General features: G+C 36.7%; 1 protein-coding gene across 1 annotated transcript; it reads right to left on the bottom strand.

The window, feature by feature from the left end:
- Positions 1-208: 208 nt before the first annotated feature.
- On the bottom strand, positions 209-43,608 carry LOC149802683 (GDP-fucose protein O-fucosyltransferase 3-like). The gene is made up of 6 exons (XM_089952063.1): positions 43,446-43,608; positions 36,924-36,969; positions 23,044-23,210; positions 17,009-17,412; positions 12,705-12,879; positions 209-7,384 (listed from the first exon to the last, which is right to left on the bottom strand). The coding sequence occupies exons 1-6, from the start codon at positions 43,524-43,526 to the stop codon at positions 6,869-6,871; spliced, it is 1,389 nt and encodes a 462-aa protein (XP_089808189.1). The 5' UTR covers positions 43,527-43,608; the 3' UTR covers positions 209-6,868.
- Between the last annotated feature and the right edge of the window lie 17,340 nt (positions 43,609-60,948).

The raw sequence follows: 60,948 nt of genomic DNA, 5'->3' as shown, positions 1-60,948 counted from the left end.
ATTTTTAAGATCACACTTTTGAGAGGACAGCATCACAGAAACTGGCCAGCTTATTTTTAATGTCAGCTTACATTTGAGGTTGGCTTGATTAGGAAGATTTATAGTATTGCTCCCTAGTCATCTGTTCTAAATCTGGTGGCTAATTCCTAAAAACCCATGCAAGCAAAAACACAATGTACAAGGATATGAACAGCACTTTATGAAAATATAAATTTATGAACATTTTATTTTGATTTGATCAGAACTACATTCTTGAAGTTCAACATACCTGTACTGTATTCTTGAAAGACATAAAGTGAAGGGAAAAAAATTGAACAGTAAAAACCTGAATGTGGACTGTAACCTTGAAATTGCAGCATCCTATATATACCTGCTTATAAGTCCAACTTCAAACTACACAGATCAAGATCTGCTAACACATAATGTGCTGGCAGATCTTTGCAGTTTGTTACATGCAGTCAGTAGAACCAACATGATACACCCTGATGTCACAGATTGGGGTCTATAATATTTACAGTTGGACATGATTTGTAAGCAAGAACACAATTCATATATCCAATCAAACATCATGAATTTAAGACAGCTGCCTCAGCAGGTCATAGTTCCTACTTTTTCCAATTTACAGTGCAATAAATGTATAATGGAAGCCCTGATCTTGTAATATGGCATGTGCAACGCTGAGTATGTGATGCCAGGCAAATAAGAATAAATCTGCATAGACTGCATAATATATTATTAATTGTATCAATATTTTCTTCTTGCTATTGTTATTATCATTCTTATTTTCTTTATTATCTTTATTATTATCATTATTATTTTTGTTGTTGTTGTTAACTTTATTTTGGTCATGTATGTCATGTATTGGGAGAGAAAAAAAAAACAGAGATACAGGCTTGGTCAGCTGCTCAATTTGGACTTGTTAAACAAATAAATAAATAAGTTATATCCCATTGTAGGTTTTAATGTAATTACTCTAAATAATTTCACACATCAGATGAATCTTTCATTCTGCTATATCACAAAAGAGATGAGTACACAATGCAACAGAGAAATGTATAAAGAATTTGACATTCAATGCTGTATGAAACACTGGTTAGAAACATTATACCTAGCTGGAGTAAAATACACTGAGAAGATGAAATTCAGTATTTAACTATGCTGAAAATTCCTGTACACCACAGTCATTTAAACTTGGTTCTGGTTCTAAAGCCATCAACATATCATGAGACAGATGTATTATGCTATGGATTAATTCAGTAATAAATCTAAAAAGATGTATTTATATAATTCCCATGCTAATCATTACAATATATTAGTTAAGTAAACTGCATTGGGTTAAAGCTCAGCATGATGAACACACAATGATGACATTATAGTTTTCATACCACATGTATTAACATACTAAATGAGTAAGCTCCCTTTGTCCATTTTGGAAACTTTCTACAGCAGAGATTAATTCACTCTTGTTGCACATTATAAAGTATATGTGAGATACATTTTTCAGGCAGATTTAACCCACAAAGTAAGGTGATAACAATAGGTTAGGCTTGCAGGTTGGGGGGATCTGAGAAAACTGATCTCCTAGGCAAATTTTAGCAGTCGCTTTAATCCCATGAGGCATGAACATATCAAGGCATGGGGCTTAGAATCACCAAAATGCAAGTTTTGACCAAAACGGGGTGTGGGGGTGTGTGTGCTCCGGTGGCCTAGTGGTTAGAGCATTCGCCTCTGATGTGGGAGGCCATGGGTTTGATCACAGGCTGAGTCATACCAAAGAGTTACAAAAATGGTACAGCTGCCTTACTAGGAACTCAGCATTAAGAGGTTAGTGTTAGGACTGGTCGGCCTGGTGTCAGGATAACGTGACTGGGTGTGACATCATGCTACATGTCTGCAACATGATGCCCCAGTGCTAGGCATCACATTAAACTGTCACACTGCAGACATCATAGCGATATGACTGAAAAATTGTTAAAGCTATGTTAAAAATCCAAATCACACACTCACACACCAAAACGGGGGATATACACTTTTTAACACACCTTTCAAATATCATGTCTAATATTTTATAAAACTTTGTAAATAAATCAAATAAAGTCTACAATTATTCTGAAAAAAGAAAAGAATTAGTTGCTAAAGTTTTGGAGAAAATTGTATTTTCTACTCAAGCTGTAGTTCAATGTAGCATTTTATAATCACAGCTGAGAAAATTAATAGTGTAAGAATGATATTGGTTACTGAAAACCACATAACTTTTATAATCCTGAATGATTTACAATTAAGACTGGAGTAATAACTTATTTTTACAAATTAAAATTGAAAGGAAAGACTATAAAGCAGTTTAGTTATAGCTTCTTTAGCTCAGTATTACAAATGATATACAAGTCTGTAGCTCGGTGAATTTTCATGTCAGCCTCTGGAAATGTAGATATAATTACCTAATTTAATTCGCACATGAATGATTTGAACACTATTCGTATTAACACACACTTGAACACCACTCAGTCAATAAATTGTGAAATGTGGGAGCGTCTTTACATGTAAATTCTTTGATGCCACCATGGCCTATATAAAAGTCAGTTACTTGTCCTTTGCTTTCCTATTAAGCTATTTCTGGTCATAATGTAGTTGCTTCCCTTGTGATTTCTTGAGTATTGCTTGTACACGAATCATATCAGACAATGTGCTTCTTGCCAGTAAGTGCTTTTTTTTAACAAAAAATATAAGTATTATTAAATATTAGACAAATCATATCATAAACACACATTAAGTTGAAATTCAGAATTGTTCAAAGAAGATCTGATGATGCAGGGAATGCTTGTTTACCAGTGACATGCAACAGCTTCAACAACCACTCAGCACAGTATCAAAAATGGACAGTTCAAAACTCCAAGATTAACATGACAGATTACATATAAAGCGACCCTTCTTTTTCAGCATGTATGAAACAATTGGTGTTTTTCTGTATGTTAATATGAACAGTGTTTAAATCATTCATGTACAAAACAAATTCAGTAATTTTAGCTATATTCTGAGATTTTCACATAACAATTCGCTGAGATACTGCCACAGATATCATTTGCGATACTGGGATGAATGAAGTATATTTGTGTGTCATTCACTAATGTGCAAAAATTCTATACTGTAAATGTACTAGATTTGTAAAATATACAGAAACCGATGAGAAAAACTATTTGAGACAGACAACCCATTTGTACCATTCAATGGCCCTTTACTATCAAACAAAAAGGTCTAGTTCAATTCACTACAAAGCTGCAATCCAAGTGACACTGATTACAGTGAAACTGAAACAATTAAAAAAAATTATTGTTTATTTTTTTCTAAGTTCAAATTGTTTAATTTACCAGAGAGATGTCATGATAACCAAACGTTCTGAATATCCAAGCACAGAAAAATGGCAGATCTATGCTATAATAGTTCTGGTAGTCAGTGAATAAATAAATAAAAGTAGTTCCAAATAGCATGAATCAACAGATACTTAGAGTAATAATATGTGATTTTCATTCATCCACTGGCTAACTACTTATTTTCAAGTTATCAAGCAAAACCATATATACTCTCACTTATAAGTCAAGTCTACTTGCAAACTTCACTGTCCCAGATATACCAATGCATAGTGCACAGGCAGATCTGAATCTATGCAGTTTATGAGGAGTAATCAGTAGAGCAAGCAAAACAGATGCTGTTCTGTGCATTATAGAACAGCAGATCAGGGTCTATCTTGTTTGCAGTTGATCTAAACTTAATGGTGAGTATATACAGTACCTTTTTCAATAACTGCAGCATGGCTTATTCACATAATCATCCCAGCTTGTGCCTTACAATGTACAGAATTCACATGATGTACAATAAAATACATGGACTACAAATTTTATCACAGATTAGAGGCAACAAAATATAGGTTTATAAAAAAAAAGAACTATAAAATAAACTTGCAGGGAAGAGGTGACTAATTTTAATATTTACCAGGCATTACTGCATTGCCAGACCTGCCAACCCTAACAACTTCTTAGTAGGGCAGTCAATTTTTCCGTTAAGTTTTCAGTAATGTGTAACAAAATGTCATGAGCCATTATTGTCAAGCTGGAAAACATGCACTGATAAGTCCAGATGTGTGATTCAGGGCTGAAGCATCGACAGTAAACATCACATTCAACTCAAAAGTTTGTCAAGTTTACTTCAACCTTCATTACATCCAGTACAGTTCACAAACCCTATGGAGCTCAATATCTTCTTGATATCTCTCAACTTCACTCATGTAATCCGTACAAATTAAATCTGGTTGGATGCCATTTGTAAAATAAAGAAAATAAACAAAAGTTTGATGATGCAGACGTTTTTATCACAAAATATGTACAGTTTAAGTGTATGACAAGGTACTATGGTAAAAGGTTAGTCTGGTTCCCTGACTAATGCCATGGAATCAGATATGAAACTGATCCAAACAAAAAATGGACATGCTATTATCCAGTTTACCACCATAAAAATGTATTTCCATAATTTGTCCATTAATTCCATATGTCTGTATTTTAAGTGGTTTTTTTGATAAGAATTATAGCAAAACTGTAAGGGTTGGCAGGTCTGCATTGCTATATCTTTCCTCGAGATGGTCACCAGACCAATATTCCCAACTTGAAGGTCTAGAATATACAAAAAAAACATGATCCCAGTTTTATACCTCAGTACTCCTCTGACAATCAGAATATCATCCTTCTTTGATATGGACTGAGGATGAAAGACATCAAAAATGGGAAGGAGGAGGGATCGGGCAATAATACTGCGTGAGTATTAAATGATTAAAATTCGTCTTACCCCATCCGCAAAATACATTTAATAGCAGTAATACATTACCCACTATTACTACATTGGTAAATTTGACAGCCCAACCAGGGGCTGAAAAATTGTTCGGCTAGTGTGACCTTGATTGAAGGTAAAATGATGAAATAGTGGAACGAGATATTCTGAAGGTAGCGTTCATGACATCATCCAAAGAGGAATGATTCAACAAGGTCCAAGGTGACACAATTTTTAATTTCCATTAAAGAGAGAGATATCCCAGTGAGAGACTGATATGCTCTTTTAATAGTTCGAACAATCCATCTTGGAATGAAAGCTGCTGAAACATCATAATTATCTTTTACAGAAGAATAAGATGGTTATACCCATTTCTTTGCTATTTTTATTTATGCAGAAACAAAAAGCTATAACTGGGAAAAGTAGTTAATCTTGATCATGTCTAGCATACATATGACTGAAAATGGGATTTCAATCCAACAAGAGTTACAAAAGACAGCTGATTCTTAGTCAGAAACCCAGGTTGGCAAAGAAGATAAACCAAATTATAGCTAACACTGAACTGAAAATAACCAATTTCCACTAACAAAGCATGAATTTCACTCCATCTTCTCAGTGATGCTAAGAAGAGGGTAAGAGTTCATAACGAGGTTTAGATGACAACCAAAAATACAAGAGAGGTTCCACCCAGACAGTGAGATAGTGATCTCTGGAGCTCAAAGTGGCCTGAAGTTTCCAAGGTGGCATCACTACAGAGTTGAAGGAGCTCTGCAATGAACTCAGGTGTCTCAATGTTTTGACAATGGACTACATTCTCTATGGTAATTAATGACTGCATACAACTTATATTCTCTCTCTCTCTAATTATAATATGATGAATTATACCTTCATCAGACTTCTAAGCAAAGCAACATTTTATATATAACACTTATACTACATAATTTATGCTAAGATACAATTTGCTGGGTTTTCAAATGAAAAAATAAAATCTCTGAGTACTGGAACAAATCCTTAAATTGTTTAAAACAACTTTTGATTTTAAAGAATAATAGAAGATCACATTTATGCAGAAAAGATAAAATCAATTTTCCCACTATTTTCAATGTTAAAATGTTTACAAGACTCACATTTTGACCATATAATCAACAAATGTAATTATATTACTGCAGCATCAATTTGACCTTTAAACCAACGTAAACTCAACCCCTCCCCAAGAGGAAGGTATCGCCAAGATGAAAACATAACAGTAATAAAATATCAAAAATATGGGTGGTACCAAAATGAATTCTCTTGTCTCTGCATGATTGAAACTTGTTCGGTCATTTTTTTCATCAACTTGTTTTTAAAACAGAAAATATAATTTCATAAATATTTCATAAAATCATGGATCTGCTTTAATTGAAAGACAACAGCCACACTAAACAGTCTGTCTTGAAAATGCATATTGCTATAAAATGTCATCAAACCTTTAGGTGGCAACCTAAAACAATCAAACTGTGATGTTAGAGTTAAGGTTTTCATGTGGTTTGGCAATACAAAAAGGTTATTTAGTACAGAGGCATTTGGAGTAAAGTGTCATCCCCCATGACACACCATGGTTGATGACCCTGTCATGCTAGTGCCTTGCCCAAGGACACACCATGGTTGATGACCCTGTCATGCTAGTGCCTTGCCCAAAGACACACCATGGTTGATGACCCTGTCATGCTAGTGCCTTGCCCAAAGACACACCATGGTTGATGACCCTGTCATGTTAGTGCCTTGCCCAAGGACACACCATGGTTGATTACCCTGGCATGCTGGTGCCTTTCCCAAGGACACACCATGTTTGATGACCCTGGCATGCTAACCATTAAACCAAAAAGCCTCCTCATATTAAAATCATAAATAAGATGTTTTTGTCACATGGGTGATTAAAAGGTGTCTACTAAAAATTTACTCTCCAGATGCAACTACTAGAATGTTTACAAATACATGGACTTTATGAATATAACTTTGGCCAAGTCAAGTATCAACAGGACTTCAAACAAAGAAACCAGAAGCTAGTGATGTCCTAGAATAAACTGCCATCACTGTTAAACTCGTTAACTTTTTCTTGAAATTTTTCTTGAGAATATGGTAAATTGTTGTCTACAAAGTATTTCATAGCTTTGGCTTGGTGTAATTTTTGGTACCATTCATAATGCCAGTATGTATGTGGAACCTTATTGCCAAACTTATCAAACTTTTGTGGGGCAGGACAGCCATAATGGTTTTCATCTGCCTGAAAATGTTGTGTCTCTTCTTCATTCTCTGATCTCTGTATATTTTCATGAATTCTTTTACAAACAAAACACTCAAATCCTTCAATGAAATTTTGCTGCCCACTTTTCCATGTATCCTTGATACTAAAGTCTCGGTTTTTCATGATATCTGAAAGGACCTTGTTTGTGATTCCTGTCTTTTTCCACTGTAAGTATTTTTCATATTCTTCATCATTTTCATTTAGAAACTTCAGATAATTCACAAGCTCCTCCACTGATTTGAAGTCATCAACAATAATGGCAGAATGGTTGTCTGGTAAATAGTCCTGGAAAAAAGAATGCAGTTATTCAAAATATTATTCAATAATCCAGTTATAATGTCAATTTAAAAAAAAAATCATTAAACAGACCATTGACTATTATCTACATCATTGAGAAATTTATATTTGTGATACAAGCTGGATTGTAATTTCATTATTTTTGTTGTTGTTTTAGTCATCTGCTATCATGATAAAAAATTTAGTAAACAAAAGACTCCCTTTCTGTTGAGACTGTTTGTTATTGGTTTTAAGTAAAATACTCTGTCCTTAATCTAGGGTGTGGATGAATGGATAGACTTACATACATGCATATGGATTTCAGAGTGATTGATGCATTGAGTTGCCACCAAGGCAGGCTGGACAAAAAATAAATGCATGTGATACTTACAAATAATATTGATTAAAGTGACTTGATCACAAGTCAAACACTAAAATTCAGGTTGATCAATAAACACAAAGACAGAAAAACTACTGTTACAGTAATCAGGTGGTCCAGGGCTAAATTTTCATTTTTATTTGACATGTATTGGTACATTCTATCAATAACAATAGAACTGTGAAACATACATTATATGACCTTGACATTTTATATTTTGACCCTCAGAACAATAGGTTTCTTCCAAACATTAAGTGCAAGTCTGCCACAAATTTGGTCATGGTATGAGATCTAAAAACTAACATTTCTGATACAAAAACTATTTCTCCTTTCCATGGCAATGTCCTTGAATGCTGACTCCAAATTCAATAAGATTTGTTCTTACCTAAAGGGTAAGTCATTCACAAACTATGGTAAAGGTATATGGACAAGAACTGAAAAGTTTATGAATAAACCATTGTTTATGTTTCATTCAGTGACCTAGACCTTTGACCTCAAAAACAATCGGCTTGTACCTTATTCCAAAATGCAAATCATCCAAAAAGTTTAGTTCAGATGAATGGCATAAAAATCTGGTTATTGTGTAAAAATCTGGTTTTCTTTGAGTCACAGTGTTACTGACATTTGCCCACAAGATGGACAGACTTTTTCTTTACCCCAAGTTTAAGCTATTTAAAGTTTGGTCCAGGTTTGTGACGCAGAACTCAAGTTTTTGTGCAGAAACCATTTTATCTTCTTTCTGTCACAGTGAATTTGACCAAACATTCAAAACACCACATCAATAGGTGGTAATAGTAAATGGTGGAGAATGCATTGCAAGTATTGTGTATTAGTGAAATATGGAACAGATTGATAAAAGAAAAGATTCCATAATAAGATATGCTCTGCCCAGTGGTCAGTATATATAAAAAAGCCAAATATCAAAGGAGTTTTTATGGTGGAAAATTTGATTGAGGAGCATGCTATCATTGTCAGATATTATCTTTGAGCATGAGGCTTATAAGATTATCTGTTTATTCTAAAATGTACAGGAGCATCCTCAGTGTAAGTACCTTTAAACTTTTATTCATTTTGACTGTACTATTCACAAAACCACAGACAATATCTCAGACGAGTGGTATTTCAAAATTTGCTTACCATATTTTGATATATATAATGCTCACTAATGTATAACATGCACCGATCCCCCGATTTTCGATCCAGCATGAGATGAAAAATTTAATTTTGCCATATTATGTGGATGTGACATGATACATTTCAAAAAAATTTCTATCCAATTTTGTTCTGAAATTTTCTTCCAATCTGGTTAGTGCACTGTCATTTATTAAATGGGTTTGATTAATTTACAATCAAACAGTGCTTGACTGATCCTCAGTTCTTTTCTGTCTGTGCTTAATATTTGTATGTCGTATGATAGTTATCTTGTCTTTCTCAGTGTAGGCCCAATTAAAATACTTTGGCAGACTAATTTTATTCTGATTCAAGATAAAGCACAAGATGCTATGTGAAACTTCAGGTCCATTTTTTGTACTTATTTGGACCAGCATGACATCTCTGAAATATGTCTAAGAGTCCAAGCTAGAATTATCCAGACATTGTAATTTAGCTGATGCAGATTACCTTGCAAAACACCATGCTGAGTCAGTGAAGCACTGATCACTGTATAATCCAAAAATATCAAATACTTTGATTTAAGAAAACAAACAAAACAAAAAAGACATTAAGGTATTCTTTAGTTCACAATAAGTATTAATCCTATCACAATTCAGTATTTTTCACAGCTTGAAAAAGAGCAGATGAACATGTTATCAGTCTCTCGTGTATATCTGTAGTTGAGTAAAGGAATGAAAACCACATAAAAATGTCAAACAAACTGAGTTTGTTAACATAAGAAATTAATGAAATATCAAGGTTTGTAAGCAATATTTATTTCTTATAAATACAGATAGTTATAGGTTACTGCATTTGTATGGGAAAATATGAACGAGTTTTGGGATGGAATACTGCACAAACTTGTGAGTGCACTATATCCTTCCGACAAAACGAGTTCATATTTTCCCATACAAATGCAGTAACCTTTCCATTATATGCTCATTTTTTTAATTCTACCTAAGGTTTAATTATATAAACAAAATACACTACAAGAAACAACGTAAATGAATGAATGCCATATTCCAAACTAAATACACAAGCGCAGATTTGTCATTACACAATGACATCATTATTAATGAGCACATAACTCTGCCCAGATAAATTTGAACTTAGTCGCGCATTTGACAGAACTTTCGAAAGAAAATGGTGTGTCTAGTTCAATTTGAAATTTGCAGTCAAATTGTGAATGAATGCGCATTGCAACAACTTTTCCATTTGATCTGGAATGAATATATTTTGGTATTTTGTTTCGATTCGATGAAAGTTTTTTGATTTTGGACTTGATTCATCTGTGCAAATTATACCTGAAATACATCGGATTGAAGTGGCATGGGAGAAGCGTGTTTATGTCTGCAAATGTGTTTCTGTTTCTGTCATTGAATGTTTGAAATCGTAACGTGGGAAAAATATGAAGTCTTTCAAATGCAATTATCAAAAAGACTCTATGGAATTTAATGCTTATTTCATTTTGAGTGCAGTAAGGAGGATGCAATTGCACTTATCATCGAAATTACAGCACAATTTCGAAATGTGTAATCCGGATTGAAAACCTATGACATGGCTCATGTAATTCAGATTTGCAGAATTAAGAAAAAACATTTTGAGGAAATTCAGGATGTAAAACTGTAAGTATATTTTATTTTGCCATTCTTATCACCAGATAAAGAAGACAGTATATGCCTTGTCACTTGTATGTTATTTATAAGGACCTAATCTTCCGTCTTTTATATAATGTAGCTAGCCTAAATCCGTAACATTGTATCAATGCGGAATGTGCCAAAACAGCTCGGGTTTTTTGCAGTCCACGAAACATGTTTTAGTTCATTCAGAAACAAATTTAAACAACCACAATGTAAAGAGCCTCTTACGCGAGTGTATATGATTTGTTTACAATAGAAAGTAGTTCCTTTATTCACGTGAATGCTATATGTGTATTGTCGCACACGTTCAGTATCGGGGAATATTGAACGATTCTGACAATATAAAGTTAATGGGGGAAAAAATGAGCATATAATAACAACAATTACAATATGACAGATTTAATATTTCACAGGAGTGAATCTTTTAGGTGTAGGCTGTTTTTAGTGACATGATTCTCTCATCAGGTCGATCTGGTATAAAATCTTTCCTGTTTTTTGTTTCACCATAAAATATGCACCTCCTCTTGAAAATAAGAAAAACAGGCATGCAAATTTTGCATTAAACATATCAAAATATGATATGTTAAATTTCACTAAACTTGCAAACCAAGGATTTCAATCTTTCTAAAAATGTATCTTCTCAAGTAAATTCAATAATTTTGCAACAACTTTCTAATCAATAAAGACATTTTGTAATCGCAAGACAATTATGGTAAATAAAAAAATCTAATAAAAGCCTTATTTTTCATACTGAGTAAGGGAACTAAAAACGCACAAAGAGTTTAGCCTGTTAATGATAAAACTGCACAAGTAGCACTTGTAATCTTGACATTTCTTTGTACATCAGTCATGCCAGATGTTTCATACAGTATCAAATAATACTTGCCAATGATACTGAAAATTAAGCTGCACATGAAAAACAATTTTTCAATGATGATAAAATTCCTACTATTTCTTGGATGATGATATTCCCCTAATTTCTTGGACAATGAAATTCCTATTTCTTAGATGAAGAAATTCTTATAATTTCTTGGATGATGAAATTTCTAGAAACTGATTATTTATGAATCTTTTTGTTTGAAAAAAATATAATTATAATCATAAATTTTAAGAATTAAATTTAAATTTATTTTGTACTTTATTATATCTGGAAGCTACAGTGGTTCAGTGGTTAGGGTATTGGATTTGTAATCAGATAGCTACAGATTTTAATACCACATAGATCAGACCAATTTCGGCTGCTCTGTAGTCCTATGTGTGATGATGTGTTCTCAAATACCAATCAATCATTCAATCAACAATTGATTACTAGATCCAAAAATGTGCCATATCTAGGTGTTACAAACAGTTTATATGGCTCAAATACCAATCAATCATTCAATCAACATTTGATTATTAGATCTAAAAGTCTGACATATCCAAGTGTTAGTAAATAATTTATAGGTCTCAAATACCAATCAATCATTCAATCAACAATTGACTACTAGATCTAAAAATCTGCCATATCCAAGTGTTACAATAGGTTTTCAGTCAGGGCAATTCTGTCTAATAAACATCTGTAACTTACCATATATACTCACTTGTAAGTCAAGTCCAACTGCAAACTGCATAGACCCAGATCTGCCATACCATTAAGGTACCTTCAGATCTAGGTCTGCGCAGTTTGTTAGGCGTAATCAGTAGAATAAACAACGTATACTTTGGTCTGCAGGTGCATTATGCTACAACTGGGCAGATAAATATCTTTGTTGTTTGCAGGTTGACTCGACTTAAACACAAGTATATACAGTACATGTATTTTAATCACTGATCAAAAAATGTCTTGATTTACAGTGCTTAATTATAGGCTATATCTACAGCCAAGACAACTTAACACTCTCAGTATACGAAATCTATCTTTATTAATCACAATTTATCATGACCCTGATATTATATTCACTTCAACTCTGACCTTTCAACTCTGATCTCTGACCAGGGTTCTTACCTTCCCCAACTCTCAGTGCTAAAATGTCATAATTTACAGTGCCTAACATACCCATTATTATTTATAAGACAAATCCACACTCTCAAGGAATATATAATGGTTAACAATATTCACTTATTTACTTACACCCCGACCCTCCAACTCTGACTTCTGATATGGATCCCTGACACTTACCCTAACTCTCGGTGAACCCATCACTACTGGTACTGAGCCCAGCATTAAAGGTCGCCACAGTTTTTCTGTGATGTAATCATTGCAGATTGCATTTTCAAAGGAAAAAGAAAACTTGTATTTGGCATTTAACTGGTAGAAGTCCTCATGTTCCATTCCTTGGATTGGGTCCACCAGGCTGAAAACATCAACACATGTATTTTATAACTTAGTAACTTATTTGTTATACATGGTCATACAAACTTGCATACAAAATTGACTCCATACCATAAACTAAGCGAAACTTTGCACACTTAACTTCATTTGTGGTATTCACTTACACAGACACTCAAGATTCCTTTTTGACCTACGTATTGTGCAGAATCACAAAACATGAAATCTTGATTTTATCTCTGTATCTCACCTTTTCCTTGGGACTGTCCAAGGGGGCCACTAAGGCAACAAAGTTGTTTTGGGGTATCAAATTTTGCTAATTTAAGGTTAAAGTGATTTACGTATCATCCTGAAATCTATGAAGTTTTTGCCAGTAAACTGAACATACAAGCTTGGTTTTGCAGTTAGATTTGTCAGTTAATTATCCAGATGGCACTTTTCTAGAAGTAATATCAATGCTGAATATAAAAAAGTAAAAGCATCTGTTATAACAGATGGTAAACTACCAGCAGCAGTAACAGACGTTATAAATTGCAGAAATGTACTTTTTAATCAGAAAATATTCAACATGTTTCAATATGGGGAAAGTACCTTCCCACTGGTTCTGAGGAATAATCAATGTTATACATAAATCTTTAAGGACATAAGAGACCATATGAATTATAGTGGTATCATGGCATCCTCAGTTTCTCAGATACACTGAAATGTACAATATATTACGATGTCATTTGGGCAAACAATAACAACATATTTAGGGTTGCTCAAAATTGTTGTTGTTGTTGTGGGGTTTAACGCCATTTTGCAGCACATGATAGGCTATACATGGCGGCCAGTATTAATGGTGGAGGAAGAACCAGAGAAAACCCCGGAAAGAACCACCAACCCACGAGAAGCTACTGGCAAGCTTTCTCACATACCCACACTGGCTGAATCTTAGACTCGAACCGCTGCAGACAGAGGTGAGATGGTAGTGATCCGTAACGAAGAGCGCTTTAGACCACTCGGCCACTCGGGTTGCTCAAAATGGATTCATGCGTAAAAACATACCTCAGACCATCTGTATACTAAAATGATCAATGCATAAGCTTAAGAAACAAGTTATCTACTAAAATAGCATTTATTGAATTTATAAACTGTATGCTACCAGCTAATAGAGGTATGCAGTATTACCAGTATACCAATCTACCAGGGCATTTTTGTTTCCAGTGTTACATATCCCTGTACTTTTTAACTTTAACAGTTCATTGGTAAGGAATGTACAGAAATTACCGAGGAATCTTATTACAACTCTAATGCTATTAACAGCATATTTTCATTATTCATTACAAAATAATAATAAAAAAAATTATCTCTTTTTTACAAAACGGTTGTATCTGTTACAATATTAATTCTATTTATTATATATTAATCACATGATTGAAACATATCACATATGCCGATGTGGTGGCCAAATGGAATATTGTGAAACACATTTTGGCCAAATCAAAGTTTCAGAAAAATTTGGATTTAAAAGAACTAAAAAAAAAACAAACCATGTATCATGTTTAAGTTATTTTCTAGCACATGTGAATATGTTAAGTATATGTATTCCTTTGTATAATTTTTTTCTCAGAACTCTGTAGAATGACACTTGTGCATTTTATAGTAAAGTATATTTTATGTATATACAGTGGTGAGACTTGAATAACCTATCATATCATAATACTACCATACTGTACCCATTAAAGTGTTACTTACATTGGACCATGTAACCAACCACAAACAGCATAAAGCTAAATATGTTGGCATCATGCCAGCTGATAGGATCTGGGTCTATGTTGTTTGTTCCAACCATGATTTTAAGAGAACAGCATGTACCCTGATCTGCTGGCAACATCAGATTTGGGTCTGTGCTGTTAAGATAGGGTATGCTTTATACATGCTTTAAAAAAATAGTTTTTTTAATATATATATATATATATATATATATATATATATATATATATATATATATATATATATATATATACACATATACAGTGGAGCCTCATTAATCCGGACTCCGTTTATCCGGAAACCTCGCTATCTGGACATAATTCAACGGGAACGGAATTCCTAAACGTTAATTTGCTCCGTTAATCATGAAATCTGCATTCCGGATCCAGAATTCAAAATCGGGGACCAAAGTGTAAAATTACATTAAAACTTGTCTCGATAATTCGGAAATAATTTGTCCAAAAATAAGAAAATTCGAAAAATCGAATGTGAAAATACAGTCAGAAGAATAGTACATAAAACACAGTAGTGAAGCCCTTGAGAATCTATGGTCACTATCAATAACTAAGTAGCATGACCATATTGTAACCAGCGATTGTATAAACAATGTCTGTTTTAGCTAGTCGCCGACGGGAGTGTTAATAATTAAATAAACACACTGGGATCAAATCGTCCACGCTTTTTGACATAACATATGGTAAATAAATTAAAAGTGTCATTAAGCCTCTTTGTTGTTTACCAATTGTATGTAACAATCACAGTTTATTGTTTGCTGTGCAAATAAAGTTGACATTTTTAAGCTGTGGACAGTATAGGACTTCAAAGAATCCAGGCAAACAAAGGTTACAGACTTCTTCAGGAAACTGACATAATAAATGTATGTACAGTACATACATGTACATGAACATAGTGTGATGTGTTCGATGTGTTAATTGTCTAAACTTCTATTTACTGTATATGTACGTACAAGCACATGTTATAATAATGTGAAATAAACACAAATTAATAGATGTATTCATTAATTTATTTCAACCATTATTGAATATACAGTACATTACATTTAAAGCTAGCATATACATGTACATATATACGGTGTGATCATATCGTAAAATAAAAAATGTGCATGATTCATTTATCTGGAAAACTCGTTAATCCGGACATATTCGCTGGGAATGAATGTACGAATGTGTCCGGATTAACAAGGCTCCACTGTATGTATATATATATATATATATATATATATACACACTCACTTATAAGTTCTATCAAACTTCAAACTGCATATACTAGGATCTACCATGACATAATGTGCCAGCAGATCTGGATCTATGCAGTATGTTAGGACTAAGTTGTATTTTTGTTTTTTTGTAGTTCAATCCACCTTTATGCAAGTATATACAGTACTTCTCTTGATGACCTCATGTGAAGATACAACCCACCTCCTCTAAGCTACACCTGAAGTATTTGACAGCCACTGTAGATAAAACTTAAGTTGTTAACTTATCCTTCCAGACCAGGAGACACTAACGGATTACGGTTGAATGAAAGAATACAAAATAGCACTTTTATGGTTTTGGTGTGAGATTATCAAGTGGATTTCTTTTCAATTAATTAGACTACCATGCCATGTGCTACTTCTGATAAGGTAATCTATTAAGCCATTGCTGTGCAAAGTGAAGAAATTTAAATACATATATCAATATTTCCTACCTGTCAAAGTTATTGATTCTTTTAAAAATTTCAATAAACCAACTTTCACAATCTATGAATGAATGACTTGCTGGCTGTCCATTTTGTCTACAGATAAAAGATATTTCTGCAATTTATTTTACAAGTTTTAATGACAGAAGGATCTTAAATCCCTCTGCATGCAAAATATTTATTTTGGAAAATTAAAGTTGTCAAAAGATTTTGTCTTCCTATATTATGCAGCTGGTAGTTCTGAAGTAGAGAATGGTGAATACTCTCAATGGTGTGTTTATCATCAAAACACCATTTCAAACCAAGTCCTATTGCAATTTTGAAATCATAAGCAATTTCAACACGAGAGGATCACATCAAACATTTTCTAACTCAGGGAAATTCAATACCTAATTCTATGGAATTTAAAATCCTTATTTTCTCCTTCTGGATATTAAACAGTAAATTACATTTATGTCATGTGTTTAATAACATAATTATACTTCTTTTTTCTTTGTACTCCACTGAATGGCAAGTATATACAATGAATCTAATGGCCTGAAAATCTAATTTTGGACAGACAGATAGATGGACAAACAGGTTATATAAAAAAACGATAAAAAAATTAGTTCCAAGATTCACAACAATAAGAACAACAAAAGCAACAAGAATCAAAGGTCAAGGTAACGGATAATAATCAAGAATACAGGAAGTCTTACTGTTTGGAGAGATCTTTGTTGTGTACACACTGCCCATAAGAGTCTACTTTCATGTGTTCCATAATCCTGCGGACCAAATTGTCCCTGTCAGATGGTACATCACAATCACTGTGTGTATAAATCAGGGGAGCTAGCTCTGATAGGTATTCATTCTTCTTTGAAGTGGTAACCATGTACTTTGTGCTCTCTAACCACTCCAGGCTTTCAAGATATTGTGTGGTAATGGGATAGTCAGATTCACGACGGAATGTACAAGTGTGGTTGAAGACAAGCATCGTTTCTCTGTGAGAGAAGAGAAAGTTATTTTTGGGCGATTCCTCATGAAGTAACCCCCACTCCTCATGAGGATGTCTTGGAAAAGGGAGATCATTCACCTTCATGTCTGTGCCATAAAACAGCAAAACCTTAAAAAAAAGTATTGCAAAAGATTTCATTTGAAAGACCACTGTTGGGGGAAAGCAAATGCCCTTTAAGACTAGATTCTAAATGCATGGCTCAATGTCGCTGCAAAATATAATGACCCATAAACTGACAGTCCACCTGTCTTGAGAGACCTTTTTTGATGGCAGAAAGAGCAGTCTCCCAAGACAGGCTTCACTCTACAAAAGAAGCCTTAAGTACATAGTGCAGCCATCTAAACATCAGAAATTCTAAGCATAAACATGTTGAATTTATAGTAATCTTATGTTGAGAAATTTATATTAAGACTATGTGCATGGTCTTACTTTATATTACAATGTGAAGAAAAAGTCTTGGAATTGTAAAATTTTTCTGCTAATATTAGCAAAGTAAACAGCTTGTTGATAAATTATTCTGCAGCCATGGTCATGTTATTTATAGCTTTAGTCCCATTGTTTAATATGCATCATGCATCTAAGTTATTTCTCTGGATGCAAAAAGTAAACCCTATTTATCATACACCAGAACTAGACAACCTTTTGTCTCACTACAGCAAATCAATTTTATTTTGAGTAAATGCATTGTGTACAAAAGCATAACTTATTTGCCAGTGCAGTTATCAGTAAACTGGAGTAGAGCCCGGCAGTCAATTGGGATGAAGATTAAGAAACAAACACACATGTATTTTATAACATGGGTTTGACTCAAACTACTGTGGAGTTAATAGCAGATTAAGAAACAAGTACACAGGTATTTTATAACATGGGTTTGAGTCACATTACTGTTGGAGTTAAAAGCAATTAAGAAACATGTACGCAGGTATTTTATAACATGGGTTTGAGTCAAATTACTCTTGGAGTTAATAGCAGATTAAGAAACAAGTACACAGGTATTTTATAACATGGGTTTGAGTCAAATTACTCTTGGAGTTAATAGCAGATTAAGAAACAAGTACACAGGTATTTTATAACATGGGTTTGAGTCAAATTACTGTTGGAGTTAATAGCAGATTAAGAAACAAGTACACAGGTATTTTATAACATGGGTTTGAGTCAAATTACTGTTGGAGTTAATAGCAGATTAAAAAACAAGTACACAGGTATTTTATAACATAGGTTTGAGTCAAACTACTGTTGGAGTTAATAGCAGATTAAGAAACAAGTACACAGGTATTTTATAACATGGGTTTGAGTCAAACTACTGTTGGAGTTAATAGCAGATTAAGAAACAAGTACACAGGTATTTTATAACATGGGTTTGAGTCAAATTACTGTTGGAGTTAATAGCAGATTAAGAAACAAGTACACAGGTATTTTATAACATGGGTTTGAGTCAAATTGCTGTTGGAGTTAATAGAAGGTATTATCCTGAACATCATGTGATTTTGCTATGCTAAATAAAAATTATTCATGAGCATACTTTATGCTTCAAGAAGATATTGAAAAATATCAGGATGTCAATACAGGAACCCAGATATCAAAGAATTTTTGAACTTGTATCCTATATTTCACTTTGACTTTGAAGGGTGCATTGTTTTTAATTGATGATTGTAACTGGCTTGCTTTGGTGAAGGTTGCAAGAGTTCTTGAAGTCATCCGGAAAGGGTGACATTGAAGGGCCAAACAAATGTCCACTTGTTAATGCATTGGTAACATTAAAGCCTGGTGGAAATATCAAATAATTGTAGAATAAAGTATAGGTCAGAACTAGCAGCTCATCAACATAAACAATTAGATAACAACAAATGCAAGTTGTCACCATACCTGGTATATATTAATGGATATATATTAACTGCCTCTTGTACACTATTTCATCAAAAAATTAGTTTGAAACTGTAAGTGAACCAGTAGGCCTAATGGGAAATAATGGTGGACTTCGCTAAGTCTGGGATGTATCAGTTTATTAGATTGTCTGTTTTCGTAAATCATCGGTCAAATATTTTCAGAAAAATATACAAATCATTGAAAGCAAATCCAAGGTATTATTTTATTAAAGATTTAACTTTAAACTGCAAATTATGTAGGTCAGAAATGTATAGGACAATGCTATGTTGTGGAATTCGCGAGATGCGCTTTACATTCTAAGCTGTTTTCCAACTTGACACGTATTTGCGAAAATACTGGAAAAACAGCAATCAGATATTATTTAAACATTGCCAAAAGTTACTACAATGATGTAGACAAATAAATAAACCAAAAATTTGCAATCCTGTCAATGGACTGTAAAATTATTATATTAAAGTGAGTGAGTACATTACGAAAACCTCTCCATCTAAAAATAGATGCACTCACATCTGTGTTGATTCTGTAGGAAAGAAGGGACTGCACCTTTTGATGGTGGGACTCCTATTTTTACCAAAATGGGAGTCCTGGACTCCTAGTTTTAAAATCCTAGCAAGACTTCTGTTATTTATTTTTAATCTCAATGTCAGCATAAACTTGAAAAACTTGGAAGTAACAATAGACTACTGCCATCATAAGTGAGGCCGATATAAGTGGGTAGAACTGAATATGATGCCATTGTTCATACCCAGAGAGATGCCTCAGTCTGTTGCTTGCATGGGATGGGGATTTTTAACACTGTTCTCATCCCCGATATGAGCTCTCCTACTATTTTCCTGTGATATGACAGCTTCACAATTTTCAATTCTGTTATTGGTTTTGTCTCCAGCTGAGTTACATACTTCAAGATTTTTTGGGATAAGAAGAAGATGGCACTCAAATACAAATCTATGTGCAACCACTCTCTTTGGCACTATATCAGTTCCTGATACTCTAACAAGTACGTTGCCAGTCATGTCTGGCTGACAGGTGAGAATGAGTCTGGCATGTCTTATTTCACTACTGTCTCTAAGTTCTTGATAATGTTACCCAATTTATTGCCATTCACATGATCAATAATTACATCTCTTGGTATTATACCATGATAACATTACAAAAATAAATGTATGGGCACTCAGTACCTTCCAGCATCTTCCCATGCTAGAGACTGCTATCAAAATGTATACATTATTATTTGGATTTTTTAAATAAAAGTTAATGATACAGGATATGTCTGACATTTCCCTGCCAATTTGTATCACAAATAATGTAGGTAGGATACTCTCTCCAAGCCATGATATATATAATCAAGATTTCATTGTCTAATTGCAAAATCACTTGTTTTGTATAAAATCAGTACAGAAGCATTATTATCATATGTTGGCTAATCCTTAGTTTTTATGTAAAAATCAATACACTATATATGACTACCATCTGTCACCATCCTGTCAGCTAGACAAACCTTCAGTTTATGCAAAACTCAATACAGTCTGACCCTGCTTTAGCACACTCTGGTATAACATGATTTGGGTGAAATTTCATATACATGCAATTTTCTCATACATGAAAAAAATTTCTTTCTTAAAGTATGGAAAGTAATGTGTAAAACATTTATTATCATTTAGGGGAAGAGATCATGTATGAATTCTAATACAAGACGATATTGGCATGGCTCATGCGATTTCATTTACATGTATTTTTGTCATACACAGTTGTCATACACGGAGAAAGTTTTTTCTTCTTAAATATGAAAAATAAAATGTAAAATGTTTATTCAGGGATCACACTGGCTTTGCCAATGTCTGAAAATGCAATTTATTTTCCTTACTGGCAACAAAATATACCACCTGGTGAGTTTATTGCAACACTGTTGGCTATTTAAACTTGTATATACAATCTTGGGTTTGGAGTAATGAAATTCAGAGGCATCATGAAAGGAAGCTGCAAACTTGATATAAAATAAACTGGAATTTATTTATTGTTAGGTAAACAAATTCTTTGTTCATATTGACAAACCATCTTAACTGTGCATTATTATATCATAATCCACTTATTCTGACATCTGGCCTGACTACTGTATGCTGTGAGATCTCCACATTTTTTGTTTGGTGATATTTCTGGTACAACTGGATGAAGCACTGTTTCATGGATCTTTCGCATATAAATAGTGTCTGACTATCGATTGCTCACTAGTAGTTAATATATTTATTTACACCTTTGTACAGAGTTTCATTGGGCTGCCTATTAACTCTGCTACTATCATGCTGGCCATTCTTGATGACTGGGCGACATGGGATGTTTCTTGGGAAGGATAGACAGATGAATGGAAGAAAGGATGCATGGATATACAGAAGAAAAGATGGACAGGACTAAATAAAGAAGTTCCAGTGGGGGAATAGAAAAAAATCAGTTAGCTATTTCAAGAATGACATTCACTCACTAGATCCATGTTCATGACCATGTTATGACTCCTCATTATAAAAAGGACTACTGTATATATTCGCTTATAAGTCAAACTGCAAACAACACAGACCCTGATCTGACATTAGAATAATGTGCCTGCATACCAGGGTCTTTATTGTTTGTTCTACTAATTACTCTTAACACACTGCACAATGTTATGCATATTTGATTTAATTTATATTTGATTTAATTTAACTGTTTGTAAATTTTAAAATCTTTTTATTTTTAATTTTATTATATGTCAAAGTAATGTAATTTTGTTTACTAGGAATTTGATATTTTCCAGAAAATTAGTTTGACCTGACTGTTAGTTGTAAACACCGAACTTTGTATCTTATGCTGACATAGTTCCTGGCCTTGATTGAGAATCAAGTAAACAACTTCTTTTTTAAATTCATTTTTAATGAGCGAATGTTAATAGTGAAATCGATGCTGTACTGGACTATGTGCCATCAGACTTGTAAATACCTTCTAAACCATTCTAGAATGTGACCACATGACCTTCATCCGGGAATCTTTTTACATCTCAAGTTACTGTATAACCTTTGTTTATAGAGAAATTAGGCAGTTGGGCTTGTAAAGACTGGGATGTAAAGGTGTTCCTTTTGTTGTGACAGTTTATTGTTATATTTTAATTTTTATTCAAATTATTTGGATTCTAAAAGATTAATTCTTTTTCCTGGAATTTTTGGAGTGCTCATACAGAATTCTTGGACAAAGACATTTATTTAAATTTTATTCAGAAATTCAAACACCAGAATATTATAGTCTGTGGAATAACAAAGAAATGTAGTTGCTACAGTAGCATAAAGGCTACAGTATATGTCATCGCCTTCCATTTTGGATTTTTCATTGGGATTCAAACTTGAATTCATTAGAACATTTCAGTATTAAGACTTCTAAAATTTAATTCATGGATTATTCTTGGATTATTTTTGTATTTGATTTTAAAAACTGTTAAGTTCTTTTTTTTTTCATTTTTTACAGTGTTTTTCCAGAGAAATAAATTGTTTGTTAAATTTTCAAAGCTTGTTGTTTTCCCTCTGTTTTGTTACTGTTTATTACAGCCTAAACTAGTAACATAAGAACAGACCCAGATCAGCTGGCACATTATGCAACAGCAGATCTGGGTCTGTACAGTTATCAGCTGGACTCATCTTATAAGCGAGTATATATGGTACAATAAGTACTTGCTTGTAAGTCAAGTCCAAAACCAAACAAGATAGACCTGGATCTACCATCACAAAATGCACCAGTAGATCTGGATTTGTGCAATTTGCAGTTTAGACTAACCTAAAAGGGAGCATATAAGGTATATTACACTGAGGCATTCATTAAAGGGAACTAATGTACCTTGGTTTTAGGATGATCCTTGTAAAGCCTGTTGATAGTAAAGAAACAATGAACAGTCCCACATGTCCTGTATCTTCCTGGTTCTCCAGTGAAAGGTGTCCACCAAAGAATTATAGGAGCTGTGATTTCTTTCTTCAGTATCCGCTGTCGTTCCTCCTCAGAATATTCTATTGGAAAAATTGTCATATTAGTGATAACATTGAATTATAAATGTGCAAATTCAAAAACAAATGCCACACTACAGTACCAATAAAAATGATCTAAACTCAAAATGTGCTTTCAATTCCATTTTTGGTGGGGCATACAATATTTTGAATCCTTATGAATCATGTGATATTATCTTGAGCCTATAGTCATACGGCAATATACAGTAGCCATTTTCTTACAATATTGTTCAATGATGTTGACACTACTTAAGAACAATATAATTTGGCAATAAAGTGTCACTGCCAAGTTGATAACTTGTGTTCTCCAAAGCTTTTATCTAATGGCCATTAGCTGTGTGTGTGTGATTTGGATTTTTAACGTAGCTTTAACAATGTTTCAGTTATATTGCTACGATGTCTGCAGTGTGACAATTTCTAGTGATATCTAGCACTGGGGCATCATGCCGCATACATGTAGCATGATGTCCCACCTAGTCACATTATCCTGACACCAGGCCGACCAGTCTTAACACTAACCTATTAATGTTGAGCGCCAAGTGAGGCAGCTGTGAGTATCATTTTTGTAAGTCTTTGGTATGACTTGGCCGCATATCAAACCCATGACCTCCTGCATCTAAGGCAGACGTTCTAACCACTAGGCCACCAGATCGGTCATCCATTAACTGTAGACCGTTGTCATTTATATCTGACAAACATGTATCACTAATGCTGAGGACACTGCTGATAAAACAAAACATGTTACTTTGCATTAGTACTATGTATTGCAGTGAATTTAAAATGGATTTTCATGGACTGGAAGGTTTAGGTATCTCAAATATATGATATTACCAATCTCTGTTTTTGTTGATACCGTCACTGTGCCAAATATGATGTTACACTGTGATGGCAATATATGTGTACCAAACTAATAAGTTTATGAGGACAACCAGAAATATTTGTCCTTCTAATAAGGGAGAAAAATGTCCAGTTCAAAAGTCTCATAAGAAAGTCTTGTGTGTTAAAATAAATACAAGTGCGGTACTGTAAATGTCACAAATGCTAGTAAATATCACTCAGTGGTTACACTGCATGCAAAGTACCTGGACGTGTCATAACCAACCAGTAAATATCAAACCTAGATATTATTATATTTATTTACAGTACCAGTTTTAAGAATGTGCATTGTAGATGCTGTAAATATCACAAATGATGCTAAATAATGAGTTTCAAACCCAAAGTCACACATTTTAACAAAACTGCAGCTGATGTTCCCCTAAAGTCATTAGTAAACTAATCAATGCAGTTTCTTTTCATTTCCAGTTTCTCATGTACCTTTTTACCCATGATACACCATTAAAAATTTTGCAAATACACTCTGAATCTTCATCTCACAATTTAATTCCATCGTGCCATTATTTTTACCTTCTAAAAAATGCACAATTCATAAACACACACACACACACACAAACACACACATAAACATATCAGGGTTGAATTAGACTTTAAATTTATAGAGATGTAACTTCCCCTTTTGGACAGAATAGGGAAGAGAGCTATGCATGTATGTCTGTGAGCCTTGGGATCTCTTATTTAAGTGTGTTCTCTGTTTCTCATCATGCGTATTTGCATTTTAACATTTAAGCAACAGTTAATCATCAAGTAGATAATTCAGTGTGCCGTATGTATATCCGTATATTATAAAATACGCTTTATAAGCGTATTCATTTCTAGTGCATTCATGCTTGAAAGTGGGTATGTTTGTATGCAGGGATTGTGCAATGTATGCTGTAAATGTATTTTGGCCATATGACTTCAAAAGAGGTCAGCAGAACCTAAACATGGTAATTACTTTTAAATATTAGAACACTTAGATTACAGTACTGTAATTGCAAATAGACTTGGAAAAAAATATCTAAACAATGTCACTTAAAGAACCCACTTAATTTTGTTTAGTTTTAAAAATTTTACCATAAAATGACATCTGAAAGCATCTCCAATCTCCTTTGAAACAAACCCTGTATATGTACATGAAAACAAATGCACAGGTATCCTGACACCATAGTGTTCATTTTCTTCAACATTGGCCACTGATGTTTCAGATGAGTAAACTCAAATTTACAACTACATGTTTCAGGGGTTAATTCTAAACCAAAATGTGAATCTTGTGGGCTAATATTTCTTGTTAGGTTTAAAAAAAAATTAAACTGCTTGCTCTAGCTTACCATATATATTAATTTAGAAGACTAGTCCAACTGCAAACTGCACAGACCAGATCTGTTGTCACATAATGTAGCGGCAGGTCTGGGTCTGTACAGTTTGTTGGGAGTAATCAGTAAAAAGAACAGCATAGACTCAGATCAGCAGGGGCTGTTTATGCATCAGAAGATCAGGATCTTTGTTGTGTGTTTTTGTTGTTGTTCAAAGGTTTAATGCCATTTTTCAGCACAAGATAGGTTATACATGGCGGCCAGTATAACTGGTGGAGGAAGAACCCTTGAAAACCCAGGGAAGAACCACCGACCCACAAGAAGCTACTGGCAGGCTTTCCCATGTAACCACGCTAGCCGAGCCTTGGACTCAAACCCATGCAGACAGAGGTGAGATGGCAGTGATCCGGAATGGTGAGCGTTTTAGACCACTCGGCTACTAGAGGCCCCTTGTTGTTTTGTTGACTTTACTTATAAGTGAGAATATATGGTACCTATTTGTAATAATGTAGGGGACAAAAAATGTCAATTTTTACAAACCATTATGAATGTCTGCAGACATTTTTGTGCACTCCCTCATCGATGGGGACAAATGTAGGGATAGGCCTATTCTGGGAGATGCCCCCATCCCCCAAAAGCTGCTAAATACAGTAATGTCCAAATGTAAAAGCAATTGGGCAAGAAATCTGGTTCAGTAGGATGATTTCTTTTCAATTAGTTTCCAATGTTGTTAAATAAATATTTGATGAAAACACCTGCTTCAAGATGACTGCTTTGGTATCTTCATCCACACTTTAAAACATGTTTGTGTAATTTCCCCAATAATGTTTTTTTTTAATGCCAGGATGTTATTTGTGAAAGTTAGTCTAACTGATCTATTGACTAAACTCTGTCCACTGGTGTAAGTACCTAACAACATGGGGTGAAACAATTCATCAATACTTTTGCCATATTGATACAAGTGGTGATGAATCGATACAAAATGATACTTATTCTGTACGAGTTACTTTAATTTTTCAGTCAAGTTCAGTCAAGAATAATTCTTTGTTGTTTGCCTTTTTATGTTTTAACGAGAGAATTTATCAGTGACGGCTGTTGTAGGCATAGACATTCATTAATGTCAGTAAAAGAAAGAAAACACTTTTAACACCCACTTGCCCTCAACAAATTAACACAAGATGATGCAGTTCATAATCTGTCCTCCCCACTCATTGATTCTGCACTAATTATTTTATTATCCCATATTCAGCATAAAGGAGGCACTCCAAATGTCTTTCCCATGTATAATGACCACCTTTACTCATTATTTAATAACCATTTTTACACAAAGTTTTTCTGTTGCTTTGTATCTCGTCTACCTGGGTTGAATTTGAAGGCTAGACTTCACGTGTTTCATGCAGTGAAATGTTTCATTCCATTCTGGTGGTTATTGTTTGTTCCAGTCCAAGGGAAACAATAAGCACCAATCAGAGCTTAATGCAGCATAGTCCCTGCATGACACACAGGAATTATTGGCATCCAAACTCATCCAGGTAGATACAAATCCATGTAGATACATAGCAACAGAGTAACTTCACACAAAAGTATTATTAAATGATCATTAAAATACTTAAATCGTACATGAGAAGCAGGTTTGAAATGTATGTAATCAGTGACTGAATGTGCCAACTGGATATATAAAACAGTATAGAATCGGTTTTGGTGCCGATTTCAAACTAATCAAGTTTGTCACCTTGTGCAAATTTGGCAATATCTGTATAGAAGTAGAGTGGGTGTTGCCAATAAATTTCCTTTTCACTAGCAAAAGCATGTCCCTATTTCCAAAGCATTTGTTTTGCATGAAGTTCAATGTGATTTGTTTTGGCAACCACCCCTGTTCCCACACAAAGACTTGTTCTAGATGAGATTTTCCTTGCACGATGAAATGGCACTATTTTTTCTGGTTTGAGGATAACACTAATGTTTTCCGAGTTAAAGTGAAGACATCAAATTCATGATAAGTTTTTCAAGCATTCATGCAGAACAAAACAACAGGCATGGTGGCCAAGATAAATTAATGTCAAACGGAGCAGCCTGAAAAGTCCTTAAAGGTTGAATTAAAATCACTGACAACCAAAAGGTAGTCTGTTTCCAAGCAATTTGTTATCTTTGAATAAGAATGATATATAAATTGAAGCTAAGTCTATGCCTGTCTGTAATCTGCATACTGGAAATGCAACCAATATGTCAACACACATTAACTGGGCACCACCTACAACTGACAGGTCTTCTAAAGATGAAAAACCATCAAGTTGATATGTGTATTGATAATGTACTGTATTGTATCCTGAAATGTATCGATATACAGCACAGGTATATACCATCTCCCACACATAGCAGATGTCATTGTCAAGGCTTATGAATGGCTTTTACCCATCATTTCTTTAACTGCAGTCAACCACATATAAACACAGTACTTGTGTCCACTTGAAAGTGCAGAAAGAATAAAAAACAAAATAACTAATAGTTTTTCCAAAGACTCAAATTCTATTAAGATAATATAAAAGTGTTTGCATAAGAAAAAGGCTTTCTCCGAAAAAGAAAGGATTTTCAAACAATAGTTCTTCCCTCACCTACAACTTTGGAGTAAATTTGGAAAGTAAACTGAATACCAATGCTTGATATGTATATTATGAATATTAATATAAAAGTTTGTGCCTTGTGGTTGCATAGAGTACTAAAATAGCCACTGTTTTCAATGACAGCATTTTAAACTTTATATTCTGTAGAAGAAACATATTAAAATTTAACCACATGTCCCCACATTGCAAGTAAAAGCATACTTTGTTTGAACTGGATTCATAATATCTCACAAACTTTGAAATTAAGATCACCTCTGAATAATAATAATAATAATAATAATAATAATAATAATAATAATAATGAGGACTTTGTATAGCGCCTACCAGTAATCTTTAGAAGCCCTAAGCGCTTTACAACATTAGACATCACCTATAACATAAAAAACATATATAATGATATGATTACAAAAAACAAACACCATGAAATTAGAAAACATAAAAAATATGCTGAAATATTTAAGGTAGGAAACATTATTAGGTCTTTAAGTTTGTTCTTGCAGTTGAAATAAGTGAGTTTTAAGAGCTCTCTTGAATGGGATCACTGTGTCTTTGTGTCTACGTTCAGTGGGCAATTCATTCCAAGTTGCTGGGCCCTGGTATGCAAAAGAACGTTGTTCATATGACTTCGTTTTCATAGTGGGAATAATGAGTATATGATTGTCAGAAGAGGAGCATAAGTATCTTGCTGGTGTACAAACATGGGTGAGGTTGGATAGGTATGTTGGACTAGCGCCTGTCAGTGAAATGTAGCACAGAGAACAAATTTTGTGTTTGATTCTGGATCGAATGGATAGCCAGCGTAAGGTACAGAGCAGCGAGGAGGTGTGCTCTGATCGTGGTACTCTAAGCATGATCCGAGCAGCTGTGTTTTGAACTTTTTGAAGTTTCTGGAGTAGATATTGAGATGAACCAGACAGAATTGAGTTACAATAGTCCAGTCTTGAAAGTACTAGTGAACACACAAGTGTTTTAGTAGCATCAACTGAAAGATATTTACGAATGGAGTTGATGCATCTCAGCTCAAGATATGCAGCCTTGCATATGTTAATGACATGTTGGTGCAATGTGAGAGTACTGTCCAGAGTAACACCAAAGTTTCATACAGACTGTGTGAATTTAATGTTGGTTTTTGCTGATATTTATTGTTTGAGGTAAAGGATGTGAATGAGACAGTCTTTGTGTTGTGATCAGAATGGCCAAAGTTTTATCATCATCCATCTGCAGCTGGTTACAAGTCATCCATGATTTCACATCAGAAATGCATCTCTCTACACCTTGGATGGTAGCATCAACTTCAGTTGGGTGGCTAGATTTGTATATTTGGGTGTCATCAGCATACAATTGGTGAGACACTGGATGATGATCTATGACACTTGGGAGTGGCTGAGTGTACAGAATGAAGAGAACAGGTCCAAGAAAAGACCCCTGTGGAACACCACAACATAGATTAACTGGGCTGGAGTGTATTCCATTTGCAGACACAATTTGTGTCCTGTTGACCAAGTAGGACTTGAACCACAGTAAGGCTGTATCATGAATGCCAAATACATGCTGGAGACAGTGAAGTAATATATCATGGTCTATTGTTTCAAATGCTGCAGACAAATCAAGGAAGGTGAGAACTGTAATCTTTCCGCTATCCAAAGCAGAGAGAATGTCATTAACTACTTTTAGAAGAGTAGTTTCAGTGCTGTGGCAAGGGCGATATGCTGATTGTACATTGCTTAAAAAAATGTTTGAATTCAGATGAGATACAAACTGGGATAGAACAACCTTTTCTAAGATTTTTTATATGAATGGGAGATTAGAAACTGGGCGATAATTCCTTAAATCGTTATGGTCTAGTGTTGGTTTCTTCAGCATAGGCTTTACAACAGCAGTTTTGAAAATTGATGGGAATTCCCCGGATGAGAGAGAGGTAATAATAACATCAGTTAGTGAAGGCAATACTGGATCTAAGCACTCAAGTAGCAGTGATGTTGGAATTGGATCAAGTTCACATGACTTTGGTGCACTCTTCATCAGGATTGTACGTACGAAATCCATAGAGACATGTTCAAATGCTGCTAATGGTTGCTGCTCAAATTCTGTATCCCAACTGTATGGTGATGACAAGTCAAATGAAACTGTGGTGTCAAGCTTATCTCTAATGGTTTGTACTTTGTCACGGAAGAAATACCAGTTCTAACCTAATTATTGTTGCATTTTCATCCACATGGACTTTGCAATTTTGTGTTATTAACTATGTGTTATAACATAACCAAGTATGTCACAAATGTTATTTTCAGATACACAAGGACTGTCCCCCACTCCCTGAATAACACAGCAAAATGATCCAGTTACCTCATGAGAGGTAATACCACATTTTTTTTACCTTTCAGCTGCCACTGAGATTGATAACTTTTGCAAAAGGTCTTGACCTTAGAAAGTTTGTCCCAATGCAACCAGACCAATTAACAGCAAAATTTTCCTTCAGAGGTTAAGTCCATCCGAAATTCAAGAATATAAACAGGTCCTTGTATGAAGGGAGCCTTGCAGGAATCAACACTACAGGTCATCACGAAATGAAATCCAGATTGAGATTGTCAAGATTGTATTATCATAAAAGCTTCAACTGCTTGTTCATTCATGACCTTATTCCCTACTAGGTCTGAAAGGAAGAATTTGTATGACCCAAACTCATGCCGCCAACTACCAGAAAAAAGTATCCCAAAATAAATGCTCTTGGTTCTGGATTCTTTAAAGCAAATTAATCACTTTGAAAATTTAGATGCAAAATTTTCATATTTAATATCCACCCTGAAGAAATCAGCATGAGTATTATTTACTTATAGTTTTCAAGACAGTGACTATCACGAAGTTTATTTAGGAACGTCATTCATCTCCCTGGAATGGGCAACATTCCTAATTTTGGAGAATGCACTGCCATGTTATGAATACCAGTATGTTAGATCTCAACCAGACAAGAGAGTTGCTAGGTATGTTGTTGTCATTGCAATCGTTGATGTGGCTTTAATGCCATTTTTCAGCACAAGATAGGTTATACATGGCGGCCAGTATATCTGGTGGAGGATGAAGATGAAAGATGGCAAGAAATTCTATATAATTAATATATGGTAACTGCAAACTTCAACTGGCCAATGATCGCAAATAGGGTGAAGAAAGAACTTACCATTCATATTTTCATGCATATTTATAAATAACAATATGAACGTTTATAGTGTGAGCTTTTTAACATTAATAAAATTTTTTTGCTCTGCCATAATGGATCAGACAGGTTTATATGTGCGTCAAAATTCTGGTACTATTTTAAGACCAAGAACTTTATCTGTTTTTTTAAAGCATATTCAAAAGGTATCAGAGTAAACCATCAAAAGATGCTGCCTGGTAGAAAGGATTGTATTGATGGACATACAGTTGGCCATGCATAAAGCATTATAGTACCGCATTTCAACGAAACTTGTACATTTTAAAAACAATTTTTGAAAATGTTCATATACAGGAACCATGAAATATTCATCTCTTGATAAATGACTATAACAAAATCATTTTCCTGTCATTATTTCCAGATCAACTGAAAATCCATTTTGTTTTTAAAAATATTCTTGAGTCACAAAGTCATTTGTTTTATCTACTCAGTTCATACCAGAATCTTTTGTTCAGAAATTTATATGTATTCTGGTATTCTGTTTTGGTTTTGGATTTTGTCAAATTCAGTCTAATAATGGTTCTAAACTCAAATCAGCAATTGCCATGCCTCAAGACATATACATATTTAACTGTGCATGAACTTACCTGTAAATTTTTTTCTCCCCAATGATTTGCATTCATGTGGCCATTATGTTTGTGATTATTCTGAGTAAGACCTGTTGAACCCACTGCATATGTAGTGCCTATTGGGGCAAATGCCAGGGAAATCATTTGCATAGTTATTTCAATGGAAACAAAGTTCAGTACATGTACCTCATAATTTATTTATTCTTTATTTTTGTCCTGTAATATTACAACCTGTGTTGTTCTTTTTACATGATATTCAAGTTTGACTATGGACAAAATTGCAGCTCTAACAAACTGTTTCATGTCACAAAGTTCTTCTTGGCGGCATATGCTTTTTTTTGTTAGAGCTTTCTCAGTCTTACAAGTTAATATTGCTATTCAATTACACTGCTATTTAAGCATGTTAAATTTGCTCAACTATGTCTGTGTACAGTCAAAGGCTCTAAAAATGTTGGAATTAATTTTTCATAAGCACTTTTAGCATGTTATATTGACTGTATATTGCCTAGGAAATTTTTTTGTAAAACCGGTTTCATTCAGAATTCAAGCCTGGACTATATTTTAGAAAACTCCCTGGGGAGTTCTAGATTTTGGTACAAATCCTCAGGCACCACAGTTCATATTTTCATCACCAAGATTAGATCCAGACTAGGATTCCTTTTATACAGTTTCAAGTCATAAATATTTCTCTACAACAGCATGCATATCACATGATAATTTTGTTTGGCAAATATCCAATATTGCACACAAAGGTGCTATACTTCCTAGGTTCAATTTATTCAATTTAATAATTTACAGGCCATACACAACATTATGCCTGGAAGAGTTATTTGCCTTTTCAAGTGCCTTTGTCATTTGTCAACAACCAACTTGACATTGGATGCATGCTTTGTTCTATTATATTAAACATATCCATGTTAGCAACAGTGTCTGCAACAGTGAATCCACAAATCAACATCTTGACAAAAGTATCAACAATATAACAGACAGAAATCAATAATTTAATAAACAGCAAGTTTATCCCTTATTTCAAAACTCTACAAAATACCAACCACACAGATGAAAACTCAATCTATACTCATAATAATTTCTGCCTCTCATTATGTACAGTGAAATATTACTGTGTGTACAATGGCTTTATTATAGCAAGTGTCATGTGATCTTATTGATTTTTAAAGAATACCTCTCATGCAATTGTTAGGATAAAAATGCTAATTTATACAAGTGAGGCTGAAGGGTTATGAAAAATAATGGCATTAAACCTGAAAAATAAAACCAAACCAACTTCCCACTTTTTTAAACGAGGCAGTAAAGCTGTTTACAAACAGGAATAATGTGTTTTTAGAAGATTTTAAGTCAATAAAAAGCAAAGGTTGAGTGAAAATGACATAAAAAAAAGAATACTGCAGATAATCAGGAAGAAGTGTCAAAGAATATTTCAGTAAACATGACAGTTAATGACTGATTCATGAAGGGGAAAACATTATGCACAAAACTCTTAAAAATACTGTTAATCTTGATATGTGTCTGACATGTGAGATGGACTGGTGCAGATTCAATAGTCAACTACTTAATCTACCAGTCCTTCTAGGCCGATGGATGCATGATACAACACATGCAGTACCATACCAACAGCTAGGCTGATGGATGCATGATGCAACACATACAGTACCATACCAACAGCTAGGCATATGGATGCATGATACAACACATGCAGGACCATACCAACAGCTAGGCTTATGGATGCATGATACAACACATGCAGTACCATACCAACAGCTAGGCTGATGGATGCATGATGCAACACATACAGTACCATACCAACAGCTAGGCTGATGGATGCATGATGCAACACATACAGTACCATACCAACAGCTAGGCTGATGGATGCACGATGCAACACATACAGTACCATACCAACAGCTAGGCTGATGGATGCATGATCCAACACATGCAGTACCATACCAACAGCTAGGCTTATGGATGCATGATACAACACATACAGGACCATACCAACAGCTAGGCTGATGGATGCACGATGCAACACATACAGGACCATACCAACAGCTAGGCTGATGGATGCACGATGCAACACATAAAAGACCATACCAACAGCTAGGCTAATGAATGCATGATACAACACATGCAGGACCATACCAACAGCTAGGCTTATGGATGCATGATACAACACATGCAGTACCATACCAACAGCTAGGCTGATGGATGCATGATGCAACACATACAGTACCATACCAACAGCTAGGCTGATGGATGCATGATCCAACACATGCAGTACCATACCAACAGCTAGGCTTATAGATGCATGATACATACAGGACCATACCAACAGCTAGGCTTATGGATGCATGATGCAACACATACAGTACCATACCAACAGCTAGGCTGATGGATGCACGATGCAACACATACAGTACCATACCAACAGCTAGGCTGATGGATGCATGATGCAAAACATACAGTACCATACCAACAGCTAGGCTTATGGATGCATGATACAACACATGCAGGACCATACCAACAGCTAGGCTTATGGATGCATGATACAACACATGCAGGACCATACCAACAGCTAGGCATATGGATGCATGATGCAACACATACAGTACCATACCAACAGCTAGGCTTATGGATGCATGATGCATGCAGGACCATACCAACAGCTAGGCTTATGGATGCATGATACAACACATGCAGGACCATACCAACAGCTAGGCATATGGATGCATGATACAACACATGCAGTACCATACCAACAGCTAGGCTGATGGATGCATGATGCAACACATACAGTACCATACCAACAGCTTGGCTTATGGATGCATGATACAACACATACAGGACCATACCAACAGCTAGGCTGATGGATGCACGATGCAACACATACAGGACCATACCAACAGCTAGGCTGATGGATGCACGATGCAACACATAAAGGACCATACCAACAGCTAGGCTAATGGATGCATGATACAACACATGCAGGACCATACCAACAGCTAGGCTTATGGATGCATGATACAACACATACAGAACCATACCAACAGCTAGGCTTATGGATGCATGATACAACACATACAGGACCATACCAACAACTAGGCTGATGGATGCATGATGCAACACATGCAGTACCATACCAACAGCTAGGCTTATGGATGCATGATACAACACATACAGTACCATACCAACAGCTAGGCTTATGGATGCATGATACAACACATGCAGTACCATACCAACAGCTAGGCTTATGGATGCATGATACAACACATGCAGTACCATACCAACAGCTAGGCTTATGGATGCATGATACAACACATGCAGTACCATACCAACAGCTAGGCTGATGGATGCATGATACATACAGGACCATACCAACAGCTAGGCCTATGGATGCATGATGCAACACATGCAGGACCATACCAACAGCTAGGCTTATGGATGCATGATACAACACATGCAGTACCATACCAACAGCTAGGCTGATGGATGCATGATGCAACACATACAGTACCATACCAACAGCTAGGCATATGGATGCATGATACAACACATACAGTACCATACCAACAGCTAGGCTGATGGATGCATGATACAACACATGCAGTACCATACCAACAGCTAGGCATATGGATGCATGATACAACACATGCAGTACCATACCAACAGCTAGGCATATGGATGCATGATGCAACACATACAGTACCATACCAACAGCTAGGCTGATGGATGCACGATGCAACACATACAGTACCATACCAACAGCTAGGCTGATGGATGCATGATGCAACACATACAGTACCATACCAACAGCTAGGCTGATGGATGCATGATACAACACATGCAGGACCATACCAACAGCTAGGCATATGGATGCATGATACAACACATGCAGTACCATACCAACAGCTAGGCTGATGGATGCATGATACAACACATGCAGTACCATACCAACAGCTCACATGTCCTTATGGTCAGGCAAGCTACAGATCATTGTAAAATGGTTTCCCCACACTGCTTAAAGCACTTTATTGAAACTATGTCAGCTAGATACAGTATATGGTTGGTGTAAATGAGCAGTAAAGTTACATTTTTCTCATCTTGTCCATTTAGGGGGATATTCATTACAAACTGTTGACAAAAGGGATATTTTGGGGAATTCAATTTGCTATGGCTTCTCATGTCACGCCACTTGGAAAACAGGATTTTCCCTCACTGCTTAAAGGATCCTATTGAAACTCTGAAGGCTAGATATGTAGCTGATGTAGACACACATAGAGGTGTTAGTTTTTTCCTCTGGGACATTTCTGGGGACATTTCTTTAAAAAAATAATCAAAAAAGGTGCATTTGATGAATGGAGTTTGTCACTGCTCCTCCTCCCACACCACTTTTAAGATTTAATTGAAACTTTGTGACCTAGATATGTAGTTGGTCACAATGCACAATAATGTTTACTTTTTTTCTGCTAAAACACATTCTGGGGGAGCTTTCTTAAAAAATTGTCAATAAAAGGGAATTTTTACAATTGGACACTCACAAATGTGCTGAGGGTCCACAGGTGACGATTAGGTCTAAAGCACTCACCTTTATTGATCACTGCCATCTCACCTCTGTCAGCATGGAATTGGCCAATGTGTGTCTTTGAGAAAGCTTGCCAGTAGCTTCCAATGAGTCAGTGATTCTTACTGGGGTTTTCCCTGGTTCTTCCTCCACCATTTATACTGGCTGCCATGTATAGCCTATCTTGCATGGAGAAATGTTGTTAAACCCCAAACAATAACAACAAATATGCGGAAAACATTTTAATATTTCATTGCATCAAAGGTCTTGATGAAGGGGATGCATGTTTCTTTGCCATATAATAAAAAAAAAACATTTTAAAAAACATGCCAAAAGTGTAAGTATCTTCTTTTGTGTACAAGTGCAGTAAGACTGTTATCTGACTATACAGTTTATGGGACAAGGTCTATACTGTTAATGTTTACATGTCTGTACTTTTTTATTTAAGAAAGGACTAGATGCATCAAAATTTGCATAAATCAGCAGAATATACAAAAATATATTATGCAGTAAATTTATTATTTATTTTTCACAGAAAAAATCATAACAATACCTATCTTTGGTGCTTCATACTCAGTTCCATCAATCACGGACAAGTTCTAAAACAGAAAAAAGTTACATAACAATAAAGCTATTAATGAGTAAAGCCAAATTTCTCTCTCTCTCCTCTCTCTCTATGTATGTATGTATGTTGGTTGGTTGTTGTGGGGTTTAACGCCATTTTTCAGCACACGATAGGCCATATATGGCGGCCAGTATTAATGGTGGAGGAAGAACCCGGGAAAACCCCGGAAAGAACCACCGACCCACGAGAAGCTACTGGCATGCTTTCTCACATATCTACATTGGCTGAATCTGAGACTCGAACCGGCGCAGACAGAGGTGAGATGGCAGTGATCCGTAACGGCGAACGCTTTAGACCACTCGGCCACTCGGGGCCCCCCATGTATGTATGTATGTATGTATGTATGTATGTATGTATGTATGTAAGCTCTTTTCACCATGATGCAATGAATACCTCCATGTAGGATATATGCTAATCACCAGTTAGATGCAAATTGGTTCACAAGAGTTATCTCACTAGCTGATAATGCTTACAGAAACTATAAATTTTCAGAAAACAAATGGTATTTTCTATTGATAGCTATGTGAAAATTTTGTATTTACATGTATATGCATCACAGATAGAATAGGTAGATGTGTTTCTGTTAAAAAGGAAAAATAAAATCCTGATAACAAAACAAATTTTAACTGCTAAAGATATAATTATTCTTCCACTCTAGTATATGCATGTAGATACAATTCATCGCTGACTAAAATTATAGCACAACTGTCTAGTTAGTATACAGAAAACATGCTTATTAAAGTCCATGACTGACAACTGAAACCTGGAAATCACGGATTCTCGCTACAGAAATCTCTTGTAATTTAAAAGTATTTTTAAAAAGTCATTTATTTATGCAGAAAATCCTATCAAAATATGATTCTTCACAACAATTGGTATCTCAACAATTTCCTAACCCATTATCAAACCCCAAAACCTGTCCTAGACACAAACACACTTGCACAGAATGGACAAGACTTATGAACCTCTTCATCTGTACATAACGGACACCTGTCTTTCTGTTTAGGAATAACAAGATTTTCAAGATGGCTACTGTGGTAGCAATATTGGATGTCAGATCAGCACCATTTTCTTTTAGGATCAACTAGACATCATCAAGAAGTTTTTCAATTAAGGTGGAATAGCAATAATAATACTTTTAAGATGGATGTCTCATTTGGATGTTTATACAGCAACATTTTCATTAAGGACCAATTAAACATCATAAGAAGTCTTCAGATGAAAACTCTTTGATGAGAGGACTTTCCATTAAGAAGGAAAAGCCATAACATGATTTTCAAGATTCTGGTGTAGTGGCCATATTGGATGTCCGATCAGTACCAGTTTCATTTAGAAAAAAACTGACACCTTAAGAAGTCTAAGTGAAAACTCAATGCTGATATGCCCATCCATCCTGGTCTTAGTGAAAACTCCATACTGATATGCCCATCCATCCCGGTCTCATGCTGATATGCCCATCCATCCCAGTCTTATGAAAACCCAATGCTGATATGCCCAACCATCCATGTCTTAGTGAAAACTCCATACTGATATGCCCATCCATCCCGGTCTTAGTGAAAACTCCATAATGATATGCCCATCCATCCCGGTCTCATGCTGATATTTCCATCCATCCCGGTCTTAGTGAAAACTCCATACTGATAAGCCCATCCATCCCGGTCTTATGAGAACTCCATGCTGATATGCCCATCCATCCCGGTCTTAGTGAAAACTCCATACTGATATCCCCATCCATCCCGTTCTAAGTGAAAACTCCATGCTGGTATGCCCATCCATCCTGGTCTTAGTGAAAACTCCATACTGATATGCTCATCCATCCCAGTCTTAGTGTAAACTCCATACTGATATGCCCATCCATCCCTGTCTCATGCTGATATTATCCATCCATCCCGGTCTTAGTGAAAACTCCATACTGATATGCCCATCCATCCCGGTCTCATGCTGATATTACCCATCCATCCCGGTCTTAGTGAAAACTCCATACTGATATGCCCATCCATCCCAGTCTCATGCTGATATGCCCATCCATCCCAGTCTTATGAAAACTCAATGCTGATATGCCCAACCATCCCGGTCTTAGTGAAAACTCCATACTGATATGCCCAGCCATCCCGGTCTTAGTGAAAACTCCATACTGATATGCCCATCCATCCTGGAGGAGTAACTATAATAATTTCAAGATGTCTGTCAGAGTGGAACCATTTTTATACAGGACTAACAAGGCATCATAAGAAGTCTTTTGGTGAAAACCCCAAGTCGAAATGACTTTTCATTCAAGCGAGGTAGTGATGACAAGATTTTCAAGTTGGCTGCCATGGTAGTCAAAATGGACATTAGATCTGCACCATTTTCATTTACAACCATCAAGACCCTTGGATAAATGTGCATGTAAAGATTCATGGCAATGCTCAGATTACTTTAGGAGTAGCTGTAACAAACTTTTGCTAACAGACATATGGACCATAGACAACAGCAAACAGCAGAGCTCGCAGAGAACCTTAAGTTCTGAGTCATATGAAATTCTCTAACAATGCACATTTTCTCCATGTACTGCATCCCTATGAGGAACTCAAACTTGATGCAGGACCAACCTTAGAGTAACGCGGGCAAGGTGGTTGCCTTGGATCCCGGGTCTTTGGGACCCTGTGCACCAACTGACAACAAAAAATAAGGCATACTAAAGTAACTCCCCTGGCCAGGCCCTGCTGTGAGCATGGTGCATTAGGCATCGCAAACTATAAGGACAGGCCAGATTTAATGCTCTCTAAATCTTGACTATAGTAAATGATGCTGATAAAAATAATGACAGAACTGAGCACTTAGAGTGGGAACAGCAAATTTGCATGGTTTAAAATAGTGGTACCACATATGCATCGAGTACCAACTATTTCAGTTATGTCATTTTTCAAATTTTACTTTTATTCACTTTATTTCACTCCTTGTTGCTCAATATTCCTTAGAAGATTATTACATACATAATCCATGAAGTACACATGATAAAACCAATGTCAAAGTACATCAACATTTTTAGACAAACCCAACCTAGATGTGTGATCCAATGTAAACCTTACTGAATGTTGTGCAATAATGTTTTAATGAAAGCTCCACATATAAGAAGAAAACTGAACCTCCCCCTGCATTCATAATGATGGGACCCCAAATCAGCTTTTCATGACCCAATTTAGTGCCAGTTTGCCATTGCATATATCCATAGTAATTGATAATTTTCATCTGGAAGTTTTGTAATGACAACTAAAGTGCAAATCACTGAACAGTCCTGAATGAACATACTTTGGTAAAATTACTTTACTCAGAATACCATTACATTTTGTAACATTTAATATTTTATTTCAGATCAGTAAAGACATCTTCTGTAGTAGATAAGCAGGTTATACAGGCATTTGGTTCTATTTCAGCTATATGTCATGTTTTAAAATTTGATTATACATACCTTTAAACTAGGATTGTTTTATATTTCAACCCCAATCAACTGATATGCATTGGAAGATCATTTTATAACAAGCCCGATAAATACATCAAAATCAATATTCAAGTTCATCAAGATCTGAAGAACATGCGAACAATACACGGAAGCTGAAGGCAAGTGATAGCTATGGTGGCCATTCATCCAGTTTTCTATGGAACAGTATGGTTTTCATCTGGCCTGTCCACTTTTATTGTTGTTGTTGTTGTGGGGTTTAACGCCATTTTTCAGCACGATAGGCTATACATGGCGGCCAGTATTAATGGTGGAGGAAGAACCCGGAAAACCCCGGAAAGAACCACCGACCCACGAGAAGCTACTGGCAAGCTTTCTCACATGCCCACATTGGCTGAATCTTAGACTCGAACCGCCGCAGATAGAGGTGAGATGGCAGTGATCCGTAACGAAGAGCGCTTTAGACCACTCGGCCACTCGGGGCCCCCTGTTTTCTATGGAACAGTATGGTTTTCATCTGGCCTGTCCACTTTTAAATGTGATCATTGTTGCATGTGTGCAAAGAAGCATCCAGTATGCCAGAGTTCTGTCACTGGCCACCCTACTGATAGTAGACTAACAAGTGGTTCTCTGCCATTTTTTTATATTTACTGACATAACTTGTGGCAGAGAATAACCACATTAAGACATAACTAGTGCTGGTGTGTCAGCTTTGTTATGCAGGCAGGTTATCAAGCCACTTGTTACTAATACATTTATTTCAACTTTTCCAACTGACCTTTGAAATATATATGCCTATATCACCAGGAATTGACTCTCGCATGGAATGGATAACATGCATTGCTCTTAACTTGGGTGATGCTGCTTTCCACTCATGTGCCAGCAATTTAAATCCAAGTTCAACAGCTCATTATTACACAGGTGCTCTGTTTTGACAAGGAATAATACAAGAAACTGAATATTCTAAAGGATTCCATGCAATGATGCAATAGAAGAGGGATTATGCTTACCATCTGGATACAAAGTCAGTTACAATAAATTCATTAATTAGTAGTTAGTGGCCCAATAACCCACCTGCAAAAACAATGCTGACACTTTATCAAGAATTGTGTTTCCATGCAGTATTTGCTCTCCAATAAATCATGTCAGAAATAAAAAACACAAACACAAAAGAATGGAGAATTTGTTGGTTTATACTGATAGCTACAGTCAAAACTACAGAACTAAAAATTAGAACACAATTTCAGTAATATATTTAGCAATACAGTGCAAGGCATTGAGCCTGATATTTATGATAATAGGGTTGACGTCTTACTTTACAGGACTATATTCAGTAATGTACGCGATAACACATTGCAGAGCCACAATAATGTGTACACTGTTTAAAAAAATCTGGGGCACATCTAATTTCAGATCGGGACCCTAATGTATTCTAAGTGAGATGCCCATCAGGCTTATTGAAAAGAAAAATCTAATTTGCCTCAGAAACTTCAACAGTGCTAAAGAAAAGTGGAAATTGATTTTCAAGATGTTGAACTGCCATAACACAACATGTCATGGTAAAAACACAATTTTTTCTCGAAAAGCCCCTGACACGATCATGTTTTGAAAAAGATGATTTTTAGTAATCTTCAAAAATAGAACAAGAAAAAAAAACACTTCAGTATATGCCTGTTACATGTAGCATGTACAAATGGTAAACAGTCATGGTTCGAGCCGATGAAAAACTATCCTTTGGGCAATTTAAATAGAGGCAATTAAAAGGTTACAAGGTCAGGTATAAACCACCATTTCATATAATACTTAACTGGCAGATGACAGCTAGTGTGATATGTTTGAAGACTGCAGTGGGTGAGTCCAATGTGCTAATTTACATAGGTAAAGAACACAAAGTGGAACATCCCAAGGCCAAAAAAACAAAAATATGTGAGATTCCTATTGCACTGGTTTTAATATTAGGGTAGGTATTTTTCTTTTAAACATTTTATATTTTACAATGATTACTATATATAATGTAGTAAGCACTTCTAGTACCAGGCTAAAAACCAGCTCAATTAGATTCATAAATCAATTTTGGGAATTCTGTTTTGCAAAATTTCAGGGAGGGGTGAATGGGGGCAGTGCTGGGGTCAGCAACAAAAAACAGGAATGGTTGGCTGACCAGAAACACATTATTGTTCTTTTGTCCAATAAAGGTAAATCAAAGAGATGATCAATGCATGTAAGAAAACAAGTTATTACATATCAATGCCATGAATAAGAATGTTTAAGCCATCTGTATTAAAGATTATTGACAAGTTTGAGAATAGCGGCAACGATTCTTTGAAGTCAAATTTGAATCCATTACTCCATGCATAAAACGGAAAGCATGATTATTTCAGTTGTTGGAATAGTGTTTAAGTGTGATCATTGAAAGACAATAATAAACACACGCTTGTTTTTGCACAGCTGATCGTGTTGGTAAAGTATTACCACCCGTACTGGACAGGCATTTATTACTGCTGTATTACCTATAAAGCCCCCAATAAAGAACATATTGTGCCCCCCCCCCCCTTCCCCCAGTGAAATGGTCAGTCCCAAAAGTGATGCATATTCATTTTTCTATAAAGACAAGCATATCTTGTGATCAGACTGCATGATACATTTTTAACAATGCTAACGTCTTGGTCGTCCAGAACAACTCGGTTCTAAACATGATTTGCTCTGAGAATCTAGCAAAGAAGTTTGAATACCAGTACCATCCAGTCTCTAGCGAGTGTAGTGATGAACTGTAACGACACTTATAATACCTTCAAATCCACTCTTGAACCCTACCGAATGCATATTTGAAGTACAGCAATTGCATCTTTGTGTGACAAATAATATTTAAAAAGGGGACATTTTGGGCATAAGGAAAGTTTAGTCCGAGCTTGTGAAATTAGAGTCAAGGATTGTGATTTTTATTTTTTTAATTTTATATCGTCACCAACTGCGAGTCTAATTTCTTTCTTTTAGCATTGTGTACGACTTACTCTGTATCCTATTATGAGAATCATTAGAAATATAAATAAGAAGAGATACAGAAAGCAGCGAAAACATCGTCTTGAACCCATTGCTAAGCACTGTGCTGAATGCAGACTTGTAAATTTCTCATTTACATTTTCCAATATAGGAAATGTGAAATGTGTTTCCGCGTTGCTGCCGTCGGACGGTATGTGCGGTTATTAGGTACATTGTTTTAATTTTACGACATGTCTATTAAGGCAAGAATGTCATCACTATCTAAAATTTAACGATTTTTTTTACAAATGTAAATCGCACTGTTTTACATGTGTGTGTGTTCTTTTCTGTCACATGAATTTTATACATTTGTCAGAGAGATCTATAACACTTATTACAAACGTCTCTGCATACGTCGACAAAAATGTGTCATACATAAAAAAAAAGTACCGTTCACACGATCATAATATTACACGTATGTAAAACAGGTCATTCATCTTTTACAAATTAAAAATAATTGCACATTTTTGCATGTGAAATTTTTCAAATAAGCACGTGAAATATTAGCATATGATATATCAAATTTGTCACGATTTAAACGTGTAAGACTATTTGATATGCGTAACATTCCTGTTCACATGTACGAAAAAGCATTTCACATATTTGAAACAAATATAATTTTACACAGCTTGTATTATTAATTTAGCATTTGTTGTTATGTTTTTTTTTTTGTTTTTTTTTCTCTTGAAAAACTAAATTCCTTTTTAATAGTAGGTCACGAGCAATTTGCAAAATCCGGATATAGGCTTAAGATTACAAAATCGACATTTAGACATTCTTGTCGGGGGGGGGGGACATTTTTGTATACATTTTAACCGTGTAATAAGGCATGCGTTTGACTGAAACAAAATGTTTAGTAGGCAAAATCTTGACCGTCTGATTTCCATGAAGAATATGTTTCGTTAACTTGCTTCACCACGTCAACTAAATTAAATTTCAAGTGTCAACAATTGATTATCACAATGTTGGAAAAGAAAAATTAGCATTCAAAAATGGCACTGTTGGGAGATATGGAAATTTATCCTTAAATTTACCCACAGAGGAAAAGGGGAATTTGATATTAGGATGGCAATGTGGAGGGAAAGTGGATTTAAATTTGTGCATATTTATGGGAGCTGGTTGAAGGGAATTGAGCATGACGGATAACATAATGGGAGACAGAAGTATTAAGCAGACGAAGGTCCTTAGATAACAAAACTGCATACATGATGACAGACAAATATTGTGACAGAAAGACCAACATTTGTCTTGACCGATAAACACCCTACCTAATTACAGACAATGACGTGGTATTAAAAATAGATGATGATAGACTGCCTAGCTGCACTAAAGTTGCGTCAGCGTTGCTATATTATGTTTTGGCAACGTCATTTTGCAAATCTGCTGGCATGCTGTTACAACGTTGCCGTTTAACTTCATAACATAACATTCATACAACCTCATGACAATATTCAAACTCTACACTGGAATCTGTGAAGACTGAAAACTATTTATGTTCCTGATACACATATGCCTAACTACATGTCAGATCTCCTTCTGCTGGGATCAACAAATATCCCCACTCTTTCCGTCAAATTCAACAGAATTAGTTAATATGATCAGTCTGCCACCTTGTATAAACTCACGACCTCATAATCATAAATAGATGTAATTTAGGGGCCACCCGCATTCTGAACAGAGAATATGACATAATTAGGGTCTTCGTGAGAGACACATACACGCACACATGCATATAGGCACATAAATTGTCAATCAATGATTAGTATTCACCTTCTTTAATGCTGGAATGACCCTGAAAAGAGCCGCTATGTTTTATCCTGAGAAAGACCTTTGATTTTACAGCTTAAGGCAACTGCAACCTTAGGCTTTGCTCTGCAGTATGGCCAGCACGTTTGACTAGTTTTCTCCCATAACCTGTCTCTATTTAGAGAGCCTAAATCCAGGTTAGTCAGGTTTGGCTTTCCATTTTTATTGCTTGTTGCTTATGCTGCTGTTGCTTCTGTTCCTGCTAGTGCTATTGTTGTTCCTTATCTTACCTGATGCACTTCCAAAGATTCTTAGTCCGTATCCAATCCACTGTATTCTTTCCTTTTCTACATCATTCTGCTTTCTTCCTCTCTCTCTTCCAAAAGGTCATCTAGAGTCCTTTACGCTGCCTTAAGTTAACTCCACCTGCCTCAACCAGTATTCTATTGGATAGCAATTTTGACTCCTCTTCTCGGTTCAAAAAGCTTTCCACCCTCTGCAGAAAGAACAGAGTCGTGTATAATATATCCAAAATACTTATCTTCACTGGTTCACGATGAATGACAAGACTGACTTACTAAACTTGGATTTTTTTTTCGTGTGCGTTATTCGGGCACGTACGAAGCGTTAATGTCCAAACCGTGGACAGGGAAACATATCGTTGTTGTTGTTTGTAAGCGGGTGTCACGCTACCCACGGTCCATTTTGTAGAAACGTTACACAAAGTCCCCTCTTCTTGCAAGAGGTGTGGGTTGGCGGATTGTACCTTCTTTCAAGGTGTCCACTTAATTTGGTTTTCGTTATCTAGAGGTTGACCGCCCTCGATATAATTGCCCGGTTCGAGTAAATATAAATATAAGTGGTGAAACTTATAGGTGGAATAGATAGAAATCTGAGCAGATATATAGAACAAACCAACACGAGCCCACGTACATGTAAATAAACAGTTTCATCAATTACATAAAACAACTGTGAGAATTCATTACATCAGGAATATACTCTGTTTTAGATATAAAACTTTCACCGAATTACAAAATAAAACACAGATATATTTAAATAAAATAGCCGATCTGTTTTACTTATAGATTTAGTTCATCATAGGATCGAGTGAACAATCCAAGTCAATGCCTTGTACGATTGCATAACCTGTTTCTCAGGTTCACTCTACTTCCACTGTAGCTGTTCCTTCGACTTTTGTCGGTCTTGCCTCTTTCGGTCCTCACTCTGTGCGTAGCACGTAGATTCACAGATATGTCACAGGATACGTCTCGGAATACGTCTCAGAGTTCGTCTCAGAATTAATACGTCGCACAATACGTCGCAGGAGCTATTTTCTCCCTTTGAGCTTTCAGCGTTCCTCGCTTCTACCGCCAAATTTGTTCGTCGGTTTTTTCTCGACAACAGTTTTACGAGAGAATTTCTCCCAATTCTCCCGGAGTATTTTTGACTTGTTATCTCTTGCAGAAAAGCTTAGACTGATTAAAATTTTCGATATGGCGATATTAAAACTAGCAAATTTAGTGTGGGAAATAAGCCCCTTATTTGGCATAACCAATCAGAATCAAATATATTTGCCGCCTTTTTCTAGAGGCGCCAAAGTTGGGGTCAACTTGACCTTCTACGTTGCGACTACAGGTTACTGAAATTCTCAATTTGTGACAGTTTTACCATGAAATCAAAGTTTACCGTGTTCCTAATAATCCGTCTGGCTGCTGTACAAACAAATGCTTAATTAAGAATGAAATTCTCCCCTCGAAAAGACATTACCGATCATGGCAGTATGGCGATTTGATACGCGCCTGTCCCCATAAATCTAATTAATTGTTCTCTGATCTCAACTAATGTGTTCTTCATAGATCGCCAGAAATTTGCCCCTTGAAATTGTTGTTGTTGTGGGGTTTAACGCCACTTTTCAGCACACGATAGGATATACATGGCGGCCAGTATTGATGATGGAGGAAGAACCCGGGCAAACCCCAGAAAGAGCCACCGACCCTAACGCCACTATGCATAATGGAGCGGACCCAAGTGGCTAAAACATACATGTATTCAAATATAAATTATATAATTAGATCCATTGATATGGAAAACAAAATTTTAAATAAGCTAGATATTGAAATAATTGACTACATATGGAATTACAAGACCCATTATATAATAAAAGAGACTCTTTACAGAGTAAAAAGTAGAAGGCCTGGGACTACCAAGCCCCCTACTACTAAAACTTTCAAATATAATAAATAGAATGAAAAAAGTGCAACCCTTTACGGGGATAGCATGGCAGGTATATCTACTGGTTCGGCTTCACTATGAAGAACCGACCAGAGATATAAAAAATAATAAACTAATTAAAAAAAACTTGAAGTGCCAAGGAAATTTAGAAATATAAAAGAAATACTTTTAAAATATAGAAATAAAATAGAGCTATGGCAATTAGATACAGGAAAAACGTGTGAGTGGCTAAGAGAAGAAGTAACAAAAAGAATAAGATGTAGAGTAGAACAGAACAACTGAGGGATAAACTGGGAAGGAACTTATTAAAACTGGGGAAAAAATAAGATCTGTCAATATTCAAAGTATAATTTTTAAATAAATATCTACACAACGCCTGGCTTACAGGCGAAGAAGCTGTAAGACGTCGTATGATTAGAACAGTACCGAAATGTCCTTTATGTAAAGTAGCAAAAGTAGTGAATGGGGGCACTTTACGTACAATGGGAATTAGCATTACAGACCCCCCTGGGTTAGATTACGTACAATGGAAATTTAACATGGCGAAAAATCGTGGGTCAGATTACGTACAAGGGGAATTAACATGGCGAAAAATCGTGGGTCACTCTACGTACAAGGGAATTTAACATGGGAATAAATCGTGGGTCAATATACGTACAAGGGGAATTTAACATTACGGAAACCCCTGGGGCATATAGCCTCAAGAGAATTTAACATATGGAAATTGAACATGGTGGGTCTGTATAGCGTCAAGGGGAATTGAACATGGTGGGATTGTCTAGGGACAATGATGGTAGAGGGTCAAACACAACAGAGAAAGAAACATACATACACTAGTACAAGCGTGGGATTTATATATAAAGCATTACCAAGACCTGAAATCTTGCTGGGGTGTTCAAAAATTTGCATAATTGTAATGATGCTATAAATAGCTATAATCAAGGAAATGCTCAACGACAAAATGGATGTGACTAAAAGTAACGTTAAAATGACGAAATTGTCCCAGAATTTAAAGGAAAATAAACATATCCCCGAAAATTAAGTTACAATGGTTTAGACTAAAATGGATAAAATTAGTAACTACTTACAAAATCAACTTCTGTGACGATCGTGGATAAATACCTATGTATCTATAATCAGCTGAATGTCCTATGAAATCACACTATCTATTTATAGCTCCAACTTGTGGGTTTTTCCTTTGGAAAATCCCACTATCTTTTTATAGCCTCAGCTTCAGTGACGTTCCTGTTTATGAATTCTAGTATATATGTATAGCTACAAAATGTGGAAATCCCCAAGTCGATATTTATAGTCTCAAAATTTCCAGCGTCAGTGACGTCACTGTACTGAACACTAGGGGATAAATGGCAACAGTGTTGCAAGTGGCTGACCTGAATACGCGCTACTGTAGGTAGGAAGGTAGAGTGTATCTGATAGGGATAAAGTGAGTTTTATACGGACAAACAGAGACCAATAGACACACACACAAACACACACAACGTACGCGCGCAGACACACACACACACACACACACAAACACACAAACACACACACACACACAACGTACGCGCGCCGACATACTCACACACACACACACACACACACACACACACACAGAAACACACAACGTACGCGCGCAGACATACTCACACACACACATAAACACACACACACTATAAAATAGATCAAATTAGTAACTACTTACAAAATCAACTTCTGTGACGATCGTGGATAAATACCTATGTATCTATAATCAGCTGAAATTCCTATGAAATTCCACTATCTATTTATAGCTCCAACTTGTGGGTTTTTCCTTTGGAAAATCCCACTATCTTTTTATAGCCTCAGCTTCAGTGACATTCCTGTTTATGAATTCTAGTATATATGTATAGCTACAAAATGTGGAAATCCCCAAGTCGATATTTATAGTCTCAAAATTTCCAGCGTCAGTGACGTCACTGTACTGAACACTAGGGGATAAATGGCAACAGTGTTGCAAGTGGCTGACCTGAATACGCGCTACTGTAGGTAGGAAGGTAGAGTGTATCTGATAGGGATAAAGTGAGTTTTATACGGACAAACAGAGACCAATAGACACACACACAAACACACACACACACACACAACGTACGCGCGCAGACACACACACACACATACACACAAACACACACACACACACACAACGTACGCGCGCCGACATACTCACACACACACACACACACACACACACACAGAAACACACAACTTACGCGCGCAGACATACTCACACACACACATAAACACACACACACTATAAAATGGATCAAATTAGTAACTACTTACAATATCAACTTCTGTGACGATCGTGGATAAATACCTATGTATCTATAATCAGCTGAAATTCCTATGAAATCCCACTATCTATTTATAGCTCCAACTTGTGGGTTTTTCGTTTGGAAAATCCCACTTGTTTCTGTTTCTTCTCTTTTCTCGTAGGGCACTCTGAATTCCAGTGTCCTTTCTCCTGACAACGATATTAGGTATCTTGACTTTTGTCTCTCTTTCTTAGACGAAGCAGGTATTTTGGAGACAAATACCCATTTACCTTTGCAGATATAGCAAACTTCATTAGCACGCACTTTCGTATGACTCTCATCAAATCAACGACCAAAAGAGTAAGTTTTGTTGCCACTTTCGCCTGTGAATTATGCTTTCGTATGACTTTTAGCAAATATTTGACCAGCAGGTCGATCTGTGCTGACTCTTCCATCTTCTTGATCGTTTGAGAGTGGGATGAATACTCTGACGCTAAGACACTCTCCTTATATACAGGGACCTGCTGCGTATGAAACCTAGTCAAATGTAATTTTGCAATAAGATGAAACGATTTCATTGAGGAAGTAAAAGGCAATGATGTACCGTATCGCCTCACACAAAACCTGAAGTGTTAGCTCAGATCCGTGTCAGCGATTTCGAAGACGACATAACTGAGCTTTCATCAATGCTCTCCATTTATGCAACAAAACCACGAGTCCTGATTCACGCCAAAAGAAATTTCGTTCGGTCCATAAAAAATAGTATCACATCTGAGAAACGCAAAAACGAACTTCCAGAAAACTGAGAACGACGGCTTTCACCTACAATGTGAAATGTATGAGTTCAAGTAGTGCGTAAAACTTAGTCAAATTAAATTTTTATAGTCAAGACGAAACGATCTCTTTTCGAAGAAGAAAGCAGACACCAAGCGACAATGGCGATCTGTGTCACACAACACTTTTCAAAATGTATATGATCAGAGGTTTGTTCTAGCGATCTGCACGGTTAAATTAAATGTTGATGTATTTTGTAATAAGACGGACACAATTTCCATGGGATCGCCCATGGAACAATTGTTCGTGCATTAGTTTAATTTTTTAAAATATTTTTTTAATATAAATCGCCTATAGGATAGACCCAGTAAAGCATGGCCATTCTCGTCACTGTCTGAATAGCTACTCAAGTCAATTCGAAGTGAACGCGGTAAGAAAATAAGTATAGCCAATGAAATGGCTTACAACGGGTGATGCATTGTTTTGTTCTAGGACTGTGGCATAATAATCCCTATGTTCTTGCGTTGTTACCATTACAGTGCAGACAGACTGAAATGTGAACTTACAAGCCCTCTTTGTGTGTGTTGTACCATTTCTTCTTACCACATCAAAATACTGAGCGTCACAGTATTGGTTCGCGTTTTCAAGCTGACCATTTTTTTATATCTCACTTAAACATTTTAACATAAACACTCACACTCACATCGGTAGAGTCAGAACAGACGTGTTACAGTACTGAGGGGCATGTTATCTTTTTTTTTTTGTTTGTTTGTTTGTTTTTTTTTTAAACTAATAAATTTGGGGTTTGTATGAAGTAAAGAACTCAAGGATGATGACCCAATCTGTCTGTCTATTGATGCGTGTATTTACTTAAGAAGAAATATGACCTCTAAAACACAAAGAGATACGGCAAGCATGATTAGAATGAACACAACGATGTTTTCCTTCACGCCCGTGTAATTTAGAGCTTCAATCCTTTTTGAAGACAAACTTGGTCTCCTTTTGTAGGGCTTGAAATAATAAAAAACCCTGAAAAAATCTTAAGCACTTTGCTATAGATAATTTCATCAACAGACTAACAACATAAATACCGTTACAACACTAGAAAGCCTTAAATCTTCTATCAAAAAGAAATGCATGAAAAAATTAAAGATTAACGATAACTAACCAATGAAACCGAATTTAACAAAGGCAATGACATGTGAAGAAATGGCTCTCACTTTGGAAAGGTAGGCGAATGTACTCTGTCATGCACCATCAACTTGAAAAAAAATTATAAACAGAGAGAAACCTGAATTCAAAATTCAGTTGTTTTTTTTTTTTCAAAATTATTTCGTTTCTTTTTTCTTTTTTTTTTTTTTTTTTTTTTTTTGGAACAAATCTAAGCACTAATATAGAGTGGAAAAGGGAAAATGCACATACAAGCTTTGATATTTCTGAAAAAATGAGGGGATATTCCTAACGTTCATAACCACCTATGGACTTGGACTTTTCTGTGACTTATCCACAAAACAAGATGTACATATTTCTGGTCCAGCTGCAAGTGTGTGCGTGTTTTTGAAAATGGTAAAAATTGGATATACAATTTTCTCGTGACACATAAAGTGCAGAGTCTGTGCAAGTGTCAAAAGCCAGTCATATAAGTTTTGTATTTTGTACGGCTTGTAAAGATTTCCACTTTAGAAAATGTGAAGTATCACAAGTTATTATCACAAACAGAAGTAGAACATAGGGGCTTGCAAGAAAGAAAATAACCCAGACAGTTGGTGTCATCAAGAGTGCTAGAGACGGTACCCGAACTTGCTTGCTTGCTTACTTGAATTAAAGTGATTTTCGCTCGAATGGAGCATATATCACTGGTTTAATAACGCACCGCGTGATTTTTAATTACTCCTGGGGAAGGAAAGAGAGTCTCATCCCCCAGGCTTTTATGTACTCACAGACTACTTTTAAATTTAGCCACTCAGGTGTAGGACTAACTAGTCCTTAACAACCTGACTGAAAGGCTTTAAACATGAGTGGGAATAGTCTCACCACACACTCATTTTTCTGTTCGAGCGTGGTAAAGGAGGAAAAAGGTGCTCAAAGAGACAGCCATGGGTGTTAAGTACTCAACAAAACGCTAGCCCGTACTTATTTCAAATCAAGTCCCGTTTTTGCTAATGGACAGTAAAAAGTACCAATAATGTGTTAACCACTTGTGCAATTAGTTCAAATCTAACGAGTCTGTTAAATTTCCTACTTCCTAACATATCTATCTAATATTAGTACTTAGTGTACATAAAAATAGCCATACTGATCTTATTTAAATCATTATGTCTAAGAGACATATACCAGTTTGGTCACTGTTAGGTTTAAAAAGTTAAGTTTGTTGCGGTGTTCCAATGGGTCAAGTTTGTTTCGAGAATAGTTTAGTGAAGGAGGGATACCAAGCCAAATATGGTTCCCTAGTTAATAAAAAGCAATCTTTTGGAGCCCTAAAAAAGGCTGGTTTTTTTTCTGTTAGAAGGTAACACGTCTCTCTTTTGCTTTCACGTTCTTTCCCGCACTCCTAGTCTCATGAGTCTTGATATCAGGAAATGCGTAGCCATGATGGGCGGCAATGTAAGCAGCGGCTTCTACCAGTTGACTGAGGGGGTATCCAGTGTAGGTTTGTCTGTAGAATTGGGGAAGAACTCTGACCCTAATCCCCATTGAGAAGGTCTTGGTTTAAATGTGTCTAGAGATTTGTAGGCAACGTATTGTATGGCTCTAATAAACTACCCTGCTTGATCTAGTCCCATTTCGGTGTACTTCTCAACCGGGGTCAGCGTCCCCCTCCTCCTCCTCAACCGCCTCAATTTCCTCTTCCGGTTCTGATACTAATTCTTTAGTTGAGGTAGATAGTTTCAAATCCGCTGTTATGGTGTCTGTCGCTGTTATTGTTGCTGTGGTTGTTCTTTCAGCTGAGATTGCCTGTAGTATCGGAGTGAGAAAAGAAAGTTGTTGTTGTTGTAGGGTTGAACGCCATTTTTCAGCACGCGATATACATGGCGGCCAGTATTAATGGTGGAGGAAGAACCCGGGAAAAACCCGGAAAGAACCACCGACCCACGAGAAGCTACTGGCAAGCTTTCTCACATACCCACGTTAGCCGAATCCGAGACTCAAACCCACTCAGACAAAGGTGAGATGACAGTGATCCGTAACGGAGAGCGCTTTAGACCACTTGGCCACTCGGGGCCCCAGAAAAGAACGTAGTGCCTCCGATAATTACATTTGAGTTTGCCTTACCGTTTGTCTAACATAATTGGCCCTTTGTTTTTGCCACCACTCTTTCCGGGGCATGTTGTTTGTTAGGTATAGTCGGATGTTGACTAGATGTTATTTGTGTTCTCGAGGTGGGTGGAGTGCTAACTAGCTAGGTCTGCATTTCTTGCTCCCGCTACTGTTGCGTATATTTCTTCCCTCCACACCGAGTTCTGGGCCTAATTCTTTTAATTTCGTTGTACCCGAACTTACATTATCCATATTATCACCAACAAAAAAAACCGCACAAACCTAAAAGAAACACTCACTCACTTTTTTACAGAACATTACTATTTTTAAAATTTTGGTAAGCGACGGAAACGAAGGACTTAGAGTCACACTTTCTAACCAAGATAAAGAAATCATGTGCTGATAGACTCTTCTGTATTTTTTCTTCTAACTGACTAACATATCATAGGCAATGGAATGTTATTTCTTTTCGAGAGTATGGGGTAGCCCTGAATTTTTTTTTTTTTGGAACTTGAAGCTATGGCGGTCGCTTAGGTTATAAGATGGCGACCTACTCTGACGACAGGCTTTCTCACAGGATAAGGTATGAGTAGTGAAGGGGGGCACTTTACGTACAATGGGAATTAGCATTACAGACCCCCCTGGGTTAGATTACGTACAATGGAAATTTAACATGGCGAAAAATCGTGGGTCAGATTACGTACAAGGGGAATTAACATGGCGATAAATCGTGGGTCACTCTACGTACAAGGGGAATTTAACATGGCGATAAATCGTGGGTCACTCTACGTACAAGGGGAATTTAACATGGCGATAAATCGTGGGTCACTCTACGTACAAGGGGAATTTAACATGGGGAATAGAGTTTGGGCTTGTTTAGGGACAAGGGGAATGGAACATGGGATTTTTTTTCTTTTTTTAAAAAAAGGGGTAGGCAATTCAAAGACTATCTCTTTTCGAGAAATATGGCTGGCCCTGAAAAGGGCCTTTGGGTTTATGTTAATATTAATATTAACATAGATGGCATCTGTCACATCTTCTTCTTCTTCTTAAACTCCTTCTAACTGCCGGTCCATACACAAGTACCCTCTTGAGACATCCTTGTCTTTCTATATAAACTCTCCTCATCCATAGACTTGTATCTGTCCTATCAACAACAGTCCACTTGGACCGGACATACATGAGCATGTCCGTCCTGAACATCATTGTTGACACAAGGGTTGAAGATTCAACGTCGGTCCACATCTTGAGGCTCCGAGAAACAGGTGAATCAATGCAGTGAACGGCGCTTATTTATAGGCAGAGGTAGGATTGAAACGGATTGAGTTCATTCACCAATCCGAACACGCGTTACAAAATTCAGCCAGCCGCATCCAATCCGAAGAGAGCAGTCTGTGACGTCACTTAGTCAATATAGATCTGCTAGCGCTTGTGTGCAGTCAATCTATGCGACAGTGATTCAACATGACGGAAACTCAGAAAACGATCCAATGGGGTGCACCAGCAGCGGAGACCGCCCAAGGGAACCCGGACTTACTTTCAGAAGAGGTGAATTGGGATTTTGTGGATTTTCTCTCCTCGCAAGAATTTGTTCCGGAACCTTCGTTACCTTCTTCATTACCGCAAGTGGAGAATTTTAGACAGAGACAGAAAGAAGAATTGGAGAAATTTATACAACGACAAAAGGAAGCGGAACAGGCTTTTCTCCTACAGCAACAGCAACAAGAAGAAGAGGTAAGAAAAAAACAACAGCAGCAACAGCAAGAAGAAGTTACAGCAAAGAAAATAGAGGGTGAGAATCAAACGGTCACGGTACTGTTGGACATTTTAGCGGAGTTAAGAAGTCTGAAACAAATGTATCAGACTTCTTTATCACGACCGAAGAGAATACGACCTTCCCGAGCTAAACACGTCAACCCTGTGACTAAGCCTACCGTACCACCCTTAGTGATTTCAACCCAATCATTATCATCATCATCAACATTACGCAGTCCAGAAGTAGGCCTTGGCCGTGGCAAAGGCATAAGGCAGTTAAAGTTAATTGCTTAAACTCACCCCTTCACCATGAAGAAAAAAGGCCCTTTTCAGGGCCACCCACATTTCTCGAAAAGAAATACAATTTCAATTTGCCAATAACTCAAAAAAAAAAAAAACCACCCATTTTACCCTTATAGTACGTGTCTGTGTATGAGTGCGTGAGTGTACGTTCTTATTTTAAAATCAAAACTCAAAGACACTTACCTTATATCATTCATTTATTCTTTTCTCCATTTTTTACAATCCAATTCACAATTCACAACACAACACTTTAATAAAAAGTTCATTAACTTCTTCTTTCTCCTTTTTTAGTCTCTCTGTTTTTTCAATTTCTTCACCGTCTCACTCTTTTCCTCTTCTTTCTCCTCTCTTTCTTCCCTTCTTCTTTTTTTCTCCTGTTTCTTTTTCTTCACCTGTCTTCTTTCTTCCTCACAAGAATCCCTCTCTTCTTCTGAAGAATCCCTCTTTTCTTCTGACTCCTCTTGTTTCTTTTTGGGGCAATCTGGAGACCAATGTCCTTTTTCTTTACAATAATAACAGGTATCTTGACTTTTGTCTCTTTTAGTCCCTGTTTTTGTTCTTGTTTGACGGTCTGGACACTCTGAAGACCAATGCCCTTTCTTCTGACAGATATAGCAAGTATCTTGACTTTTATCTCTAAAGGAAGGAGAGTAGTCCGTAGGCTGGTCTGAAGAGAATTTTCTAATGACCCCTCGCAAAGCTCTGACGAAACGTTCCATCTGGTTAGTCTCTTCCATCGTTGTACTCGACTTGAGAGTGAAATGAATAGTGAAAGGACAAGACACGCACCCTTTTATATACGCTGGTCTGCTATGACTATAAAGAAGCTCATGGTGTTTGAACTTGAGTCATTTGACTTTTTGCTTTCAAGATGAAACGATCTAATTCATTCGAGAAGAAAGAAGAAAAAGAAAGTAAGAGGCAGAAACGTGATCTATCGCCTCGTACCAGGGCTGAAATCTTGGCACAAATTCATGCCAGTGATTTTGAAGAGGACATGAGTGAACCAGAATTTGAAACCTCTAAACTAAGTTCACCACCCTTAGTCAATCCTGAAAAATACTATTCCATTCGAGAGACGGAAAAGCGCTCCTCTAGAAAATTTAGAACCACGGCTTACAAATACACGGTGAAGTTTAAAGATTTCAAGTCCGACGTACCGTTGGAGAAAGCAGAAGTGTTCATCACTGGGGTGTGGGATTCTTTGCTCACTTCACTCAAGCAACAATGTCAACCCAAAGAAGACGATCGCTTGAGACTTTCCATACAACACGACGGTTTGAAATCCCCTGTTTGGATCGAGTTTAGCACCCCGGCAGAATTGACTGCTTCCAAAGTCATGGACAAGATTCAACACGTGCAACAATCTAATGACCAGTTTGACATCACCGATGGTAAAGCCACATTGGACATGACCCACGTCTCTCCTCCTCAAGGAACTGGACGCAAAAAGATGTTATTGGTGGACGACCTTCGCAACACCAAAAAGAGTCTCGTCCGAATTAACAACTCTCATGACCAGATGTGTTTAGCCCGTGCCATCGTGGTGGGACGAACCTATGCCGACAAGAACGACACGGTAGAATGGAAAAGAACCTGGAACACTATTCAACGTTCCCATCGAGCCAAACAACGAAACGAAGCAGAACTCCTGTTGCAACAAGCTGGCCTGTCCAAAGACACACCCTGTGGCATTCCTGAGATGCAAAAATTGCAAGATGCCCTAGCTCCACGCTACACCTTAAAAGTGAACCCTCAAGAAATGCGCGGGCCTCTGTTGTTTCGAGGCCAACATTTTAAGGACGGAAAATACATTCACGTTTATTATCACGATGAACATTTCGATACCATTACCAGTATCACCGGATTCCTGGGATACAGTTATTACTGTGAGAAATGTGACCATGGTTATAATAATCGAGAGCAACACAAGCATTGTGGATTGAAATGCTCAGGATGTTTGGCCTCTCAACCCTGTCTGAGCGAAGAACCAGTGCCTTGTTCGACTTGTCTGCGCACGTTTGTTAGCCCTACTTGTTACCAACAACATTTGAAGACGCAAGGTTCACAGAAGAAATGCGCTTGTCAACTGCTGAGATTGTGCCCTACGTGTGAACAAGTCATACGTACCAATAATACCAAGGCACACGTATGTTCAGGAAAGAAAAAATGTCACATTTGTCACCACATCGTGGACTTGGAACACCAATGTTACGTGCAAAAATACCAACCCCCACCAGAGAAAGAGGACGGTCACAAGAAGAAAGGCAATTTCATCTTTTTCGATTTCGAATGCATGCAAGAGACCGGCATTCACATTCCTAATTTCTGCGTGGCTCATCGAGCGTGCGAGAAGTGCATTCAAGAACCTATCTTCAGTCATTGCCCTCACTGCAGCAAGATTCCCGGAGGACGTGAAAAAATCTTTCGGGGGCCAAACACGTTAGCCGATTTTGCCCAATGGGTCTTAGACCCCGTCGACAAGACGTGGAGCCAAGAGGATATCGAACGTTACGGAGATTGTCATCGTCATGCCACGGTGATGGCTCACAATTTCTCCGGATACGATGGACAGTTTCTTTTGAGGTACTATGCGGAACAAGGCACCGAGCGTCCTAAAGTGACTTTGAACGGAGCCAAAATCATTTTCATGCAAGTGGGACAAGTACAGTTTAAAGATTCGATGAGTTACTTGGCCATGCCTTTGAGTCGAATGCCTAAAACGTTTGGAATGACAGAAATGGCTAAAGGGTACTTTCCACACTTTTTCAATACGGAAGCCAATCAACATGCCGTTCTACCCCATTTGCCTGAGGCTCACTATTACGACCCCGACAACATGCGTACCGAACAACGAGAAGCTTTCTACGCTTGGTACCAGGCTCACGCCTCGGACCCTTTCGACTTTCAGGAAGAAATGCTAAAGTATTGTCGTTCCGACGTGGACATTTTACGGCGTTGCTGTGGAAAATTTCGAGAACTGTTCATGGAACACGGAGGGGTCGATCCTTTGAAAGAAGCTTGCACCATTGCCAAAGCGTGTTCCTTAGTGTATCGACAACGATTCATGCCTGAAAACACCGTGGCTGTCATCAGTCCTCAAACGACCCACTTTGTCAAACGTCAATACTCAGTCAAAGCCCTACATTGGTTACATTACTTGTGCGACAAGGAAGACAAGTGGATTCAGCATGCCCGCAACGGAGGGGGCGAAAAGACCATCGGAACGTATTCGGTCGATGGCTGGGACTTAGAAAACCCCAAGATCGTGTACGAGTTTAACGGTTGCTTATTTCACGGATGTCCCGTCTGTTACCCTGACCGTGGCACCAAGAATCAGTTTTTGCAACGAACCATGGAAGACTTGTACCAGGACACTTGTCAGCGACGCTTGAAGTTAGAACAGGAAGGATACCAAGTGGTGGAAATGTGGGAACACGAGTACGATCACCGTTTGAAAACCGATCCCGAGTTTAAACGCCTCGTGGAAAGTTACAAGCTGATGGACCCGCTGAACCCGAGGGATAGTTTGTACGGAGGAAGGACCAATGCCACCTGTTTGCTGTACCAAGCCGACGAAGAGAAAGGAGAAGAAATCAAATACTTGGATGTGTGTTCGCTGTATCCCTACGTGTGCAAATATTGTCACTTTCCTACAGGGCACCCGCAATTGTTCACGGAACACATCGACCTGAAAAACATTCGACAATACGAAGGCTTGATCAAGTGCAAAGTTTTGCCTCCCACGAACCTATACCATCCCGTCTTACCTCACCATTGTCAAGGCAAACTGATGTTTCCCTTGTGCCGTACTTGTGCCGAAACGTGCAACCAAGATGAGCCTTGTCAGCACACCCAGGAAGAACGGGCCTTGACGGGAACCTGGGTCAGCGTAGAATTGTTCAAAGCTATGGACATGGGATACCAACTGTTAGAAGTGTACGAAATTTGCCACTTTCCCAAGACACAACAATACCACAAGGGTGACCCTACTCAGAAAGGCATTTTCGCAGACTACGTGGATGCCTTTTTGAAACTGAAGCAAGAAGCCAGCGGCTATCCTTCCTGGTGTCACACTCCCGAAGACCAAATAAAATTCAAAGAGAAATACCGGGAACAAGAGAGCATCACTTTAGACCACATCGAGAAAAACGAAGGCAGGCGATCGTTTGCCAAAGTGATGTTAAATTGCTTGTGGGGTAAAATGGCACAACGACCGTGTTTACCCAAGACGGAATATTTGACAGAACCTTCCCGCTACTTCCAGATGATTCACGACAAAACCAAATACATGAAACACGTGGACGTCGTTCGAGAGAATTTAATCTTGGTCAATTACGAAGAAGATCTGGACTTTGTACAAGACGACCCTTTTGGAAATGTCATCATTGCGGCTTACGTGACAGCCCATGCTCGCTTAAAATTGTACGAAGCTTTAGAACTGTTAGAAGAACGCGTCCTGTACTTTGACACGGACAGTTGCATTTACATCCATCACCCGATTCAACATCACCCTAACATCGAAGGAGACCGTTTAGGAGCCTGGACAGACGAGCATCCCGACGACAAGATTCTAAGTTTCGTCAGTGGCGGTCCCAAAAATTACGGCTACGAATACCGTGACAAACAAGGAGAAGTGCACACGACGTGCAAAGTGAAAGGACTGACTCTGAATTATCGTACCAGTCGAGTGGTCAACTTTGGGGTATTGAAAGAAGCCTTGCAATCGGGAGAGGATGGAAACTTTAAAGTGACTACTCACCAACCGAACAAGATTGTACGTTTACCCACTCACCACATCGTCAGTCGACCCTTGGAAAAAATCTATCAAATTGTATACCAGAAGCGAGTTCGACTTCCCAATCATTTCACCTTACCGTACGGTCACGTCGGTATTGGTCTGTATATAAAAAGGAACCCTAGGCAAAATCGATAGTTCATTGTGACTACCAAGACTGAGCGAACAAGATGAATAGTTTCAGAGAAACACAGAACAAGTTGTTTAGAAGGGCACAATTCAAGTGTGAGGCTTCGGAAGTGGAATGCGATTGTGAGCCTTGCGATGGGACCGATGCTGTACCTTGTGACCTGAGCGATGCCGTAAAGCATCATG

The sequence above is a fragment of the Sinohyriopsis cumingii genome, chromosome 3 (genome assembly GCF_028554795.1).
Source record: "Sinohyriopsis cumingii isolate HCF-2022 chromosome 3, ASM2855479v2, whole genome shotgun sequence".
Classification (NCBI taxonomy): Eukaryota; Metazoa; Mollusca; class Bivalvia; order Unionida; family Unionidae; genus Sinohyriopsis; species Sinohyriopsis cumingii.
Note: the sequence above shows the minus strand (reverse complement) of the source record. Positions and strands in the feature narration are given on the sequence as shown.

Excerpts from the sequence above, each read along its gene's own strand:
- LOC149802683 (XM_089952063.1), bottom strand. The coding sequence starts at position 43,526 with ATGGGTTCAAGACGATGTTTTCGCTGCTTTCTGTATCTCTTCTTATTT. Across the intron at positions 23,211-36,923 it reads GTATGAAGCACCAAAGATAG|AATATTCTGAGGAGGAACGA; the intron begins GTATTGTTATGA and ends TTTTTCCAATAG. Across the intron at positions 12,880-17,008 it reads AACAAAGATCTCTCCAAACA|CCTGGTGGACCCAATCCAAG; the intron begins GTAAGACTTCCT and ends TGATGTTTTCAG.